The sequence below is a fragment of the Acomys russatus genome, chromosome 18 (assembly GCF_903995435.1).
Source record: "Acomys russatus chromosome 18, mAcoRus1.1, whole genome shotgun sequence".
NCBI classification, from domain to species: Eukaryota; Metazoa; Chordata; class Mammalia; order Rodentia; family Muridae; genus Acomys; species Acomys russatus.
The window spans coordinates 5,480,462-5,552,550 of record NC_067154.1 but is presented as its reverse complement, the minus strand read 5'-3'; the positions used below and the strand labels follow the sequence as shown (position 1 = coordinate 5,552,550).

General features: G+C 46.8%; 1 protein-coding gene across 1 annotated transcript; it reads right to left on the bottom strand.

The window, feature by feature from the left end:
- Positions 1 to 14,441: 14,441 nt before the first annotated feature.
- On the bottom strand, positions 14,442 to 71,070 carry Fam124a (family with sequence similarity 124 member A). The gene is made up of 4 exons (XM_051160671.1): positions 70,912 to 71,070; positions 62,620 to 62,651; positions 37,043 to 37,776; positions 14,442 to 15,692 (listed from the first exon to the last, which is right to left on the bottom strand). The coding sequence occupies exons 1-4, from the start codon at positions 70,971 to 70,973 to the stop codon at positions 14,943 to 14,945; spliced, it is 1,578 nt and encodes a 525-aa protein (XP_051016628.1). The 5' UTR covers positions 70,974 to 71,070; the 3' UTR covers positions 14,442 to 14,942.
- Between the last annotated feature and the right edge of the window lie 1,019 nt (positions 71,071 to 72,089).

The window sequence follows — 72,089 nt, the reverse complement described above, 5'->3', positions numbered from 1 at the left end:
TGATTACACAGTCGACCAGTTAATCCTTTCATTTAAAGGATGTTGTATATGCAGGCACATTGTTGAGGTCACCTAGCGGCGTTGCTGTCACTCACTCTCAGCCTAGCGGCGTTGCTGTCACTCACTCTCAGCCTAGCGGCGTTGCTGTCACTCACTCTCAGCCTAGCGGCGTTGCTGTCACTCACTCTCAGCCTAGCGGCGTTGCTGTCACTCACTCTCAGCCTAGCGGCGTTGCTGTCACTCACTCTCAGCCTAGCGGCGTTGCTGTCACTCACTCTCAGCCTAGCGGCGTTGCTGTCACTCACTCTCAGCCTAGCGGCGTTGCTGTCACTCACTCTCAGCCTAGCGGCGTTGCTGTCACTCACTCTCAGCCTAGCGGCATTGCTGTCACTCACTCTCAGCCTAGCGGCATTGCTGTCACTCACTCTCAGCCTAGCGGCATTGCTGTCACTCACTCTCAGCCTAGCAGTATTGCTGTCACTCACTCTCAGGTTGGGTTCTCTCACCACTCACTACCATAGGTCACTTTTCTTTCTGGTCTAATTGTTCCCAACCACGTATTGTAAGACTGGGCTCCTTGAGCCTTTCTCTGTGGGTCTTAGGGACTATCTGGTCAGGAGAGTCCAGGCCACGGTCAGCATCACATGTCTTAAGCAAGTGTGAGATGCAGCTCACATCGTTCTGTGTGAGTGTGGCTGCCAGATGCTTGGGCAATCTTTTCCCTTCTGCCTGTCTAGCTTCCCAGGGGAGGAGGCAGGGTACATGCCCTTGGCCATGAGAAGCCAGCACAAAATCATGAGTAAAGGCTCCAGTAAAGACACTTCTACTCTACAGCAAGGGGCGAAAGATAACACCCGCAGAACATATTTTCAGAAAGAGTGATGGTCTGGCCTTGGCTATGAGATTGCCTCTCAGTGACAACAGCAGAGGGATGGCCCGCAGATGTGCAGGCCCCCAAGCTCAATCCACTGACTTCCAGAGACTTGACACACTCATTCATTTCTCTCACAAATTCTTGCTGTTAAAACACAGCATGGTTGAGTGGCACGCCTGAGTAGGCTGTTTGTAATCTGTAACTCCTCCTGGTACACTCTTAGGATGCTGTCCGGGATGCCAGCTCCTTCGGCCACCTGCCCCATTCCATGCCTACACATCTCCATGGTCACAATGCTCTGTGCTTTCTTTCCTCCCTTTCACGGCTTTCTTTGCCTTCCTCAAACTCTATAGAAGCACTGCTCCTTGGGACATGTCTTCATTTCTTTCCATTGCAGTAATAAAACACCATGACCAAGAGTTATGTGGGGAGGAAAGGATTGACTTCATCCTCAAGCTATGGTTCCTCATGAAGCCAGGGCAGGAGCTCGGGCAGGAGCCTGGAGGGAGGAACTGACACAGAGAGCATGGAGGAGAGCTGCTTCCTGGCTTTCACTCCACGCCTTGATCTGCCTGCTTCCTGATACCACCCAGGACTACCTGCCTGGAGTGGCACCACCCACAGAAAGCTGGCCTTGCTCATATCAGTCATTAATCAAGAGAATGCTCACTTTTCTTTCTCCTTTTTCTTCAGTCTGGGACCCCAGTTCAAGGGGATGGCTCCACGCACATGCAGGATGCATCTTTCCTTCTCAGTTAGACCTCTCAACAGAGACAATCATAGATACACCCAGAGGTGTGCTTCCATGGTAATCCCAAATGCCATTAAGTTGACAATAAGGCTCACCATCCCTGTTGGCTAGAAACACTCTGAAGAGACATGAGCAGACACAGCAGGCAGTGAAGGGAGACTGACCGGCTAAACACAGCAAAGATTTCCAGCAAGTCTGATACCCACTGTCGGGTCAGGGTACCAGTGACTAGTCAAAGAGTGGCTTGGTATTGGTCTTGACTGCATGCCTGTTGTATACACTTAAGCCTGGGTCTCCAGACTTTCAGACACTCTGGGGTTGGCCTCACATCCCTGTACCAAGTGCCTTCCTACATTTCCCCAGGAGACTGGATGTATTTATACCTAAGAACTATTTAAAACCAAGGGGTTAGAGATAGTACTGTGTGCTGACTTAGAGCAGTGTCTTTGCAGTTACACTGACCTGGTTTAAAGCTGAGACCTTGCCAGGTGTGGTAGTACAGGCCTATAATCCCAGTTATGTGAGGTAGGAGGGTCACGGGTTTGAGGTCAGCCTGGGCTACCTACCAAGTTTAAGGCTGGCCTAGACAGCTTAAAAAGATCTTGTTTCAAACTAAGAATAGAAAAAGAGTTTCTGCTATAATTCAGTGCCTGCTTAACCTGTATGAGACATTAGGCTCAACCCCCTCCCTTGACCCAGTATTGCATTAGAAACATTTGGGCCCAGTCATCAATTAGGTGTATGTTGCAGAGATAAACCCTGTCATCTTGCCACCAGTCTACCTTATGAAGGGTAAATAAATACAATGCAGCCTATCACATGGGCTGTTCTGGGAACTAAAAAGAATGCAGTGGCATTTAATACACAGTGCCTGGCATGCAGCTGGTGCTCAGTGAACGAAGAGGGATCTTCCAGCACGCTCCCTTCTAAGATCTGTCAGAGCATTTATTGTAGATCTTTCTGCCTGCCACAAAAGCACAAAATGAAGGTTCAGGGATGGTTGGCAACCAAAGATCTTCTCTCTGTGTGTGGTAGAGGTAAAGTCTCTGCCTGATTTGTTCGAGAGAACTCCTGGAGCTCTCCGGAAGGTGGCCATGGGAGGTCAAGGCCCATCTCTTCAGCATGTGGAGAGACTTTCTATACAGGACTCAGGGGTTCCCACAGTTTTAATTAGACCAGTGGCTACAGTGGTCCCCAAGACAGTAATGTGTAGGCATCCAGGGTAGAACAATACCCACACTGCTGTGGGGCCTGGCCAGAGAGCCTTCTGCAAACACATCGCTCTGTTCCATGTAATGGAAAATGCTCCCTGTTCGTTCATATCTCTTTGTTTTTCCACCAGAGACTTTCCTTCAGTGTTTAAATCTTTTATCCCAGACTCTCTCTCTATTAGAAATGATGGCTCAGGTTATTTCTTCCTCAGCTGTTTAGAACCTGCTGATGTACGTACGGTGCCTTACCGGAGACATGCGGTAAAGGAGCAGCTGCTAAAAGCTATTGGAGACATTTTCATGTCAGTGGATAGGATTGAACCATGGTACCATCTGTGTACTGTCTGGAGGGGATGGGCAGAAGGACTTACAGTGGTTTAGTTAAGTGAACGGAAGATACAGACAGGCAGGACAATTGCTCTAACAAGGTCTTGGCTAAAACGCTTTGCCAAATCGGTTTAACTCAGCTGAAACAAAGGCACCATGGCTGTCCGTATCCGCTCTTAGATCACAAGCCAAAATGGGCCCCTTCTTCCCTAAGTTGGTTTTGTCAGATGTTTCTGCAGAGCGACAAGGGTAAGAGTGTACACACTCATTGCCTGGCTCATTCCTTCCACAGCTCCTGCTCTCTGCTCCAGCCTAGTTCTAGGCAAACATTGTAAGGTAAGTATACATAGAGAGAGACGACACTCAGTCTGATTGGAGGACTCAGGACGGGCTTTGGCCCAGCTGCTACAGATCCGACTCTCCTTAATGCTTTGATCCTGACCCCACCTGATGCCTTTCTATGCCTGCCTGTGCTTACCTGATGCTGAGGGCTTTAGAGCATTGGTCCTTTGTGTATCATGGGGGAATGTGAAGTATTTCAGGTGCTGAGTCAGGACATCTTAGGAAACCGGGGCGCCCTTCCCGGGCTTCATTCCCTGCTCTCCCTCCAGGACCCAACAATGAGGAAGAGTGGAGACTGATGCATCTCTCTGATTCTTCTATGGGAGCTTCGAGTGTCTCTACCCTTCTCACCCTCTGCCTATGGCCCCTTCCTTCTTCAAACATGAAAGAGGATGGTAGAAGGTTGGTTTTTTGTTTGTTTGTTTTTGTTTTTTCGAGACAGGGTTTCTCTGTGTAGCCTTGGCTGTCCTAGATTCACTTTATAGACCAGGTTGGCCTCGAACTCACAGTGATCCGCCTGCCTCCGCCTCCCGAGTGCTGGGATTAAAAGCGTGTGCCACCACACCTGGCGAAGGTTTGGTTCTTGATTTGAAGTGAGGGGAAGGTAAGGGCTCATTTTCATTTCTCTCTTCTTGCACCCCAACCCAGACAGGTGAGGAATTGCCCAGCTTGTATAGGTGCCCCTGTTTGCAAAGAGAAGTTGGGTTACTTGTCAAACTATGGGTGTGATGAGGGTACTTCTGATGAGACTATGTGGCCCTAGTTATACTGAGTGACCATGAATGGGCCTAAAACTGTGTATTTTGGCTGTCACAAGAGCAGATCTTTCATGTCATATATGGATACCCACAAGTACCTTCCAAAGGCACATCAGGCTCTTAAACCAGGTGCTCCCTGCTTCCATATGCCACCAGCAAGACTTTCCTATTTAAAACAAATATAATTTACATTTAGTCCACTCAGTTAACCATATCTATGTAGTGGACATGAGCATGTTTTTGTTTTGATCCCAAGTGTGGGATGGGGAACAGACTTGTGAGAGATCAGGTGATGTTTATCCACTAGAAGATGAACCGCCTTGTGCAGGGGCTTGGTGTTTGCCAGCTGAAACACGTCTTAGTACAGACTCTGAGAGGCTGAGAGAACGCTTCGGGGCTCTGGGTTTCGGCTGCTGTTCCAGGTTCCAGCAGCAGCTTTGGTCGAGTTGCTGGTCTGCTGAAATCCTGCCGACTCCACTAGGGGAATAACTCCCAGGAACTGAGTCCAAAAAGGCCTACTTCTCCTGTTCCCCTAAACTTCCCTTCTCTCCTATCTAGGGTAGGGGGGTTGGAAAGGAGGTGTAAGCATTAAAGAACCCCAAATAAAGTAGGTTTGGAGAAGGTGGAAGCCTATATATCTAGGTCATTAGTGTAGAGTTATTTTTTGCATATGGCTGTTTTTTCTACATGTATGTCTTTGTACCACATGTATGCAATGCCCATAGAGGCCCGAAGAGAGGGTCAGACTCCCTGGAACTGGAGTTACACATGGCTGTAAGCTATCATGTATGTTTTAGGTCTGCCTTGAGAACAGCAAGTGCTCTTTAACTGTTGAGCCTTGCCTCTGGCTCATCAATCCCCATGGTAACAGCACCAAAGGCGGGGCCACTAAGTTATAACTCACCATGGGGGATTTTCCTTCATGAATGGACTAAAGCGTTACTGTGGAAGTTGGGCTCCTGTTAGAAGGAGACTATGGAATGGCTCCCTCAGATTCCTTTTCTCTTTATTCTCTGGGTGAGAAAGTCCTTAGTGTTGGATTTTCCAGCCTCCAGAACCACAAGCCAACAAAGCCATGTTCATTATAAATTATCCACCCTGCAGGATTCTGCAGTATTCTGTTACACCCATATCTAATGGAGACAAGAGAGCTTGACTTAGACACTTCTGCTCGGAAGGACTTCCTCAGATTTCAGCTGCTTTTCTGTTTAGGAGAGAATTCCCTCTTCTTTATCAGAATAAAGCATTCCTGCCCCCCAGCATAGGCGTCACCCTTTCTTTCACCATGCGTGTTTCACTCCACACTCTGACCAGTACTGTGTGCATGTTCTACAGAACGCCATGTGTCCTGATGCGACTTAACAATCAATCAATGTCTTGACTTAGAAATCTTATTGGGCGAATAAATGATGACTGTTTGCTATTGGCTGCCTGTGGACTTTAGGAACCGTCCATCCTCTGTCTCCTCGAATGCAAGACGGCCATGACTGCAGCCTCTGACAAAGCTGAGAATAAACAAGACCAATGGAGGAGTCCTGAGCCCAGGTCTGTTATGCTGGGTTCTGTCTCAGCTTTTTGTTGTGTCATGATTATTTCAGAATGAATTTTTCAGTAAATAGGTAATGTTAAGGCAATGTGGGCATTTAAAAAAAATTATCATCAAGGTGTACAATGATAAAGGAATGTTAGATACTATAAAAACTATCCCATAAAAGCAAAATCACAGCAACAAAGCTTGGCTGATTTCAAGCTTTATTAAACACAATAATGGGCAATTACCAAAAGGGTCTAATGTATTCTCAAGCATACAAAAACACCACCCAGTCTCACTATAAATGTAATCTAAGGCCTGGGAAATCGCATCCACCGCCAGCTTTCTCCCTGTGACCAGCGCACCACTGCTAGCAAGGTTAAACAAATGCCAATCCAGAGTCATCTTTTCCAGGTTAAAGACACAGATCCAGTTTCATGCTCAGAACTTTCCTTGTTTTATGGGGGGGGGGAGGTAGGGGGCGGGGAGAGACCCTCACGAGTTGCCCCTAGTGTCTCCAGATCAACTGCAAATATTCACCTCTGCCAAAGAGCTCTTTTTCCTTGCCCACCCAGAGTCACTATTCCCTGCAGAGCACTGCAGGACCGGACTTACCTGTTATTGCTTTTTTTATGTTGGGCAAGTGTCTAACCATTTGTTTTTCTACTGGGGGTGGGGGAACAGCAGACCACTAAAAGATACACATTTGATTTTTGACCAGTGGCATGAGAGCTCTGGGCCTTTCTTTGAGCCGACTTGGTGTACAGCACTTAGCCATGCAGGACTAGAGTTCTGTCCCAGGGGCTGTTACCATGGACAGCAACCCAGCCCCTGAGTCTCCAGCACCACCAAACCTCTAGACAGGATGTGGGAACCACTAACAGATTGGGAGTGAATTATCTTTGGGAAGAACAGGTGAGGCTTTGGGAAACAACTGGATGTGCAGAGGCAGGAATATGAGGTCTCCTGTACCACTCCATCCCGCTACGCACTTGCTAGTGAGCATCTGCTGGACGATAGAACGCCATGAATGACTGTTCTTTCAGCCAAGCAGCTGCTGTCTTTAGGCCCTCAGCTATGCCTTTCCTTGCAAAAGATCCTAGCTGGCCTTGTTGACCATTTACACCCCGACATACAGGGACTGAGTGGACATGATAGTTTCACCTGGCTGTCCAGATGTTCCCCACCACCTGCTGCTATATGAAGCTCCACCTTGATTTCTCATGGTTGGGGGAGGGGCTAGAGTATATTGGCCGGAAGATTAGAGTGGTGTCTGTTTGTCTGTCTGTTTCTCTCTCTCTCTGTCTCTCTCTCTCTCTCTCTCTCTCTCTCTCTCTCTCTGTGTGTGTGTATGGGGGAGTTATCTATGTAGCTAGTGTGTCACTGTGACACTCGACTGTAGTCATAATTGTGAGCCCCCTCCCCCCCAATGGGGGCCTGGGAGGATTGTGTAGCAGAAGAACATGGCGTGGAGACCTGGTCACTTTGCGGTCTCAGTGATGAACATGGTCCTTGTCCCAACAGGTAGGGACACATTCAGGCAGTTTCTGTACCATGAAGACACACATACACATGGCACAGTGAAGTATTTGATGTCCTTAATTGACGGATGAGTAAACTTAGCCAGAGAAGGTTAAGGAACTGGTTGTGGTTAAAGATTTGAGGATCCAGGCTTTACCCATCAGCCTATGCTGACTGTGTAACTAGGGTGGGAGGGTGAGGGAGGAACACAGACCTCAAAGCCTAGGGAGGACTCACAAACAAAAGTCAGGCAGATTTGGTGATGACATCAAAAATAGTCAAGGGCGGTGGGTTTCTCTAGTTTTACTATCTGTATTTTTAAATCAAACAGGTAATAAATGCTTATTGTAGCAAATATGTCAAATTCAAAAAAGAAAATGGACAGAAAGGGTACTATGTATGGTTGCAGAAGCAATTCCTACTTTGATGCAGTTCTTTATGTCTTCCAGATTGCCTTTATATAGCCAAGGGTGTTTTAGACAGTGTACATTGCTTCCTCTTTATTTGATTATTAATTTATTTTGAGAAAAAAAAAAAACCCTCATGTAGCCCAACCTTGGTTATGGAGCCAAGGCTGACCTTGAACTTACGATTGTCCTACCTCCACTTTCCAAGTGCTGGGATTACGATTATGCGCCATCACAAGCCAGGTTTTCCAGCTTAGAGTTTTATCAAGCCTTTTCTTTTGTTGTTAACAACATTTGAAGCACTGTTTCTTGCATTTGTGCCCCTCATTTTATTTTATTTTCAAATGTGTGAATCACGGGACTTTCAGGTTTGCCCCATCCCCCTGGTGGCTCGATGTTATAAACTGCTCTGTGATGAACAGATTTAGCCCTGTTTAAATAATTTCCTTGGGATAGAGTCCTGGAAACAGAATAATGAGGCATTCCAAAAAATGGTGGTAATAACTGGTGCTAAACAGTCACAGACACATATTAATTGAGTATTTTTGAAAACCTTGGCTAACTTGAAAGGTGGACAAAAGCTATGCCTGACTGGCGAAAAAGGGCTTCACTCATAAGCACGTTAATCTTGGTGGCTAAAGTTTCCAGCCCATCCTGAAAGCTTGCCCCTAATGCAAGCACCTTCCCAGCTTCACCTGAGTCCTGACGGGATCCCCACAGCTCTGCAAAGGAGGAAAGCAAGGCTGAGGAGTGGTTTAACGAGAGCCACGCGGCTAGCGAGCCTGCTCTGTCTACTCTGCTGTCTTAGTGCGTCCCAAGACCATTAACAGAACTGAGATAACAGGAAGAGGAGGAAGAGGAAGGGGGGGGAGGAGGAGGAGGGGAAGAAGGAAGAGGAGGAAGGGCGGGGAAGGGGCCGAGGACCAGTCCTTTGTGATATAGTGTTGTTTGTGGTGCCTGGTGGGGTGGATTTTTTAAAAAAGATATATCTTTATTTAATTTATGTGCATTGATGTGAGGGTGTCAGATCTTGAGGCTACAGACAGTTGTGGGCTGCCATGTGGGTGCTAGGAATTGAACCTGGGACCTTTGGAAGAGCAGACAGTGCTCTTAACCACTGAGCCAACTCTTCAGCCCCCATGGTGGGGTGGATTTTTGAAGCACAGAAAAATGTCATAACATGGGTTGTGGCGGGCAGCTGAAAACTCAGGTCTAGCTCCTAAGAAAGTGTGGTGGAATGCGTGGGTGGGATTGGGAAGGTCCACCGGACAGCACAAGGGGGCGGAAACACAGAGAATGGGAAATCTCAGAGTGCCAGCTGAGTTGGGTGCAGGACTGAATGTGACCAATAGACTTGCCTGGGGTGGCCAGTGTGACCCAGCAGCCAGGCCTAGGGAGGGCAGCAAGGCCACTGTGTCTAACAAGGGCAACACCAGGCAGAGGAGACAATCCTGACAACAGTGCAGAGGCGCGAGTGCTGAGCCTCAGCAGAAAGGCCAGTGGGCCCCCACAGGTCTACAGACACAGCTTGGATGATGGATACAAACCCTGCAAGCCCCTGAGCTTTCTGACCACGGAGACCTCCAGGGCCCTTGGCAGAAGTGAGCAGGCTGGCACTGGGGACAGGAGGTTCATATCGCAGGATGTGGAACATAACTTTTGGAGAAGAAAGGACAAGGAATCATCTGTGCCTTCAGTTTTCCTAATGACACAAGAGCTTCAAAAACCTGGAGGAAGCCAGCCCCTAGGAAATCCCTTGGTCTCACAGTGCCCCTGAAGGGTGTCTGGAGAGGCAGGAGAGGCACAACAATGGGGTTCCCTCTCTGCCAGCGCTTATCAGCTTTACCCCCCAAGAAACTAAACCGGACTACAGTAGTAACTCAGGTGATTTTAGGACTCTGTTCTAAAAATTTCTTGGTTTTCTCTGAGAGTCTGCACCGAGATATCACACACACACACACACACACACACACACACACACACACACACACACGTATATGTATATGCATGCATATATGTATGTGTGCATATGTTATTTGTATGTGTATGCATATATTTATGTGTATCTGTTTATGTGTGTGTGTAATCATGTCAGTGTGTCTGTATGCATATGTGTGTACATGTTTCTATGTATATATATATTTATGTGTATCTGTGTATAGTATGTGAGTGCATATGTGGATATATATCTGTGTGTTTATACACATATGTATGTTTATATTTATTGTTCTATAAAGCTGCTTACTTTCTCTTTTGCTGGCTTTCAGGATATTCAATTAGAACAGTTATATTTTCCTTTACATTGCCAGATATATTTGTAGATTCCTTCTTTTGGCCCTAACTTTCTACTTCTCTTTACATAATTTAACTTGTCTCAGCACTTTGTGAAAAAAACCAAAATAGAAAGTGAATCTCAGAATAAGGAACGGAAGAGAAATGCCTCCTCCCTGTTCTGGTAGGACGGAAGAGTCTTCGTTGAGAGGCGCTCTGGTCTGCTGTGCTTTGTATCAGTGGCCACCAGGCGGCGCCAGAGATCGCCTCTGTCTTCTCCAGGGAGGCCTTTGGCCTGGAAGTATTTCCCTGCAGGCCACACATACATGTGATGACTCCAGCCCAGGAGCTCTGGAATCAGGGCTGGAGACAGGCACAGCTGACAAGGGGGCTTCAGGCTTCTTCAGGACACTAAGCTTGTATGGTCATTGGCACAGATATTCCTAAAGGAATGAAGTGGTGAGTGGGGGCTGGTCCAGGCCCCTGGAGATGGGGCTTGGTCCCTGTGCTGGTTAGCTTTTTGTCAACTTCACACATTGTCACCAGGGAAGTGGGAACCTCAGGGAGATGATGTCTCCATCTGGCAATCTGAGGAGCATTTTCTTGATTAATGGTTAATGTAGGCAGGCTCGGCTCACAGTGGTGGTATAAGCAAGCAGGCTGAGTAGGCTGTGGAAAGCAAGCCAGTAAGTAGCACCCCTCTCTGGTCTCTGCAGAAGCTCCTGCCTCCAGATTCCTGCCTTCAGTTCCTGCCCTGATTTACCTTCATGATGGACTGTGATTGGGATGTGTAAGCCAAATAAATCCTTTCCTCCCCAAATTGCTTTTGGTCATGGTGGTTATCACAGCAATAGAAAGCTAACCAAGTTAGTCCTAAATGGGACATTCAGGGAGGGTGCCACGGGCCACAGGAGGAGCATTTTCATCATCACCAAGCGTTCTCTGAACATCTATCTGAAAGGAATACATTAAGTAGTGACATTCTATCTCTCCAAAAGAAAACAACAGGCTAGGGCACTCACTAAAGAGACCTAAGGGACCAACGCTACTGTTCATCCTTGGTCAAGCTATTTATTTAGGAGGGATTATGGCACCTAAATCCATTTAGTAACTAGCCCGCTATGTCCCCAAGTTAGAAGAAGCCTTTTGTAAAACTTGGAAAAATGTACTTATGTATAATTTTTATATTCAGGTTCCTGACCCTTCATAAATTCATTTGTTGCAATAATTAATGGTGACAAAGTATATTTCCCTGGAATCTTTTATTTCCAACACTGACTTCACCTGTCATTCTCTTAAGCCTTTCCAGGGGAATCCAGGAGAGGTGAAGCCCAGGAAAGAGCAGCCACATGGAGCAATGGGACCTGCTGTGGGGAAGGAGGCCACTGTCCACTTACTCCTAGAGCTCCTGCTCCCCTGACATCCAGGCCTGGAGTCACCTGCAGGAACGGGTGTTGGCGCTGTTGTCAGGTATGCAGTGGAGGAGGGCTCCACAGTTTGTTTAAATTTTTATCATTTTTCAATTTGTCTATTTCATGTGTATGAGTATTTTGCCTGTCTGTCTGTCTGTCTGTCTGTATCCCACATGTATGGCTGGTCCCTATGAAGGCCAGGAGAAGGATTCTGAAAGAGGGACAAGTGGTCTTAACCAATGAGCCATCTCTCCAGCCCCACCACCTTTTAATGCTGGGGTTGAGCCCGGTGCGCCATGCTAGGTGAGTGCTCTACAACTGAACTATGCCCACAGTCCTCCATGGTTAGTTTGATTTACCTTTATTTTTTTCCCCTCTGTTTCTCTGAGTCTCCTCAGGTACCTGATAGCTGACAGACTAGAGAGTTCATTCATTACAGAGAGAAGGAGCTAGAAAGACACAGACATTTCTCCTGGTTTTCCGGGGATGAAGACATCAGCCACAGACTTAAACCATTCTTGGCTAAAAGTAGACATCTGGTCTCCCCTGGGGCACCCTAGGTGAAGGAATGTAATCCTCTGATGTGACGTTCCTGCTCTTTGGGCTTTGACACTCAAGGAACACCAGCACTAGAGTCAATTTGTTTAAACAAATACCACCCCTCCCTTGTCACAAAAGGGTCATCCCTGCCCCCATGAGTTCTTGTGATACACATTTAACCAACTGATGCACCTCAAGGTGATTTTTGTAGTTTGTCAGCTCAGTTGGGGACACATTGAGAAATATCTGATGTTTAAAGCAGTCACTAGGTCGTGATCAGTGTGGGACAAAGTGACACTTTGAGCAGTAATTAAGAATTGAGCCAAATAAGGGATCTCTTATAACCTTGACCCGGGCATTCATTAGTCAGCCTTCCAGGCACAGCTGGGGGTAGGGTGGTCTAAGGTCAAGGAGACACTGGCTCTCACTGGTGGACATAAGGCAAGAGATACAATGGGCACTCCCTATGTCATTGAGCACAATTTAGGAGGAGAACCGCTTCTGGGATCATCTCAGGTATTTTTTTTTTCAGTTGGACAAATTTTTTTTTGTCCCCTATTGGGTTCCAGTATCTATCATAAGGAACAGAATCCGGACCTGCTGTGAGCATCAGGAGGAAAGCACTAGTCAGCACGGCGTGGGATGTCACTGTGCCTGTGACGCCTCTGTAGACTTGCTCCACCTCCCGTGCCAGCCCAGGGGAGCCTGGGAGTGGTGTGCAGCAGCAAGAGGGCCTTTACAAGCCTTTCTTCTAGGTGGCATCTATGACATCTTTTGGGGGGGGGTCACTCAGTTTGGCAGACAGGACTATGGGGGCCAGAGTTCATAGAGAGAGGGTGGAAATGCTGAGATGAAGTTGGGTTCCAAAGTAATCCCCATGGGGCAAGTGTGCTAAAGCAGGGGTACCCTGGAGAGCAAAGGCAGAAGCCATCACCGGGATGCAGGGCACTCAGTTTTGCCTCCCTGACTGCAGGGCATTATTGGGAATCAATTTTGCAGAAAGCATCCCCTTGCGTTCTAAGCCTGTGGCTCTGTAGTGACTGGCTTGGCCTGGGAAGCCAAGTTTCTTGTCCTTACACCACCACCACCACCACCACCACCACCACCACCACCACCACCACCACCACCACACCAGCAGCAGCAGCAGCAGCAGCAGCAGCAGCACTAGCAGCAGCAGCAGCAGCAGCAGCAGCAGCAGCAGCAGCACCACTACCAGCAGCAGCAGCAGCAGCGGTGGCGGCGGCAGGGCCTTTGGCATCGACATAGACATCGTCACCACCACTACCATTGTTGGAGGTAGTAGCAGCAGCAGCAGCAACAGCACAGGCTTGGACAGCCTAAGCTGGAATCTCGAATCCACCTTCCTCAGAAGTCTATTTTAAGGGCTCCCCAGCCGCTAGTTGAGCCAATGCAGGCTTCAACCTATTCTTAGAAATAAAGTTTGACTGCGACTCAGCCACTCCCATTCGCATATATTTTATTTTTCATGCCGCAATAGAAGCCATAGCAACATATTTGGATAAAGTTTCAAACATGGTCGACAAAGTCTAAAGCATTTATTATCTAGCCCTTTTCAGAAGTTGGCTTACTCCTAGTCCAGAATTAGAAGAGACCACGTTTCTATTTATTTACAGTGGAGCAGAGCTCAGAGTCCTGGGAAGCCCAAAGTGTTTGAGACAAGGCAGAGTCTCAGGCTCTCCTTCCGAAGCTGGTGAACCTGAGGCTGACTGATGGCGATGGTTAAGAGAGGCTGAAGGCCCTGCTGGAAAAGGTCTGAGGCTGTGTCTGAGTGGATGTGGGACCTCCCAGAGGGAGAAAACTCAGCCGAGAGCAGTTTAAAACAAACACCACCACACAAGGCAGGGGACAGCACACACTCACGCTTTTCTTTCCCAAGGATAAACAGAATTCAGGGAGAATTTGGCACTGCCCCCAGCACTTGGCATTGGTGAAGCTGGGGCTGTAAACTTAGCCTCCCAGGAGGTCTAACCACCATTCACAGCAGACAACAGATGCGGAAAGCTAGTATGGCTGCAGTGTCTGCTCTCCCCAAGGCTCCTGTGCACTCACTGGGGCCTGGCCTTGTGGGGCAGCACTGCACGTAGCTTCCTACTTTGGGGAGCGGGGCATTTTCTTACATGGACAATTGAAAGGACAGCCCAAAATGTTCCAAACATTTTAACTGTTTACTGGAGACAGTGCTACAGAAGATGGCTCTGGTCACTTTTGGAGAGATGTATGCAGCCCTTTAAAAGTGTGCTTTTTAAAGCCAGAGAACTTCACCCTTGTTTCCTGATGACACCTCATAACCCGTTACTCATAACTGCAGGCAATGAGTTCTCTTCCACAAAACAGTCCAGAGGGAACGGTCTGCACACTTGCTTACTACCATGAGTCAACTGTGGAAGAGTGTGCAAAACCAGGGTTCATAGCTCAGATTATTTTCTAAGTGCAAGGCATTGGTTACTCATGATAATCGTTATGACCAAGATTTTCAAGCGTGGCCTAAAAGCAAGGCATTCTGTTGTCTGCTGTGGGTTGACAGCTGGCCTACGAAGCAACCACTGCAAGCAGGCTTTCATGAGTCTAGGGTCCTGGGTCCCCGTGCGGCTGTGAGGAGCCAGGAAGGTGTGCATTCTGTACCGCACGCTAAGCTCTGACACAGTCATTCACTCTCCTTTTCCCAGTCAACATTTTGGCTTTTGTTCTTTTACTTTCACAGTATGAATAATTGTCAAGTCAGCCGGCTATGTTTTCTTTTTCATTTCAAATAATTATATGAAGCGCTAAATTGTATTAACTGAGCATTCAAAAATAGATTTTACGATTTAAGTGCGTTGAAAGTTTATTTCCATAAAAAATGTCAGGTACTTTTTTTTTTCCTCTTTTTTTCTGAGCCTCTAGAAATATGCCACCCATCCATTAAGGATGGCACAAAGAGCAGGGCAGTGGTACCCGAGTTCGCGTGACTGCGTCTGTCTGAAAACTGAGACATGTTCAGATGTAGAACTCCTCCGTGTCATTATCCTCGGGACCAGCTGTTGTTGGAGGCAGTAGCACATCTCGGCCCTCCTGTATGGCTTTGGGATCATGACCGGGCAGCTGTGTTGATGACTCTGTGAGCAAGGAGGCACCAGAAGCCGAGAGAGCAGCAGAAGCTATCCCTGCAGTGTCTGGGCTCACCTCACGGGCAGCAGGCAGCAGTCCTTCCTTGGGACTCTTGAGTGCTGGCCAGTGGCTGCTGCATCTCTTGGAGGGGAGGGATGCCTCCACTGTGCTGCAAAACCTACTAGGTGCAGAATATGCAGAGACCACAGACAGGTCTGAGGAGGAGAGCTGCAGGCCTGTGTCCACATCTGTCTCCTGGGCCCCCTCTAAGTCATCAATGGACGTGAGGTGGCTGGGCTTCCACTCTGATGCACTGTGTCTCAGGGAACCAGTGGGTAGGGGCTGTGGTTCAGGTGGGGAGGGGTCTCCGCTGGGCAAACAAAACAAAGACTTGCTTCTTTGGAAAGAGCAGGCAGGGCTGGAGGTACCTGACTGTGGGGTACACTCCTGCTTGTTCTTGGGGAGCAGGGCCACCTGGCTGGATCCCAGGAATGGGCTGTCCTGCAGGCCTGTCTGGCTGCTGCCCTGTGCTGGGCTCGGTGTGTCGATGGTGGCGTGAGGGGTGCGAGGAGGCTTCTTCTCAGAGGAGTGGTGGGGCGCTCGTCTGCACTTGGGGACCTTTTTGTGTGCCTTCTGTGCCTGTGGAGAGAAGGCTCCATTAGTCCCATGATGCACTGGGGCTCGCTGTTAAATGCAGCACGAAACACAATGCCATTCATTGCTAACTTCCAACTCTGTCTAGGAAGCTACATCCAAGACTGAGAGACACAGCCGGCTCCTGGTTGTGACAGGGGATCATATTGTGTAAAGCCCACATGTAAATGGACTGAGGACTGAGGGCCGAGGAGATGAGAGTCCCTTAGATGGCTCCTTGCTCTCAGCAGGGTGTGGTGGTGCATGCCTTTAGTCCCAGCACTCGGGAGGCAGAGGCACGCGGACCGTCGTGAGTTCGAGGCCAACTTGGTCTACAAAGCGAGTCCAGGGCAGTCAAGGCTACACAGAGAGACCCTGTTTCAAAAAACCAGGAAAAAAGAAAAAAAAAAAGAAAAGAAAAGAAAAAAGAAAAAGAAAAAGAAGTCTCCCTGCTCTCCCCAAAGCTCTGTCGCCTCTGTCTTTGGTCTCCAGTTTGGAGCACACAGCTTTAGGGGAGGGAAGACTAGATGCTGCCCACACTCTTAACATTTCTAAGGGGTCCTTACTGTTTGTACTACTCCGCTGGGCACATTAAGTGTTGCCTTTAAGCAATATGATTTCCTGTCACCGTGAGCGACCAGTTGTATCTCCAACCCCCCACCCCCGCCAGATTAAGATATGCTCAAACAATTTGAGATCACATCAACCTGGGACCAGATGACAGCAACCATGGCTTCCCAGGTGTCTTGCAACTCTTCCTGGAGAGACATGAACAAACATCTATTTAATCCAGATATGACAGTGGATTAAGGAAAGGATCCCATCCAAGTCCGGCTTGGTGAGCCAGTTGATTCACTGGGGTTACGTGCAGCAGCCCGAGTCACTCGATGGCAGCTGCATCACCAAAAAGCTCAGCCCAGTGTGGGTGACGAGTCAGGAAAGCTGCATCTTTTGCAGCCCCCACTCAACTTTGCGGGCAGCTCCACTGAGGAGAGTTTCCCTCCAGCAACGGCTTACGCTTTCATAACCTTGGAAATGGCCGAGTCAGTCTTTAACTTTCTCTGAGTGTCCTGAGCCTCTTAACTTTGGTCAACTGGCTGAGGCTCCTTCCCAGTGCACTGTTTCTTCAGAGAAAATAGTTTCTCAAAACCAAGATACCATCTGAGAGGGGCCCTACCCTCTCCTGCAGGCAGAATATCTTCCATGAAAGAAGGGTTGTTGGTGTGTGTGTGTCAGCATTTATTTATTTTTTAAAAATATGTATATTTATTCACTTTTATGTTTATGAATGCTTTATCTGCATGTATACCTGCAGGCCAGAAGACGGCTTCAGATCCCACTATAGATGGTTGTGAGCTACCATGTGGTTGCTGGGCATTGAACTCAGGACCTTTGGAAGAGCAAGCAGTGCTCTTAACCACTGAGCCATCTTTCCAGCCCCCGGGATCAGCATTTATTCACATGCTTTCTCTATTTTGCCTTTCAGGAATCAGGTACTAGAAAAGGAATTGTTGATTCCTGATGAATCATGAGGGTGCTTGGTAGGAGAGACAGCCTTACCCTCCAGTGCCTCACTCTGCTCCTGTGGAACACACTAGCCCAGGCCGACGTAGCAGTTCCCTACGACCTGGTGTCCTCTGCACGGAACCGGCCACTCTGCTCTCGCACATTTCACCCTCTCTCCTTCCCTCCAATTGTTCCTTTGTCCCAGGTCCAAGGTGACAATGCAAATTTCAGTTAAACAATAGATTTGAGGGCAATGGGTCTGGATTTATTTAGGATTGCTGAAACTGATTTACAAATCCCTAAAATAAAGAGGGGTTCCCAGAGCCTTATTCATGATAGCCGGAATCTGGAAGCAACCTAGATGTCCCTCGGTTGAAGAAACAGGTACATTTACACGATGGACTACCACTCAGCTATTAAAAACAAGGAAATCTTAAATTTGCAGGCAAATGGATGGAACTAGAGACGATCATCCTGAGTGAGTTAACCCAGACCCAGAAAGATACACATGGTGTGTACTCACTTATAATTGGATACTAGCCCAACATGGATGTCCTCTGAGAGTCTTTACTCATCAGGGGATTGGGACAGATGATGGAACTTGCTATTGGGACTCTAGGTGAGAGATGTATGGGAGAATGGGGAAATAGAAGGACTTAGAGGGTCCTACAAGAAGACCATCAAGGCTGGCAGATCTGGACACAGGGTGGCATACAAAAACTACTGTACCAACTAAGGACAGTGCATGCAGTAAACCTGGACCCTCTATTCGGATCTAGCCTCTGGACAGTGCATTCTCCACAACTATGTGGAGAGCAGGGACTGCCTCTGACATGAACTCTGGTGCCCCCTATTTGACCACTTCCCCTTGGTGGGGAGGCTCAGCAGCACACAGAGGAAGAGGAAGCAGGCTACCCAGATGAGACCTGATAGGCTGTGATCATATGGTGGGGGAGGAGGTCCCATTCTGTCACAGACCTAGGGGAGAGAAATGGGAAGATACATGTGAGGGGACAACAATCGAGATGTAATCTGAATAAATTATTTAAATAAAACATTTTTTTTTTTTTAAAAAGAGGGGGTTTCCAAGGTTTTTCTAGAAGGGGCATTTCCTTAGTCTTTATAACAGATGCTCCCACCTCACCCATTAATAAGGAGCGAGGTTTCCACAAGCCACCGAGGAGCTTTTATTCAGTGTTAATATGTATCCATTGAGTATTTATCATAGGCAAAGGAGGGAGAGCTACAATGGAAAAGATTTTGGCTTGACCACGTGAATTTAAAAACAAACAAACAAACAAAAAACAAAAAAACATTGACAGGCTAGAAGGCAAAGTAAGTAGGAGAGACTAGGGAATTCCATGTTTGGCACTTGGTGGTACTCAGAGAGAACTCGCCTTCCCAGTGGGGCAGAGTGAACTTCAGGGGAGCCGGGCCCCAAATCACACACAGTACAGAACATGGGTATGTTAAAACTAGGTGGCCTTCGGGTAGGATGGGGCATGCAGCAGGGCAGATGTGTGGGTGGAGGTGGGGAGCCCGTTCAAAAATCCCTGTAGTAATATTCTAGTTCCTGAGTTTGGGGTGGGGTGGGGCACACGTCAGCTCCATCTGCAGGACGCACGCAGCCCCAGCCTTGGAGTCAGAGGGCACAGACTCTCCTGGGGTTATCAGCCTGGCACCCCTCTCTGTATTTCTCAGTCTGCATCCTGTTTGGCTTTTGTCCCCACAACCTGCCAATCCTCTTCCACCTCCTAGACTCTGCATGTCATATTGGCATGCCACGGCTGGTTTAATTACATGTAGCTTAAAGTCAACCAGCTGCAACAAGACCTGTGTGGGGGCTGTAGAGATGGCTCCGGGGCTGAAGTGCATGCTGCACAAATGAGGGATTCCCCCCCCCCTTGGATCCCTAGCAGCCCTGTAAAAAGACAAGCCTACGAACATGTGCCTGTCATCCCAGAGCTGGGGTGGGAGATGGGCAGATGCTTGGCGCTCACTGGCTAGTCAGCCTGGTTGACTGGTGAGCTCACAGGTCAGCGGGAGACTCTTATTTTAAAAATTAAAGCGGAGAGAGCTTGAGAAAGGCAACCAGTGTTGACCTATGGCCTCCACATGTATGTGCACATGTGCACAGGCACCCAAATGCACATGTGATTACACAAAAAAACCCATAAATACCACACACACACACACACACACACACACACTATTTTTCTTAGAGCCTTAGTTACCAATGCTTAAAGAATATGATGCAAGGCCCAAATGTACCGGAGCAGGGTCACAGCTGGTGGCTGTTGTAAGACAAACTAATTTTTGCCATCCCTTAAGCTTGGCTGGGTTCGAGAGAAAACAGGTTGAGCTTTTTTCCGGAAGGAAGCCCTGAGGGATGGAGACTGCTTTAAATTCTGGAAAGGCACAGTTCTCTCTGGCATCCTCGTGTTGTTGTGTTGTTTGCGTACTGGTACGTATGAGTCACAGCGCAGCTGCTGTTTCGGGGCCCCAGGATGCCTGCAATCTGGACCGGCTTGAAAAGGGAAGCCAGAGGACACAGCTTCATGAGAAGCTGAAGATATAGGTTCCCGGTCAAGTGACTGCTAAGGGACATACAAACCCAGTGCTGTGGTTAGCTGCAAGCATCCTGGGATGAGAGCTGTGGGAAGGAGGCTGCGGAGCCCTATCCTACCGCACCATCCAGAGCCAGGGCTGAGGAACAGGAGGCATCTACCTGGACCAGGCTGGTGGTGCTTGCCCAGCTTCACTCAATGGGGTCTCATCTGACCTAAAGACAGCTCACCTGTGCCAAGGGTGGAGCCTGGAGGCGCTGTGTTTCCCTGGGGCTGGCTCAGTTTCCCGCCTCTCTTGTCTGTTTGATTGAGAACAAGGGCTAAGAGTGAATCCAGAAACTCTGCCCTCGCAGGACTTGCCAGATTAAAATAGGAGCTTGTGCCTTCTGGGCTTGGCTGCTGGCTCTCAGGGGGCAGTCCCTCCTGAGCCTCAGCAGTGACAGCTGAGAGAGTGTGAATACTCCCTCGCCTCTGCAGCAGTGTGGACCGGATGCCCCACTGGAATTTGCAAGCTCCGGTTCCTCACTATTTAAGGAACTCTCTCGAAGAGCAGGACAGTGTGCATAAATTAATCTGCAGAGGGCAACCAGCCAGGGAGGCCTGGTTATGCTCCTTGGGTCACTAGGAAATTTGAATCCAGCTATGAGCTGGTCCTGAGACTGTAGCAAGGTGGTTTTCTGGCAAAGTGAACCACCTTTCTCAAGGGTCTAAAGAGGCCCATTGGGCAGAACCACCCGTTCGGTAATGCTAACGGAGGTGACCGGGTCTCCCTTCCAGAGGCCCGGAGTGTCTCCCTGTGTGTTCAAGGTCAGGAAGTCCTGCCTGGTCTCCTCTTTTTGAATAAGGGCATCATCTCTTGTTCTGACCTTGGCAAAACCACCGGGCAGCATAGCACTGTCTGCTGTCTACTAAATCAAAGATGGACCTTTAAACTCAGGGATTAATAACAACGGGGGTGGCGGGGGGTGGGGGAGGACATCGCAAGGAAACTCGATAACTGAGTCATGAGAATCTGGCCCTTTCCTGGAGAGAAGAGCATTGCATCTTGCCTCTCTCTTTGCGTCTCTCTAGGAGATTTCATATTCTTTCTGAGGATACCAACCATGGCCGAAGCCTATGTCCCTTTGTGAATAGCCAGGAGGAAAAGGAGGGGTCAGAGGGAAGGGACACGTTTACACTTAGGTGGACAGAGCCAGGTACGATTTGTAACCCATGACACTTTTAGGCAGAAGGTTGGAAGATTGTCCAGGGGACTGTTGACTATATAAATAATTGGTGCTTTAAGGGGGCTGGAGACATGGCTGAGCAGTCAAGAGCACAGGCTGCTCTTGCAGAGGACCCACTGCTGATTCTCAACACGTTCACGGCTGCTCACAACTGTCTGAGAGTCCTGAACCAGAGGATCTGACGCCCTCTTCTGGTCTCTGTGGGGACCAGGCACTCCTGTGGTGCACAGACTTATAAGCAGGCAAAACACCCATACATATAAAATAAATACGAAAGCAAAAACGTTAGTAGCTTGAGCCAATTTAGCAGGCGTGTCATTTCCTACGCTCTTCCCCTTCCACTATTATGGAACGTGAGGCTTTCTGTACAACCATCAGTTAGAGCAATGTGCTAGTTCTGTGCCTCAGAATTGCTGGTGGCACGACTCAGGTCGAGAAAGGCATTTACCTTTCCCCCAGCTTTGGCCAAATATCAAAGTGATGATTACTCACCCCTGCTGACCTCCTGACAGGTTATGTCTTCCCTCTGGCTTCACCCCACAGCTGAGTGGTCCTTAACTGAGACCCCTGAGTATGGCCCTAGGCCAACCCCCTCCTTAGCAAGCTCCATAAGACCCTGCCTTCCCCTTCCGCTGTGCTTTCTGAAGTCCCAGCCTGTGCGCTCTGACCTTTGGGAACCTCTGTCTTCACTCAGATACTCAAGTGCTTCAGTCAGATCTTCACGAACATTCCTATGCACGTCTGCTTAGACACCTGGCGTCCTCTGAGGCGAAGTACGAGGGGGATGTGTTTATCTCTTCTGCAGAGCTATAAACGCTCCTTCTCTTGGGCACATTAATAGGAGCAGCGCTGCTGGACACTGGGTGAGCATATTTTTAGTTTTAATAGATACTTTCAAACACTCCAGAATTGATGATATACATGTACAGTTCTGATACTCTCACCAAGATCTGGTGTTATCACTGTATTTAATTTTAGTCCTTCTGGTGGGCCATAGTATTTCATCAGTATATTAATTTGTGTTTCTCATAACCACCCCCACCCCATCTCTAGGGCCTCTCTTTGTGGTCTAGGTCAGCCTCAAGCTCCTGCTGCTGCCCTGGGGAATTTACAGGCCCTTATCGCCATGCCTGACAGTGGGGCATCTTCCCTTGCTCATTTCCTGAGACTCTCTGTGTGTGAAGTTCCTGCCTTTTGTCCATAGTATGGCGTTAACACTTTTTTTTTTATGTGCATCAGTGTTTTGCCTGTATGTATAGCTGTGTGAGGGTGTCAGAAGTCCTGGATCTGGAGATGCAGACAGTCATAAGCTGCCATGTGGATGTTGAGAATTGATCCTGGGTCCTCTGAAAGAGCAGCCAGTGCTCTCAACTACTGAGCCATCTCTCCAGCCCCTTGAAGCAATGCTGGAGTTAATACTTTTAAGAAGATATAAGTGGGGCTAGAGAGGTGGCTCAGAGGTTAAGAGCACAGACTGTTCTTCTGGAGGTCCTGAGTTCGATTCCCAGCAACCACACGGTGGCTCACAGGCATCTATAATGTGATCTGATGCCCTCTTCTGGCCTGCAGGTGTACATGCAGGCAAGAGCACGGTATGCATAATAATAAATAATAAAAATCTTAAAAAAAAAAAAAAAGAGGATGTAAGCACAGATGTTACCATACCACCTGGAGCTTGTGGTTTTAATTCTCTGCTTGTTTTTATGATTAGACATTTTTATTTTTAATAAAGACATTTACATATTTTTTCGATACTGCTGCTGGCTGTACTAGTTTAAGAATGAGTTGCAGGTGCAGGTGAGGTGACTCTGGGTGTTCGATATGCAAGCACGCTGCCTACTATAGTGATAAAAGACAACTGAGTCTTGAAAGCTGTCCTCTGACCCTCACCTCTGCTCTCTGGTACCTGCACACACATACACACACACACATACTCACACACACATACACACACACACATACACACACACACATACACACACACACATACACACACACACATACACACACACACATACACACACACATACACACATACACATACACACACATACACACACACACATACACACACATATACACACACATACACACACATAGACACACACACACACATACTCACACACACACATACACACACATAGACACACACACATACACACACATACTCACACACACACACATACACACACATACACACGCACATACACACACATACACACGCATACATACACACACACACACACATACTCACACACATACACACACATACACACACATACACACACACATACACACACATACACACACATACACACACACATACACACACATACACACACATACATACATACACACACATACACACACACACACAGACTACAAATGTCTAGTATGTGCATATAGAGAGACACCAGCCTTTTAATTGACCCTGGGGCACCTTTTCACTCTCCTGCCAGAACCAGTATAAGGAACCCTACCAGCCGTGGTTTTGAAGCTTGTCAGGGGAGGCAGGAATTGTGGGATCACAAAGATTCCAGAAGTGGCGTGTAACTTTGCCCTTCTAGGCTCAGTGTGGCATTTCCCCCCTTACCCCTGTGCTTGTGTTGTCTGCTCTAGTGTGGCTCATCCACCTTTCTAATGAGCTTCTGCTTGCACCCTGACTCTCTGTCTCTGTCTCTCTGTCTGTGTCTCTGTCTCTCTGTCTATCTCTCTGTCTCTGTCTCTCTCTCTGTATTTGAATAAAAATTTACAAAAATAGGCAGGAGTTTGGTTAGTACAACTGCCTTGTACATGCAACAATAAAACTTTATTATTAAATAAATAACAATATAAAGGTTCCATTGGTGTGTGTGTGTGTGTGTGTGTGTGTGTGTGTGTGTGTGTGTGTGTGTGTGTATTCTAAATAAAAATTTACTTACAAGATTAGATAGTGGGCCATATTTGGCCTATGGTCTTTAACTTGTTGGCTTTGGTCAATTGTTTTTTTCTATAAACTTTAAACCCTTTTTGTTGATCTACTTGAAGTAAGTGCTTGCAACTTGATTGTTCCAAAAGTTGGCCCCTGGGACACGGAGACCCAGAGAGCAGTGGGGAGACGAGACCTCGGCTTTCCTCTTCGTCTAATCCCCCACCAGGGAAGTTCATTTAGTTCTCGAGTCTCTGTTTTTACACAGGTATTTAGGCGAAGGTAGGGTGAACTGTCTTTTTAATTCATCTGTCTGGAAAGCACTACAGCACGGAAATCATTGCCACAACCCTTTGCCGTAACTTTTTACCTTGTTCATATCTACAAATCTGTTTTTAGAGCAACAACCATTTCTACAGCCTTAGGAGTTTCCTCTTGAGGTATCATTTGTTCATTCAGTTAAAACAGGGAGCTACTGAGTACATTTTTTAATGTGAGTACGTTTTTTAATGTGAACGCCAGGAACATCAAGTCTGCTTACAGCAGCTGACTCTTACAGAACTAAGGTCCAGGCTAGACAAAAGCTCCACCCGCCTTCCTCAGAGCACACAGCTAGTTATGGCCGTGGGACAGACTGAAGAGTAAAGACAGGTCTAATTTCCCCCATAAACCTGACTGACTGGGAGATAGTGTTGACCTCTGAGTTTGGCCTAACAACAGTGTCCCTACTCCACAGAACTGGGGTCAGCACCCCAGATTTCCTGTGTTAATGTGAGGAGCCCCTGGAGTGTGTCAGGAACTCCCATCATTGCACCGTAAGGTGCTTTCCTAGCCAGAAATCCGTGTGGGCTTTCCTGTGTGGTAAACTGTAAATAAAAACACGAAATAATTAACTTGAAATCCTCATCTCTGAAGTGATTATTGTTTAAAATGGAGACGCAGAAACAGAAGGCTCTAGAGATGGAAGAGCTCCGTTCACAAACGATGGTAGTTCTTACCAGGGACAAGGTAAGATGCAAGCAGTTCTGTATGGGGTAAATGGCGAAGGCATTTTCAGTGTGGCAAAGATCTGACCAGCGCTAGGTCGGCATTTGTCTGAAGAGACAGCAGCCATTTTTACTTCCTGGGGACATGAGGGCTAGAGGACAAATCTGGGCCCTCTGAGTGAAACTGGGCAGATCCTGGAGTTGCAAATGACTTCGAGGGGGTGGGGGGGGCAGGGATCCCTACTTCAGGACGGTCAATGACCCATATTTCTCCTTGGTTAGTAATCGGGCCCTTAAAACTTCTACAGGGCAGTGAGCAACCTTGGCTCTCCCTGGACCAGTCCTAACTGGAATTAAATCAATCTTTCATTTTTTTTCTTAGGATGAAGATTGATTTCAGGTCATCAATGCAAGTGCTCTTGCGATCTGCTGTCAGGCACAGAAAAAACTAACAGCATCCAAAGCTCATTTTAATTACTTTTAGTTTATAACGTGTGTGTGTGTGTGTGTGTGTGTGTGTGTGTGTGTGTGTGTGTGTGTGTACATGTATGTACATATGCCATAGCGCATGTATGGAGGAGAATGGACAACTTCTCTCTCTCCAATGTGGGTCTCCAGCTCATCATACGTGGTAGCATGCCTTTATCAGCTGAGCCATCTTGCTAGCCCCAAAAGCTATGCTTAAAGCTGAATATCCAGGCCCAGGAGCGCAGCTCAGTGGAAGGACATCTGCCTGGCCGGTGTGAAACCCTGGAGTTCACTCTCTAGCACCTCAAAATAATGACGATAATGACACTTAGTTAACTAGAACTGTTAGTTTTTGTTGTGTGTGGGGTCTATGTGCCTGTCTGTGCATGTGGCAGTCAGAGCGGGACTTTGCATGTCTTTATCTTCCTCTGTATTACTGCCTTGAGACAGGGCCTCTCAGCAACCAGAAGCTTGCCCTTTGTGCTAGGTCGGCTGGCCAGCAAGCTCTAGGAACACACCCATCTCTATCTGCCAGTACTGGGGTTAGAGGTGCATGCAGCCATGCATGGCCTTTTATGTGCCTCCTGGGGATTCAAACTCCGGTCTTCATGTTTGCACAGCAAGTACTCTAAGCCCCAAGCCATCTCTCCAACCCCTGAAGCTATCAATTTCTCTTGTAGTCGATTTCAGTTCAATTTGCAAATCTCATTACATTAGTAACAAATCTGCAAATGTAAGCAATAATTGCTTTAAAGGGGCCTTTTGTGGCTGAAATAATTTCCTTTAACATCTTATAAGTGCATTGGTTGCATTTATGTATTTAGTAGATTGGCTTGTTTTCTCCCACCGGAGACGTTAGGGACGGAACCCAGGGACTCACACATGTTAGGTGACCCATCCCTTCACAGCAATAGAAACTCTAACTAAGACATGCTAACACTCACCAGATTCTTAAAATACCAAAGCAAAAATAATTGTCAACTTACTATGAAAATGCTAATATTATGGGATTAATTTATCATAGTATTTTCAGTCTTTTTTTTAAAAAAAAGATGTATTAATTATGTATACTGTGTTTTGCCTGGATGTGTGCCTGCAGGCCAGAAGAGGGTACCAGATCTCATTATAGATGGTTGTGAGCCACAAAAGGGGGTTGCTGGGAGTTGAACTCAGGATCTCTGGAAGAGCAGCCAGTGCTTGTAAGCTCTGAGCTATCTCTCCTCCAGCTTTGTATTTTCAGTCTTAATTCTAAGGTTTTCTGTGATTAGGTGAGTGTTTACCAGGAGTGTTATTGTTGCATTCCAACAGTCTGGGGATGCTTTTCTAGCTGACTGAGGCTGGGAGGTGTTCTAACAAAAAGGAACGCAGATCCCCTTTATGGCTGCCGTAACTGGGATTTCCCCCAATTTAAGGGGGTTGGCTACATGCCACCTCCTTGCACTTATAATGAGCATCCAATTCCTCAGACTCTGCAACCCCTGCTCAGATCATGGCCGATTCCTGCCACTTCTTATCAATTCTGTTGGGTCTGTGTTTCTTTTCTGATATTTACACGTGCAACCGAATACTCTTAAAGCTTCATTGCCTTTGCAGCCCTCTAGTAGCTGGGTGTCTTGGGTTCATGGGAGAGAAGCATTGAGCCTAGATGATCCAGCTATTTGGGATGTCCCAGTCAAGTGCAGAATTAAAGGCACGACTGCAAGGTAGCTTGGCAACTGAAGTGGGGAGTGCCAGAAGTCAGCAATGGTGCTTGTAAGTGGTTGCACAAATGGACCTTTGTGGGGCTTTGAATAAGGAAGGCCCTATAAGCTAACATATTGGAATGGTTAGTCACCAGGGACTAGAACTCTCTGATGAAATTAGAAGGATTAGGAGGCGTGGCCTCATTAGAGGAAGTGTGTCACTGGGGGTAGGCTTTGAGGTTTCAAAAGCCCACACCCGCCCTGCATTTCTCCCTCCGTCTGTCTGTCTGTCTGTCTGTTTCTCCGTTTTTCTCTCTCTCATCCTGTGGATCAGGATGTAGCTCTCAGCTACTGTTCCAGCACCATGTCTGCCTGCGTGAAGCCATGATGATAATGGGCTAAACCTCTGAAACTGTAAGCCAGTGCCCAACTAAATGCTTTTTCTAAAAATAATAAGACTTGCCTTGGTCATGGTATCTCATAGAACACTGACTAAGACCTCAAAACACCTTGAAAAGTACGTAGGTTCCATCTCTGGCTACCATGGACCTACAGAATCATTCACGGCCCATAACCCTCCAGTCTCCACATCCTCCCAACGTCCTGGTTCTGTGTGTTCATGCCACATAATCACGTTTCTGCCACCTATGTGACTGTGCCAAGGGTGGACATCTGGTATAAGGGAATGTGATGACAAGGTTAGCTCCTTGGATACTCCCACTCCAGCAGACACAGAGGCAGCCCGTCACACCACAGCTTCAGTACGAGTCTGAGACTATGGCTAAAGGACAGACTGTTAGTTCTGGTTAGACTCCATCTTGTCATGTGAAAGATTAGAGCCCTTCATTGGGAGGTTGTATCATCGTCTTTAATGATGAGCACATGCTGGAACCTTCCTTTTTGCCCTTATTATTAACATTTCTTCAACTGTCTGCATCCCTCCTCTTTCTGTATGTGAAGGGAGGAGGGTTTGTTTTAGCTTACAGATTATAGCAAACCATGAAGGGAAATCAGGGTAGGAATGTGGAGGCAAGAAACTGAAACAGACGCCATGGAAGAAAGCTGCTTACTGGCGTTCTCTGTTTTCTTATACACCTCAGGGTCACCTGCCCAGCAACAGCACAGTCTGCAGCGTGCTGAGCTCCTCCACATCAGTCATCAATGAAGAAATGGCCCCCAGGCTTGCCTGCAGGCTACTTTGATGGGGGGACATCTCCTTGATTGAGCTTCCCTTATTTAGAGAACTCTAGTTCCTGTCAAGTTGACGAGGGCATCAGGGAATGAAGACAAACCAGAACACAGGCTATGTCTAAATCCATGTCCATTAGACTTTCGTGATGGGCTCACAAGAACATCCGTCTACTTGGAATCCTCATTTTCCTTGGTCTCCAAGGCTTCACTCAATGATGGCCAACCCAGAATCTGTTTTTTAGTCACTCTGATGGCTGTTAGGATAGCTAGAATCACACTGTGGTGTCCCTCCTGGAGGCTTCTAGAGAGAAAGGGAAGACATCTCATCATCTCATCATGGCTTTTTTTTTTTTTTTTTAAAGATTAAAACGATAGTGGGCTTATCTCTCCTGGCTGAAGGTAGTTACTAAAGTACTGAATTGAGCTCAGGTCTGAAGTATTACGTCTAGGCAACATTTTTTCAAATTCTATTCATTGTAAATGAGTACTTTATCATCAGATCACATTATGGATGGCTGTGAGCCATCACGTGGTTGCTGGGAATTGAACTCAGGACCTCTGGAAGAGTCGACAGCACTTTTAACCACTGAACCATCTCTCCAGCCCCCATTAATTTTTTTTTATCAAGAAGAAAACTCATTAGGAAGACAGAGTTGTGTAGAGGATATCTTATATAGACCAATGGATAATATTTGCAGAGTGTAGTCCATTGGACACCAATCATTTTAGTCTTTGATTATAATTTCCTGCCAGATGTTTAAGACTGTGTAGGTGGTCATTAACTAACTATGTTCTGTTTGATTTATGAGACAAAGTCTATGTCCCCTGGCTGTCCTGGAATTTTCTATAGATCAGAGTGACCTTGAATTCAACAAGATCTACCTGCCTCTGCCTTCTGAGTGTTGGGATTAAAGGCATGTGCCACTACTCCTAGCTAGCCACCTTTTTACTACTGAGGACAGTAGAGAATCTGGTCCACAGGGGTCACTTGGGTTTGTTAGGAACTTTTGGCTCCTCTGGATTTCCTTTTGCTAATTGTTCGCTTTATTTAAGGATGAGTTAAAGGCCTTGCTTGACCATGGCTTCACTTGGAAGCACTCAGGAAATTTTCCTCTGTGTTGACCCCTCTTCTTTGGAGACTTGGATGGATAGAAATCACCAGGTGGGGTCTCCATGGCCTTCTTGAACAAGAGACGTGGTGCCTTGCCACAGATACACGACACTTGAGATGTCCTACAGTTTCCTGGGACCTCACTGAGCTCCTCCTTTTTTAATTCCTCAGACACAACAGCATAGCCTCCAGACATGGGTATGGACCATACAGAAGATTATTTATTCCAATCAGGTACTGTAACTTCTGTGCAAATATTTAGATAAAGCTTGGGCAAAACAAAACAAAACAAAAAAACAAAAAACATTTTCAACTAAACTTAACTATACATTTTTATTTAAATCAAGCCAATCAACAGCTCCACTGGTCTAAGCAGAGGTTTGACATCAGTGAGTTAGACTTTGGCTTCAGACATTTTAATATTGTACACATCGTCTGCAAGTCTCATTCTTTACACACTTTAAATAACATTCTCAGACTTCTGTAGCTTGCCTGCCTTTTCTATATATACAAGCCCATCTTTGCTAAAATCATTTACTTCCCAGCCCCCCTTAATACCATGAGGCACAGAGATCAACAAATAAATTTACTCTCTGATGTAAATTTTTCCCTCCTTGGGAGTGGAGGAAACTAAGCATTGCCTATACTCTCCTCATGAAGTCCCAGTGACAAGCCAGAGCTTGATTTCACTCCAGGGAACCAACAAGTTTAATGGGCTTTCTTCCAGAACATGGGTGAAGGATTATTACAGAAGTATGAGGGACCTCCCAACACAGCTGCATTAGAAAGTCTTTGCCCAGTGTGAATGTTGGCTTCTCACAGACACGGAGTCCTCACTCCCTTGCCTACATTCTCTCACTGGTCCTCCAAACCTCGAGGCCATGTGCAATTAGGATGGAATTACATACAACTGCCTAGGAGGAGTGGCTGGTTCTGAGGTGGTGGTCTAGTGACCCTGCCCAACCTATTGTTTTCTGAAGGAGCATCAGTAGACAAACAGCCCAGCTGTGGCGATGGTCTGCAAGCAGACACAGCTGAAGCCAGAAGATGGTAGCTGGCTTAGAGGATAGTGCTTTGCAACATCACCTCAATAAGAGAAAGCCGAGCCAAACTAAACACATAGGATAGCGTAATAAATTAACATTATCTGTGGATGGGCCATTAGACTATGAGGCTGTGTAAATTCCCAGCTAAACCTCATGGTCTTCATAACTTTATATAATACATAGAGTCATTTACCATAACTGTGGTTTGGGTTTTGAAGTGAGTCTAAGAGGCAGCTAGAGAAAAGCAGCAGACACATAACAAAAATTATTAAATTGGCATTTATAACACCCAGAAGAACCCAACCAAGGGAGCCCTGTGATAACTGTGGTGTGCAGTTACTACTAATGGCTTTAGGAAGAGGGTCCTCTCTCCTCTCCCCATGAGTGAGCATCCCATTAGCTGCTTTTACAATGAGATGAATGGCTTCTGTTGGAAATACTCTCTTCCTTAGGTGTTCTCAAAGGCACACTGTCTTCATTTGTGGGCTGTTTATGGAGGACACTTTGAGGCAAATATGCTGAAGTCTGAGGTAGGAGGGCCAAATCTCATCTCTGCTGACAGCCTCTAAGTAAGTTCGAACAACACATGGCAATTTGCCAGTAACACACACACCCACACACACACACACACACACACACACACACACACAGGTGCTCTCTAAAACAACCCAGTGGCTCACACTGAACAGGAGAATTGTTGAGTTCGATGACAACTGGCTGGACTCAAAGCGCCTGTACCTCTTATAACTAATATAGATAGGTTTATCCAGATGAGTTTTACCATCTATTGATTACCACATTGGGAATGGGTATTGACAAGAGACAGAGGCCATTTTTCTTTTAGAATCCTATTAAGTGCCAGAACACTAGGGTGGAGAGATGGCTCAACAGTTAAGACCACTGTCTGCTCTTCCAGAGGCCCTGAATTCAATTTCCAGCAACCACCTGGTAGCTCCCAAGCATCTATAATGGGATCTGATGCCTTCAACTGTCCGATGCCCTCTTCTGTCATATAGGCATACAGGCAAATATAGCACTCATATACAAAAATAAATAAATCTTTTTAAAAAGAAGCAGAACACTTCATGGGGCTGGAATTATGGCTCAGTGGTTAAGAGCTCTGGGTGCTTCTCCAGGACCCAGGTTCGAGTCCCAGCACCCTCATGGCAGCTCACAACTGTCTGTAACTCTAGTCCCAGGAGAGCTGATGCTCTTCCCTGGCATGCCTGGGCACTCACACATGGGGTGCGCAGGCATACATACAGGTGAGACAGCCAAACACACACAATAAAAGTAAATAAAAAATTTAAAGAACACTTGATTTTGAAGGGTTGTCCTCTGGTATCTTTAGACTTTATAATGTCATGGATAAGTGGCAGTCAGCACATATGGCTGAAGAGGGCCAGGCCAACCAAAGTATTTGCTTTTCCTGATATCTAGCCTGAGACCCTCCCTGCTAGACTAGGTGACCAACTGGTTGGGAGCCTATACGCATAATCACTTTTTAATGTGTCTGTGGTGGAGGCAAACACTTTGTAAAACTTAATGAGAAGTTCATTTCCTCATAAAGAGACCACATTGAATAATTGTGGGACAATATAATACATTGTTATTTTTCCATAGAGGCCACCTTTTAACCGCAGTTTATGTCCAGGCCAGGCCTCTGTATTTTTTTAGTCCCAGGCATCCCTCCTTTCTTATAGATAGTTCTCTAGAAGGATGGAGATCAGCACTGAGTTTTGTCTACAAAAACTAAGTGCATTCCTCCTCTGGTTATCAACAACAAAACCCACCCCGCACTGTGAAGAAGGGAGAACTCATGTATCTGAGGTTGAACCACAGCTGCACTGAGCACCGTGCTTTAAATGTGAAATGTCCCCCATGGGCTCGTGTGTTTGAACACTTGGTGCCCTGCCCCACCAGCCTACTGACAACAGCGTTTGTAAAGGTTACAAACACGTCTAGGAGGTGAAGCCTCTTTGGACGAAGGGGCTCACTGGGGGGTCAGGTTGGAGGTTATGATAACCCCACTCTCCTTCCTGACTTCAGAGGCAATGTCACCAGCTGCTTCTTGCTTTTGTCACAACCCCCCCCCCCCATGGTGGACTGCAGCCCCTTGAACTATAAGAATCAATCCTTCCTCTCTGACAAGTTGCTTCTTGTCAGGTGTTTTTGTCACAGCCATGACAAAAGTAGCTAATACACTGAGGAGCTACCTGTAGCTGCGAGACTGCAGACAAGTTCCAGACTATGTGGAGCTACAGCGCTATGTGAGACCTTGTCTTACAATTCTCTAGTCTCCTCTCTGCAGGTGAGAGCCATTCCTTCCACTCAAAAAGGGGCAGTTTTCCCTCCCTGGTGGAAAATACAAGCTGCTGTCTGATTCCAAGTTTTGCATGTACAGCTTTCAGTCACCAGAAGGGAGAGTAATTTTTCTTTCCAAATTCCCGTTCCTAGTGTCTATGTGATGCCAGGTGCGCAGACAACCTGAACATGCCAGCTACAGCCAGGGAAGGCATCCTGGGCCAGCCCAACATGGTACACCAGCTACAGCCAGGGAAGATGGGCTGGGTCACTCCAACACAGCACATCAGCTATAGTTAAGGAGGCTGGACTGGGTCACTCCAACACAGCACATCAGCTATAGTTAAGGAGGCTGCACTCCAACACGGTACATCAACTATAGCTGGGAATGGGGTAGAGGGACTGTCAGCCAAGGCCCACTGGGGAGGGGAGGCCTTGAGAAAGTATGGCACTGATCGGCACCTGCCACAGAAGGGGCAGCTTCACTCTGCTCCTCAAGCCCCACGTAAAGGCGTCAATAGAAGCAGCTTCTCATAAACAGCTAAATTATATTTCCGTTCCACGAATGCCACCCACTCAGGAAAGGAGAACACTTGCTATTTACATGGAACTTATGTAACAAGAAGCCCGAGCAACCTAGCGCTTTAGAAAGCTACACGGAATAAGCAGCAACAGGCAATGACTAAGGTGCAGCCTGGCCCTGCAGTCCCAGACTTTTCCTGTGCTTTTCAGGAAGTCATCCTCCTCTGTAGCCATCTAAGCGGTTACAGACCTATTTGTAATTTTCACCACAAAGGTTTCTGCTAAGCAATACACTAGGTTCAGACACTAAAAACCTACATTTTGGAATTTTTCAAAAGACTTTTTTTTTTTTTTTGTATAATATACACTATGCAAAGGAAGTAAACAATGACTATGGCCATTTCGTCCCAAAGGACGTTTATACACGTTTCCAAAGTTTTTGGCGTATGTTAGCAGGAAATCTTAGCATACACAAGGACAAGTCTTGCTTGACTAAAGTGCTGAAAACTCTTAGATACGATGGATCAATAATCCCCCTGCCCTGTACCTCCTAACATGGCATAATTTTTATTATATTTCTTTGTCTGTTTTCTGCCCCCCTCCACCCCAGAAATTAATCTTACTAATGCAGGGACTTCCGTCTGGCTGCGTTCAGAGACTGCAGTGCCTAGCATGGAAAAGGCAGCCTGAATGACCAACTGGTTAAAGTTAGGCACGATGTAATTTCCTTATGACCTAACGATCCCTGCTGTGTATGACGTAAGCAATGCTATGAAGGTTAGTTACAGCTGTGGGTACCGTGGCTGGATTAGTATCCAGGACTGAGTGTCTAGTCATCTCCCAGACTGAAAGAAAATGACTAAAGCAGCTACTGTGCAGGTGACCGTATCTCACAAGGAAGACATTCTCAGGCCTCTGCCTTGAAGGTCACGTTGACAGGTAGCAACTCTTTGTGGCAGGACGCTTTGATTTTTATGCCTCAGAAAGATTTCTCTGTGTGTGTGTGTGTGTGTGTGTGTGTGTGCGCGCGCGCGCGCGTGCGTCTGTGCATGGGTCAGTACGCAAGTGTGAGGATGCCCTAAGAGATTTGTTGTTGGACTCACAGGAGCTGAGCTTACAAGTGCTTGTGAACCAGGTGACATGGATGCTCTGAACCAACTTGGGTCCTTTGGAAGAACAGCAAAGGCTCATAACCACGTCAACATTACTCTTTACTTCAAATTCTTCTGTATCTAGTTGCTAATATTCTTTTTGCTAAGTATATATATTTGTCAGTCATCTTAAGTCTCTTTAAAAATGTGGCATCTACTTAGGAGTACTCAAAAAAGAAGACACCATAGCCATTCCAAACCTTGATTTGACTAGGTACCATCCGTCCTGAGCTCAGGAAGGGGACGCGTTGTTTATAGAGAAAACAAAAGTCAAGTAATCCCTTTCCTTGACAAGAGTTACAGAGGAGGAAGAGGCACCAATACACAGGGTTTGGACAGAGTGGAGTTGGGGAGAAGGTAAGTGTGATCTCAATTTGAGCAAGGCAACAGGAAAACTATCCAAGCAAGATTTTCTACAGGGTATAGAAACGCACCCACTGTTAAAAAAAAAAAAAAAAAAATCTTATCTTAAAAAAAAGAGTTTCAGGGAACTGCAATGGCTGAATTTGGATTCTCAAGTTGACTGGTCTACTCATGCCTGCAGAGGTGTCTGTGAAAGTGTTTCCATACTCTGACTGGGGTCTCACTGGGGAGGGAAGACCCTGTCTGAATGTGGATGGCGCCATTCTTTGTCTGGGCTGGGGTCCCACGCCAAATGAAACAGAGAACAAGGAGAAAGCCACCTGGGCACACTCACGTCTCTGTGCTCTCTTCTCAGGCCACAGCTTCAAGCTTCCTGTGGCCACGCCCTCCCCGACACAATGGGCTCTATGCACTCTCACACCGTGAGCCAAAATAAGCCCTTCCTCCCTTAAGTTGCTATCACAAAAATGAGAAAAGTAACTAATGTAGAAACACTTGGTGCCAGGGCTGGAGAGATGGCTCAGAGGTTAAGAGCACTGACTGCTCTTCCAGAGGTCATGAGTTCACTTCCCAGCAACCACATGGTGGCTCAAAACCATCTACAATGAGATCTAATGCCCTCTTCTGGCCTGTAGGTGTACAGGCCAGAAGAACAATGTATACATAATAAATAAATAAATAAATCTTTTTTTAAAAAGGAAGAAAAGAAAATAGAAATACTTGCTGCCAAAAAACAAAAACAAACAAACAAACAAAAAAACCAAAAAAAAAAAAAAGTCAACCAAACAAAACCCCAAAACACCTAGTTCTACTGCAACTTGATAGGCCAAGGTAGGTTGATATCCTTGGGAGGACTCCCCTTCTTTGAGGAGAAAGAGAGGAGGGAGTTTGGGAAGGGGAGGGAAGATGGGGAGACTGGGAAGAGAGGATGGGGGGAATCTTCTATTAGAATGCAATTAAACTAAATTAATTAATTAATTAAAATTATATAATGCAAGAAATAAAGAAATTTAAACAAAAGGTACACTGTGCATAAAACTATTTTCTTCAGTGCCCTTCCCCTTGTGACTCAACTATCTTAATTTTGTTAAAGACTGAAATCTAAATTTTTACTTTGGAAAGTAATTAAAAGACATAGGTGTTTGCCTCGGGCTAGAGTGGGAGGCTGGTCTCTGTAGGTGAACAGAGACCCTCTACAAAACTGGGAGGTGCTATCTGTTGCGCCTGCCTGTGGCATTTACCATACTGCTGCTAAGCTGGCTGATTTGGTCCCAAAGTAAGAATACTTTTTCTTTCTGTTTCAAATATTCCTTATCTTCAAAAACTTGCACCTGTATAAACTTTAGAGTCACTGAAATGTGTAGATTATGTTCGACATCTCCTTTCAGTGTTTCCTTTGAGTCAGAGACCAGCCCAAGCCTTCTACACTGTTCTTTCACTTCTGTTACTAGAAGGATCGAGAAAAGACCATTCATGACCATGGAAAGAGAGTGCTAACTTCAGCAGCGACCACATCAGTTTAGTACACACACAGTCCTCAGCAGCCATCACATCCCTTTGCACACACAGTCCTCAGCAGCCATCACATCTGTGTGTACACACACACACAGTCCTCAGCAGCCACCACATCCATTTGGGCCCTTTAGTACAAACACAATCCCTTTGACATGTATGGGTGTAACTGCCACACTTTGCATAAAACACTGCCAGTATTCAAGTGCAGAATTCTTTTTCCTCACATTTGAAAGAGGATCAGAGAGCAAAGGCTAGTGTTCAGTGTATTCAGTGACAAAGCCACACTCTCTGGTTTCTAAAAATCAAAGCATTCCTATCAACAGCAGTCATCTGAAGGTGACCTTCTTGGGCCACTTTCCAACAGATCACTGATCTTAACAACCCGTGGCAGCAAGTGTGGACAGTGGTGGGGGGGGGGAGGGGCATAGAGAAGAAGCAAAAATCTTCCCTTTAGACAAATTTCAACCCCTGGGCTTGTCTTGTAGACCCGGAGAATACAGTTGGGAAAACCTCCCCGGGTGTGAAAGATTGGATTAAGGGCAAGCTACTGACAAGTTCTCCAGGTGAGAAGCCCGCAGGAGCCCACCTTCAGAGAGCGGCTCAACTTGGGGTGACACCTGGAATAACTGCTCCCGTGTCTGTGGAGGCCTCAGCTCTTGCTTGCAGGGTGTGGGACACACTACTAGTCCAGGATGGGCAAAGCCACTGAACTCTCTTTGCCCTAACTTACGGCTCTGTAACTTCTCCGTGGCTTTCCGGTACAACAGACCACAGACAGACAGACAGACAGGCGTCAGACGACCTCTGTACCTGCAGAAGGATTTTGTTGCCGTCATGGTCCTCGGTCTGCCAGCGCCCCTCGCTGATGGGGCTACAGGGGTTGGGAAGGAGGGGCACCAGGTACCCGATGTCCTTCACGCGGAACTCCAGCACGGAGGAGTCGGTGGGCACCGGGTTCTGGTCACAGGGCAGTCTTTTCAGGGAGAACTGGATGTCCACATCCAGGTTGGAGAAGATGGGGAAGATGCAGAAGTCTGCTTTCCGTTGGCTGGGGCTCCGGCGCAGGATCAGCTCATAGAAGCGGAGGCTGTCTGCGTAGGTGTCATGGCGACAGTAGATGGTGAAGCGCACGATCTCCTTGCCGTAGTGCACTGGCCGGATGGCCCACAGCGGGGTTCCGGGAGCCAGAGTGAAGAAGTCCTGGCTGCAGGGCAAGTAGGGTAGGAATCGGCCTTGCACGCGCTCTGTGTGGTGGTGGCGCCAAGGAGGCCTCTGCAGCACCCGGTGCACCTGTAGGATCTGCTCCTCTCCGTACGCCTCCTGCAGGAACAGCACCACGGCCAGCGCCGGCTGCGCACCCTTGGGGGACTTCCGCCTTCGCCGGCCTGTGCGCCGCTCAGACACTCGGAAGAGTGGGAGGTCAGGGTGAACCCACGCCAAAACCTTGTCGATGGCCTCCTGCAGTGGCTGGGACTGGCCTGGGTCTGCGATGATGTGGATGCTCACCAGGAAAGGGTCCTGTGCTTCCTCCACAGAAAGCTCACCTGGGAGCACACAGGAATGAATGAATGGGTGAACGGGTGGTTGAGTAGCCGGATGGATGGGTAGACAGGTGGGCCAATGGTTGAGTGGATAGATGGATGTGTGGGAAAATGGATATGGGGATGAGTGTGAGTGGGTGGATGGGTGAGCGTATGACGTGGTAAGCATTCTGCTAAGGGAAAACAGTAACACTATATATTGCTTTGGCAGGAAGAGAAGCCAAATTCTAACGGAATGGAATCCATGATCTTAGATTTTTGTGAACCCAAGGTCTAGAGAGGAAAAAAAAGGGTTGTTGCTTTGTACGTTGGGCAGCGTTAGGAAAAACCTTGGTTCTGCCCACCAGGTTGTGTAGCTTCTTCTAGATAAGAGAAGCCCTTTCTCTTGACTCCAAAAGACTCCCAGTGGGCTCACGAGCCCCTGTACACATGTGCTTCTTGTCATAGGGATTTAATAATGTGAGATCAAAACTAGCCCCAACTTGTCATCTCGGCTCTGTTATCCGACTTGAGAACAGCTGAGTTCATGGCTGCCCTTCTGTCATTCACTCCCGTACTATTTGAGCAGCTGACGTGTACCAGTCTGTTTAGGAAGACTCCGAACGAAGAGCGCTCTCTTAGACTTACGTGTTACACAACCCGTGTCGCCACAGGCTGCAGCTTTTCACATGACCACAGCCACGAGTGAGACTTTTATGAATTAGGTGGGGGACACAGACAGATGCAAAAATGCAAATTCAGTGTGATGTGTGTCTCTAGTGAACGAAACAGAACTGCATCTTGGGATGGGGCCGACAGGAAGTTAGGGCCTCCCTATAAGAAATCTTACCACGGGAACGTTCCTGAACTTCTTTTCAAAGTTTATTGAATTATTTGTGGGGGAGGTAAAGTCTAGAGGACATGCTGGGGTCCCCACTTTCCTCCTACCATATGGGTCCCCGGGTTCAAACTCAGCTGGTCAGGCTTGGCAGCTATCACCTTTACCCACTTAGCCATCTTGTCTATCCTCCTCAAACATCTAACAAAGAACAGATGGCACGGCCCTTCACCAGGACCATTCAACTAATTACACACATGTGTCTTTGGTTGGACGCCACACATAACAGACTTGCCTCATTTCTTTAGACACCAGACCCCTACTTGGAGAACCAAGCTTCCTTCTCAACAAGGCTGCAAGAGAAGATGCGGCAGCTTATAGCCAGGCAGTTGTGGGGTCATTCCTAAAATGATCACAATGGCTGACCCACCAGTGCCTCCTGAAATCCTGCCCCCCCATCTTTCGTTTTGCAAATTCCTTTGGTCTGTTTTGTTTATACCTTTAATGGACTTTTAAGGTCTCTGTCCTATGTGCTTGGCACTGAGTAGGGCAAGGAGCACCCAGGCAGAAAGGGGAGCCCACACTAGTCTGCAGCTGAGGCATCCAGCACAAAGCTCACTCTCACTGGAAGAATCTGTTGCAGACATAGGAGGGAACACCCAGAGGATGGGTACAGCACACTGGGGCTGGGGCTAGGAGTGAGGTAAAGTGGTGAGGCAGGTACACTTGGGTAAAGCTACTTGGTACCACCCAGAATTTCACAAATACTGAGTGGATCAGTCATCTTTCCTGTGTTCCCAGGCAGACACCCCCATGGTGGTTTGAATGAGAAGGGCCCATAGGCTTGGTTCCTAGTTGGTGGAACCGTTTGGGAAGGATTAGGTGTGGCCTTGGGAGAAGGTGTGAAACTGGGGGTGGGTTTGTTTCAAAAGCTGAAGCCATTCCCAGTTCTTTCTCTCTCTCTCTCTCTCTCTCTCTCTCTCTCTCTCTCTCTCTCTCTCTCTCTCTTTCCCCCTCTTTCTCTCCCCTCTCCTTCCTCCTTTCCCCTCCTTCCCTCCCTTCCTTGCTCCCTCACTCCATGTGTTTGTAATCAGGTGTAAGCTCTCAGCTATTGCTCCAGGGCCATGCCTGCCTGCCTGCCTGCTGGCTGCCATGCTTCTGGCTATGATGATCACGAACTCTTTAGAACTGTGAGCCCCCATTTTAAATGCTTTCCTTTATAGGCTGCCTCGGCTATGGCGTTTTGTCCTGGCAATGGAAGTAAGTAAGACAACCTCCAACTACAGGGCTGAGTGTTTAACCTGAGGATGCTCTCACCTGGGGTGAGGTGGATTGCTGGCCACAGAGGTGTGTGTGGCCAGTTCAGAAACCATACCCGAGAAAGAGCTTTGGCCTTCTAAATGTGTCCCGTGTGCTGTAACCTCAACGTGATGGATCCTAGGCGAATGTGCTCTGTGCACCGTTACCTAAATGCGATGGAGCCCAGGTGAATGTGCTCTGTGCACTGTTACCTAAATGTGATGGAGCCCAGGTGAATGCGCTCTGTGCGCTGTAACCTGAACATGACTGATCTTAGGTGGAGCCAGACATCTTTTGACCAAGTATGAGAGGGATGGGATGGGTGAGTCATATTTATCTGGAATACAGACCAGCCCTCACAATGTCACTGGGGTGAGGCACAGAGCAAGCAACAGCCCACAACGTCCAAGCAGTGCAGTGGGCTTTTAGCAACCCTAATCCAAACCAGCCCCAAGATGTCAGGATGTTTTCTGGGGGAAAACACTCCACTGAGTCTGGGAGGGGAATGGGGCAGGAGCACCCTAGCTGAGCCCAGGCTAGATCAGACAAAGACAGATGGTTGGAAACATCTGGCTCACTCAGGTTGGATTGTTGACCCCAAGACCCATGGGAAATAACAAATGAGTGGAGGGTCAGGAGATAACGGTTGTTCAGTAGTACTGAAGATGCAGGTGGAACTGGGAGGCGTAGAAGTGTGTTGTCACAGGCTGCTGTGTTGTCACAGGCTGCTTTGGAGGCATGCATGGCAGATACCCTTGGGGCCCATAGGCCCGGGGCAGTGCACACAGAGTAGGAGTGTGGAGTGCTCTGATGTCTCCGTGATGTGCTGTTTAACTGAGGGGTGAACAGAAGAGAAAGGCAGGTTCTAGGGAGAAGACCAAGAGCTCTGCCAGGCTACCTGACCTGGCCTGTTAGTTTTTTCCTGGAGGCTGCCCCTGGGTTTTGGACTTTGATGCCACTGAGGTGGTGGCTGAATCTAAGGGTGCACCTGCTGCTTTTAGAAGGCGTTTTGTACTTGTGTGGCTACCTGATGTGTGTGTTTCCATCCAGATCTGAATTATGAAAATCCACCGCGATTGGTTTAGAGAGCAGTCACAGGGTTGCTCTGGTCATTCCCTGCCCCTCCCCCCCCCTTCACTATTTCAGTCTACCTGGCTTCTTCCATCTCATCACACACTGACACCACACACAGCTGTGGTGCAGCTAAAGCAGAAGCAGTGAAGACGCAGCAGGCCCCTCCCCCAGCTGCAGGCTCCAAAGCTGCCAAACTGTAGCTTCCCTCTCCCTGGGCCGCCTGGAACTCCCAACTCCAGATGCATATGACTTTGCAAAACACCAGTCCATTTTCAACCCAAATGGGGGGAAAGGACAGAAGGGTTCTGAACAAGACAACGATGAAGAAGTTTGTTCAAGGGATTACAGATGGCTTCTGTCAGGGAAACAAGAGTAGATGGAGCAGAAGGAATGTTGGGAAAAGAAGTTGTCAGAGAAGTGAGGTGACCCCTTTAAGACCCAGACCCCTCACAGGGTGTACACATAGCCAGAGGCCCACAGTGAACCAACAGGAGCTCTTTGGTAAAGCTCTGAGAACAGGCACTCATTTAGTAACGACCCTTGCGGTGGCTGAGATCACTGCCCGCCTGCACTTCAGAAAAATAGAAAAGCAAGGCACAGACACCAGTTACCCGCCAAGAGCGGCAGAAGCAGAAACAGAGCCGTCTCTATGGCACAGAGGCCTCCCTCACCTTCCTCTCTCCCTCTCAGTGGCCCTTCCTAGCCACCAGCTTCCTGTCTTAGACACTCATTTGCATTCCTTTCCTCTAGCCTTGACGTCTCCTGAGGACAAGTTTGCCAGAGGCCACCTCCCTCTTGGCTCATGTCTAAGTCTTTACCTCTCAGCAATGGCCTGGAGGGTAATGCAGGCCAGAGCCACAGGTGGTGGTACCCAGGAAATAAAAAGCAGAACCGATTTCAAGACATCCCCCCACAGGTGGGCAGGAGAGGCTGGGCCTGAAGAAGGCAGAGGAGTAGGAGCTAAATTTCCCTAAAACTCCATCAGCCTTAAGCCACCTCCTGCAGCCACAGAAAGGTTTCCCAGAGAGCAGGAACAAAGGCTAAAGCCTGCAAAGACCGTGGAGTGTTTACAGCTTTGCAAAGGGCAGGATGCCCAGCCTGGGAGAGTGAGCTGGGCTGAAAAGCATTGCACTCCATCGCTGAGGGCTGGCAGTTAGGATGCAGCCAGCACCAAGGAGGAGGAAGCCATGTCCAGAGACTGCACTGTCTTTGGGCTGCATGGATCCAGAGCCAGGAGAGGCTGATGTCCTGGCCCCGCCCAGCTCTGGGGAACTGGCAGTGACATGTGTAAGCTTGCTGCTGCTCTCTGCACGTGACCCTGAAACAACTCTAAACTGCCATCGGGGAACTAGGGTTACATGCGCGTCTCTATGGAACTGAGCAGGAAACCAAGTATTTGAGGCGAAGGAGAGAAAATATGAATAATTAATTGCCACGGAAAGCCTCTAGATCTCCCTGGAGAAGCAGAGATGCTGCGCCAGCGTGTGCTCTGCCTTCATCATATCTATTACCGGTCTTTCCCAAGGACTCCACAGAGCACCTGTTCCATCAGGGCAAAACACAGAATTAGCAACACCGCGAAGACTGTGGGAGCTGCCGCAGGGACAGGACTGCCTTCCAATTAGTCCAAGTCTCCAAAAGGAGAAGGAGGTCTCCTCCTGTGACTCTGGGATCAGCGTTTCTCATGATAGCATGGAGCAGCTCAAATGCTAAAGAAAGGAGAAGTGAGGCTAGCTCTTCCAGGAAAAAGGTTGTGCAGCCAGCCGGGCTTCCTTCATCCTCCCCAATGCTCTTCTGTCCTCTAGACACTCACCTCCCCCCTTTTTTTTTGTCACCTAAACTCAAGAGAAAAAAATAGACAACGGTAAACATTTCTTAAGTGCTTACTATTTGTCAGCCACCGTCCGGAAGCCTTTACCCATGAGATCTCATTTAATCTTTGAACCAGAATGCTAGATGCATATGGGTCCCACTCTGTGGCTAAAATGCTGAGTTGGTTAAGGCCCTTTAGCTAAAGAAGAGCAAGGGCTATTGAATGAACCCCAAGTCTCCCCAGTCACTCTGTTGTTACCTCATAAACCTATCCTTGTCCAAAACATGAGTGTCCTCTGCTGGGGCTCTAGACTTGCTCTCCAGCTTCCTTAGCTCATCTGAGTGCGTTATCCTCCTATGATCCAGATGACCGGTTGGGCGGTAATTTTCTGCTATGAAGGAGAAGTCAGGGGACCAGGATCTTTCTGCTTGTTGATAGACCTAGGATGCTAGACCGACGCTGGGCTGTCTCAATGCTACCTGCATTGAGTCCCTCACACCTCTCTCTCCAAATGAGGGCCACACACAAGCCTTACCTGCACTGGTTCGCACCATCTGCTTCTTGATGCATTAACCCACCTTTCAGAAGTCCCCAGAGCACCTACTTCCTGGCAGTGGTCATGTCTGGATGAATGTTAGGATCAAGCCTTCCAAAGTGACTGTCTGAACTAGTCTTAGCATATGACAAACTCAGATCTGCTTTCCTAGCTTTCTGAACAACTGATGTTCTCACTGTGGTTACACCCTCAGTTTGTCCCTGGCAAGTGGCAATTCATTTGCAATCATTTATTAACCAAGAAATGCCCACTGAGCATCTACTATGTGCTGGGTGTGAGAGAGACTTATACTCTTGTGGGAGGAGACACGGTGAATAGTGACATAAGCAGCAACAGCCACTGTACTTAGCAAACAGGAATTCTATGTGCACACGGGAAGAGGTAGCTACTCATGGCAGCACTGTCAACGAAACAAATCATTCAGCACCCTTCCAGTGCCAAAATGTCCACCAATAAACACCACTGCGCCCTGAGCACTCAGGAGCCTCATGCTGTCAGCTCTGTGGGCTGTTCGTTTTAGGAAAGGTACAAGAGGGTAAGTGAATCTTCTGCTTGCCTCTCTAAAGCCTCCCTCTATGGCAATGAACTGTGCCATGTGTGGATGTCACTGTCAACTAGATGCACATGCACAGGGAGACATGCAACAGACTCGCCCAGGGCACAGGCTGACCCTGAACCCAGCACAGGCCATACAGTAGGAGGGAAAGGCCTTAGTGACAAGAAACACAAAACCCACAGAGGGCCACACTCTCCTGTTAGGCAGCATCAGGAAGCAAGCCCCTTCCTGGGAGAGCCATTCCTCTGGAATGTAATGAATGACTCGCCTTCTTCGCTTTTAACGTGTTTTAAAAGACAATTATTTGCATCTCTGAACTAATGAGAAAATCATGAGCAATCCCCTTAAGCTACAGAGAGTTAAGATAAAAACCTCAGCTTTCCTCAATTGTGGGTAATCTTATCCGTTTCAATAATAAAAGTGGCAGGGAAGCAACCATGAGCAAATCCTAGGTGTCCTCAGAGTGCAGCAGTGTGGCTCCGCCCTGTGTGTCAGCTCCTACAATTTTCTGCAGTTCAGAACTGAACACTGGCTGCAGCAGTTCAGCTGAAACCTCCATTTTCCCTTGTCAGAGAACAGTCAGGAATCTTTGTGCTCTCTGGCCTTTTCAAGCCTTTGTAAGAAAGATGCCCTAGCTACAGCTTGGCCCCTTCTCAGTTTTCAGCATTGGTACAGAGACAATGTCACAGGCCAGGACTTCTAGTCTATACAATGAGCCCTTCTGAGACCAGGAGATTATTCAGAGCTGGCGAGGCAGATGACGACAGTAGGACACTCCTCTACTTGGAGGAAGAGCTTCCGTTTTACCTTAAATGTGTTTGCAAGCCTTGTTCAAGCCGAGTTCTGAAACGTCCCTTGGGAAGGGGAGAAGAGAAAAAAAGGCAGCCACAAAATGCTGACAAAAGATACCTGAGCTGGGTACAGGCTGACACAGATTCTGAGAGGGCCATTAATTAGTCTGAGGAAATATGAAGACAGCTAGTAACAAACATACAGAGGGTTTAAGTCCACACACTGCCATGATTTTGAAAGCTTTTGAGCAGGCACACAGGTCTGGGGCATAGCATGGTACTCTGCCTGGTGACATGCTAAGAGCCCCTCTGTATAAAACTTCTGGTTTGAGGCCCTGTGAGACTGTGGCATTGTGCCATTTCTTAGTTAGGGTACATGCTGTGAAAAGACACCATGACCACTGCAACTCTTATAAAGGAAAGCATTTAATTGGGGCTTGCTTCAGGGGTTTAGCCCACCGACATCATGGTGGGAGGCATGGCTGTATGCAGTCAGACACGGTGCTGGGGAAAGAGCTGAGAGTGCTACATCCATATTAGGAGGCAGCAGGAAAGAGAGAGTGACATCGGGCCTGGCTTGAGCATTTGAAACCCCAAAGCCCACCCCCGAGTGACACACTTCCTCCAGCAAGGCCACACCTCCTAATAGTGCCACTCCCTAGGAGTCTAAGCATGGGGCCATTTTCATCCAAACCACCTCGTACCCCAAATCTTTCCTTCTGCTCAGAGATTTCAGTCCTTTCTAAAGCACACACGTTCCCCTGCAGCAAAGGCACGCTGAGAAAGCTGTGTTCTTAATATAACATTACAGATTTGAGAATGTGGCAGCTGGGTGTCGGAGCAACAAGTCCAGAATTAAAATCCACCTCGTTTCAGGAAATCAAATAAATCTATGTGCAACAAATCAGGCAAGAGGGAGATGTAGCCACCACCGAGCTCGCAGGCTTGTTAACTTCAGAACTCCAGGCCTCCTAGTACTACAGGGAGCTAGGAATGGGATCTTCACAATTATATTAATAAAGATTTATCTCAAAGGGGATTTTTTTTTTTTTTGGACAGGCGTTAAACAATAGGTGGACTTGTTATTTGTTCAAAAACAAGACACCATGTGCATGCTAGTAAATTACATCTTGACTGCTCATGCAGGAAACCAGAGCTGTCACACTGTGTTGGCCTTGTTCCTGGTCAAACTAGAAACATGGGAACGGAGCTTGGGGACTTGCTTTGGCCTAAAAGTCAGTGGAAGAGTCATGCATTTGGTAGCTTTAGGACAGCACCAACAAGTTCTCTGTTCTTGTCCCAAGTGTCCCTGCACATTTAAGAGTCACCTGAAGAGAAAGCTGCCTGGACAAAAATACAAAGTACAGACAGCTGGGACATTTCATCTGGGCTTTTTGTTAACAGACGAGGTTGGGCTGTTTCCCCAGGTGGACCAGTCAATGCTGGGTTTAAAGGCCGAGCGAGTGAGTATCCTCTAGCCTGCACTTCTGGTCTGTAACCTTTGCCTCAGTGTCCCTTAGCTCTGCCTCCTAAGGCCCTAAAGATCCAAAGGAAGAGACAAAGGTGCATACTCACTTATCGCCATTGTGACAGAATGCCTGACAGAGACAACGTAAGGTAGAAAGGACTTATTTTGGCTCACGAATTGTTAGGGTAGATTCTCTCATGGCGGGGTTCTTGGTGAGGGCTAGGGGTTCTGTTGTGTGGACGCTTGAGCAGAGTTGCTCACATCTTGGTGGATCATCAGAGAGCTCAGACTGGATTCAGACTGGGCATAGCCCATAACCAAGGTTCCACAACCGTAGAAAACATTGCCACTAGGTGGGGATCAAGCGCTCAACACTCGTGCCTGTGGGTGGGGGTGGGGTGCTTTACACTCATAACAACAGCTCATCCTTGTCCTTGGAACTCAATACCGTGTAATCCAGAAAGACAGACTGACATGCCCACAGGAGATGACTACTTCCAAATGGCGGCAAGGATGTAGGTTTCCCTTTTCCACAATTTGTCTACCTGGAGGCCCCACATCTGCAGATCCCTGGCTCATTGCTTTAAAGACAGAAAAATGCAAGAATCACATTCTGAAGTTATTTCATTTCACCTTACAGGGAAGAAATGTTCTGAAGGGCAAGGCTTTCTACTCCATAGCAGTGCTGGTAGGGATGGTGACCGATGGCAACCGATGGTGACCCCTCTATGCTGCCATCTCCCAGAAGGGCCCCCACCTCCTCCACTGTGACATATGTTACCTCAATGTCCCCCAGTCTGGGGCCCACAGCAGATTAACTATAGAAGGGCAGAGAAAGACTCATAGTTGAAAGACTCACAACTGCAAAAAGAATGCTGCTCTTCCCCGCACAGGTTCAAGGACTCAGCTTCTCTTTATGAGATGTGAGTGATGATGCCACAAGGGGTTTAGAGGTAAAATGAAGAGAAAAGAGAGAGCGAAGATGGGTGGCCCATTTCTCCCCACCCATAGCCACCGTGCTGCACAAAACAAGTTTAAGAAACATGCAGAAAGAGGAGAGGAAGGAGGAAGGACGCTTATAGACTGAGCCTCCTCCGTCAGTTCTGACCTGGGGACTTCGTGAACATTCCTCAAGCCCTTCTGATCTGCTAGCCCGTCGTGCGTTAAAGGCAGCAGCAACCGGGATTGCAGACCGGAAACTGCCCACTGCAGTGGGAGCTACTTTCCACGAAGCCTGTTCATAGCCCTGATGCTCTTGTGGCTGCTGCTGCTCCGTGAAAATGACAGGAGCAGAAAAGACTTCAACATGAGGAGCTCCACACCACAAGAGTCTCTGTGTTTACCAGCTACTCCGCACAGCACTCTTGCTCACTGTCTATATACAGTATGCCTGCGTGCAGGGCCTCTGTGTGTGTCTACCTGCATGTATATATCCCGTTTGCATATTAACTCACAATGTTTATGAGGCATCTGCTTACTCTTCGGTGCCACTGGGAGAGTGAAATGGTCCCTAGTGATGAGAAGAAGGGGCTGTGAGCTTTACAAACAGAGCATCTTTATCCGGTAGGAGTTCACTCTCATAATGGATGTATGCGAACTGAGTAGGGATGTTCCTGGCCATCGTGTTTACAATAGTGAGAGTGGAAGGCGACCTGAAGGGTCCTACTTTAGGCACTGGTGACTGTGACTAAACCACACCCAGAAGCACAATGAAATAAACACTGTATGGGTGCTCAAACTGCTACAGAAGGGTCTTCTAGTATAGACTGTCATTATAGTATATTATGGTATAGATGATCATTAAAAATATGCAAAGGTAGACAATAAATGACAAGCAATGGATTTTCTGGGTGGGATTCTAGGTTTTAACCTCTTTATTATTTTGCATTTTCTGAATTAAAAACAACAAACAAACAAAAATCCAATGGTTATGAACTATTTGGGCAATAAAATTCTTTTTATAATGAGAAATGTCACAGTCACATCAGCTACTAACTTTTCTTCCCTTCCTTGGGGTCCTGACAACATTGGTAGAGACAAGAAATTCCTGAGGGGCCACTTGTGTTCTCTGGGAAGATTTAAGCAGGGGAGTCTGGTTCCATTTTTCTTTTTCTTCCTTAGTAGAAAATTTGAACTAACTTTCAGTTAGTTCAAGAATGAAAACTTTGGAGCCACATCTCCTGTTTTTGAAGCCAGAAGGATTCCACTGTATTTTGAAAATTAGATCTGAGCATAGCAGAACATCAGAGGGGTTGCCTGTGTGGTAAGGTCTTTATCCTTTGATTTCCTGACACACAGCTCTGCTTACTGCTTTTTTTCTTCTCAGCTGTCAAAACAGCATCACTGTCTAGCTTTTGTCTCCCATGCAGAGAAAACACGAGCCCTGCATCATCAAACAGTGTGGTATACAAATGCTTCAGGCTGTGTTCCATTATCTGAGAGACTGCGCTAGCTACTTCCATCACTGTTCAAGGAGATGCTGGCGCCACTTGTCAAAAAGAACTCCAAAACCTAAGAGACGTGTTTCACGTTTTAAAGGAGACCATTCTTAGTGGAAATAATTAGGTACTTATCAAGTGAGCACATTTTCTAAGCAGACGTTAAGCAAATCAGAGACCCACAATGCTAGCTAGCGTCTAAGTGTAGGAGTCATAAGCATTAGCCTGGGCTAGCCCAGGCTCCTCAAACTTTCACTACACAATCAAGTGGGGCCTGACATTCTGCATCTGAGGCAGCAGGGCTCCAACACAGTAACTACATGCGTTCCTCCAGGCTCTGAACAGCATCTTCGGGGAGCTGACAAAATGTGGGGCCACAGAGGCTACCACAACCTCCTAGTGGTGGCTAAGCCTCTGGTGGACTCGCTACAATACCCAGACCAATCTGAGAGTGTTATCGACAAGCTACTAAAGGACTCCATTCCTAAAAGGACGGTCTAGGAACGTGCCAGATGTCTCCAAGTCGAAGCCACCATGCTTGTCCCGTGAAAGCCTGGTGTGCCGGGTGTGGAAAGAGCTGCCCCAGCAGATTCTTTTTCCCCTCAGTGTTGAGTGAGGCTGCTGTTTCCGTGGGTGGGTGGGTGGGGTGGGTAGTTAAATAAAGACACTGTCATAGCTAGGTACAGGACCAGCAGCTTTAGACATCCCAGATGATCACATCAGTATACACAGCAGAGACTTCTAAGTAAAGTTTTTAAACAGACAGCCTCTGTGGAACAACAAGGAAGTAAGATGGCTTTTTCTGACATCAGCATCTAAGTGGCTTCTTACTGGACTCTGCAGCCACGCCCTCACCCAAGAGGAAGCGTGTTGCTGCTAATGTCATTGCCTAACACCAAGAGCCACGCACAAGAGCCCCGCATAGGGCTGTAGTCATCCATCTATCTATACAGTAACTCACCTGACACTCTCTTGTGAACCCCCTTGCACACACACACCATCCTTGTGCCAGGGAAAGATCTTAAACACCTGAAAAACTGAGGCACTAAGTGTGGGTTTCATTTGCTGGACGCTGGTTAATTAACCTCATGTCACAGTAGAGTAGAAACTCAAAACCCTAAGCATTACTGTAGTGGATATGAACATGATTTTGTTTTGATCCCAAGTGTGGGATGGGGAACAGACTTGTGAGAGAGCAGGTGATGTTTATCCACTAGAAGACGAACCACCTTGTGCAGGGGGCTTGGTTTTTACCAGCTGAAACACATCTTAGTGCAGACTCTGAGAGGAGATTATATATATGAGCCCAAAACTGAAGGCGGGGCTTTTTTTTTTGGGTCTTGGTATTGTTTGGCTGTTCATTGCTCCGCTTTGAGATGCTCCTAGAGAGAACCGCTCCAGAGAACGCTTCAGGGCTCCGGGTTCCGGCTGCTGCTCCAGGTACCAGCAGCAACTTTGGTGGAATTGCTAGTCTGCTGAAATCCTGCGGGCTACGCCAGGGGATTTGCTCCAAAGAACTGACTATAAAAATAAAATCTAGTTCTCCTGTTCCCATCAACCTCCCTTCTCTTCTATCTACGGTAGGTGGGTTGGAAAGGAGGTGTAAGAATTAAAGAACCCCAGATAAAGTAGATTTGGAAGAAGTCAAAGCCTACACATCCCCTCCATCCAGAAATGAGTGTGTCCTTTCCCAGTGCTACAACAGCCTTTAGGAAAGGAGGAAGTAGAAGATCAAGGAAAGTGTGGTGGATCTACTAGAGAGAGGCACAGAAGTGCCACAGCCAACATCATCTAAAACTCTGCACCTAGCTGAGCGGACACTGGAGGTTTTCCCTTGAGGGTTTCTCTGTGGCAGGGACAGCCATGTGAGCTTCCATCTACATCTGTGCACACTGCCGTTCTTTGCTGATCGTGAGGTCAGCAGAGCCAATGGCGGGAGAAGGATTCTTCGTGAGGAGACTGAATAGAGTTTTTGTTAGCTTTTATGGAGTAAGACTCTGAAGAAGATTTGTCTTGAGAATCACAATTATGGGTCAGAACCAGAAGAGGAACGTGACTGTGATGTTTTCAACCAGACCGGAGTTACATTTGATGCCGCTAGGTCTTCCAAAAAACGCTCTCATCTTCCTTTTGAGGGAGAGGCGTGATGACAATAGCTCTAAGGTAAGACGAGTTTCACTAAGTGATCCCCTCCTATAAACAGGAAGAATACGATATCTCTTGTGCTGCAGAGCCTCTGTGGAGCTCCCACACAGCATGAGCTGAGGAAGGCAGGAGGCTCTCTGTCTCTGCTATCCACTCTTTTCAAGGAAACCACAGGGGGCTGGCTCGCTTCTCCCCCAACAGGGTGTGGGCTTCAGGAATGTAGCCGGTGTAAGATGTCAGTCTATGATGCTTGGGACTGCAAGAGGAAGCAGAAACCCCCGAGAAATCAAAAGGAGATAATCTGCAGGAAAAGATCTCTCAGGACAGGAGGCACACCCGCCCCAGGCCCGGCATCATAGTAGGAATGACAAGCCTGGTTGTGGCTCCTGGCCGGCTTCAGTGTCTTGCAGCCAGCACCAATGCCTAAACTTTCTAATGGGAAAACACCCATAAATCTTGATTGTTCTTTCCTTGTGGTAAGGAGCCAGGAGGAGGAGAGCTGGCAGATGCCTTGAGTTTGGAACTGGGGCCATTTTAGGCCCAAATAGGGAAGGTCCTGAAAAATGACCTTAAATATAGCTAGTTAACTGTTTGCCTGTTTCCTACTCTGGGGCCAGAGATCCTTAAGAGAATGTCATATGTTCCTAAAATATGTAAACTGTAAGTTTCTAGTACCTTCTAAGAGCAATTCTCAAGTGTGATTATAATTTTTATCTGAATGGAAATATCCAATCACACGGGATCAGATCAGCAGCCTTACATGGCACGCTTAATTTTTTTCCTAGCATAATTATTGTTTTCCTTCCACCCTGTTTATAAAATTTGCCCCTTTTATTCAAACCACTTAAGAATGCAAATCATGCCTCATGGCTGGGTGATCTCACCAGAGCTCTGGAAACACGGGCTTAAAATTCTGAGGGTGAATGGAATTCCTTATCCTTTATTTCACTGAAATCCTCCTAGGGCCACAGTGTGCTGAGCTTTTCAGAAAGCACGAAAGTGGAGCTGGCTTTCTCCAGCAGCCTACAAAGGGGCAAACTGGCTATTTGTAACTGGGGGCCCGGGTGGGGAATTCACCCCACGAAAGGAAGCCACACGTTAAAGAAACCCCTCAGCCACGCACCCTCTCCCGTGGTTGGAGGGTGTCACAACTATGAGTAAAATGAGATTTCAGGCCCAGGAAGAAGAGGCACACCCCATGGCTCAGTCTTCTGTGCCCTCAGATCTGGGCAATGAGGAGAATAAAAAGCAGTCCTGCCCTCTAGCTATCCTTGGCTTGCAGTCAGCCAACAGTACGGAGAAGCTGGGCTTTGTCCAGTCTCAAGAAAATCCTTTTCCCAAAGTCTGGTGTTTAGACAAAAGCCAGACACACACACACACACACACACACACACACACACACACACACACACACACACACACACACACACACACACACACACACCACCCCCAGGACTTGAGAACCCAGTCCCTACCTCTCCTTATCTGTGGCAAAAGGGACCTGTGGCTCTTAAATTAACAAATGCCTGTGGTGCCTAGTAGCATAGCAAGGCCTATGCTTGCTTCTAGGTTCCTTCAGTCCCTCCTCACAACACTTCAAAGCCCTTCTCCCCAGCTTACCGGTTCTCCTCCTCCTTGGTACCTTCCCTTAAAACCCTGGAAAAGTTGCCCCATTGCTTCTCTCTGCTTTCCCAAGACACAGCCTTGGTGGCTCCGAATAAACTTTTCCCGTTTCACCCGTTGACCTCTCTGGGCTGGAGGCTCTTCCGTTTGCCTTGGATATATGACTCCTCTCCCTATGGGAAGCCAACCCAATAGATATACCCCAAGCGTTACCGTCAGCCTGCAGACCTTGTTAGCATCTGGTAGCCCGTGACGGGATGTCATCACCTGTAGCCACCAGGTGTGTGCCAGATGCACTTCGGCTGCACACCAGATATGAGGGCCAACCTGCCACCTTGCTTCTCCCTTACTCTCATTCACTCTCTTTCTTGCCCTCCTGTCTGTCTGTCTGTCTGTCTCTCTGGTCCCCCTGGGTACCCCACTCCCACTTCTATCTCTCCCCACGCTTCTACAACAAATCTCTCCATATCAGATCTGTTATGTCTCACTCTATTTATTTATAATGATAACAGACCTTGTAGGAACACCCTCTTCAGGAACCAAACCAACTCATTTCCTAACACCAAGCGCTCCAATCCCTTTCCTACCCTGTTCCCTCTCTTCAACCTCTTCCGCTGTCTATGCTATTTCCCGTTCTGAGTGAGCTTTAAGCATCCTCCTTTGGGTCCTCCCTGATATCATCTTTGGGGCTGTGAATTGTAGTATGTTTATCCTGTACTATATGGCTAAAATCTGCCTATAAGTGAGCACATACCATGTGTGTCTTTCTGTGTCTGGTTTGCCTTCCTCCTGCAGTCTGGTATCTTCTGCTCTCAGTTCCCTCTTAAAGTTTTTTCTCTTCCACTCAGAGCTGCCTGCTCTGCCCCATGCCGCAGCTGCCGCCAGGGTTCTGCCCAAACTGCAGACACGGTTGGGATGAGTGCTAGACTCTGCCTGGTCAAAGTAAGGTCAAGTCTCCCAAATCCCTTCTCCATGTGAAAAATCTCTCAGAGCGTCTGGGTCTGGCAGCTGAAGGCTGGATGCTGATCTGTGTGGCAGCCGATGATTTAATGCTGTCCTGAATGGCAGCGGAAGACCCACGACTGCCTCCAGTCAAGCCATCCAGACCATGGAAGCCTAGGGCGGCCATCCAGGTAGCAGGCAAGCCTGTCACTTCAATTGATACACAGCCCATTCAGATTATACCACCTACTCTGATTTATCATTTTCAGATCTCTGGTGGTATTGGTCAACTAACAAGCTTTAACAACAACAACACCCCACCCAGTGTCAGCAGGAAGTAGACATAGAAAAGATGACGTCACCCTTATCATCCATTATCAACCAAAAGGCTGGAATGTTAGGTCTCAAACCCAAGACAAATAGCTAAGGTGCCTATTTAACATATTAAAGCAGATTCTGGAAGCCAGGTCCTCCCAGAATCCCTCAGTCCCTGTTACAGGGTCCTCTTTGCTGGCATACCTCACCCTCTACCCCCAACTCTCCAGTCCAGGGGCTGGGCTGCCCTTCCCCGAGCTGCTCTTCCCTACATAATCCAGCCGTTTGGGCTACATCGGTCCTTTCTACCCTTTGAGCATCTTGCTCTCCTGACTCTCCCCTTTCTCCTCCCCCATCTCTTCGCCTGGTTAAGGTTATGTTCACTCTGAAGTCTCTGCCTCTGCCTCTGTCTGTAGTCTCCCTTTTATGCCCAATAAACTTTCTCCTCCACCATACCTAGAAGCAGTTATGTCCTCCTGTTTTACTTTTATTTTTTTCATTCAGGCTTGATTCCTTCTGCCCTCACATTGGAATAAACACTACAGGCCCCATACATGTTTACTTCCTTGTATTTATTATTATTATTATTATTATTATTAGTCAAAGGGAGAAAAAGAAAAAGGCCCTGGCTCTTCCTGCTTCTCCCTGCACATGTATAAGGCAACAACTGAACCTGCTGGTCACACAGAGGGACCACACCCAGTCCTCATAGTGGAGAGAGGTGCCCACAACAGAATCTTTAGGGCAATGACACACTTGTCACCCCTGTCCCTTCTCTACCCTTTGAGTGTGACTATCTAGGTCATGGGAGAGCATATTGTGTCACGGTGATATTTGTGTTTTCCATGGTCCACGTTAGGCTTAATATTATGAAATCTTTTCAGAAAGTGCACTCTCTTTCAAGGACCACCGAAGGGGCCTTCTGCATGTGGGTGGGGCCAAGATTCTGTTCGTGGCTGGTTAGGAGCAGAGTCAGGCCAGGTGCTGAGCTAAAGCAGCTGGCTGTGGCCCACCAGTATTCTTTTTTTTTTTTTACTATCAGGAAAGTGTTGCTGACCCCTCAGAACTGGATATCAACATCTGACGAGATTGGCTAGAGGCATAAGAAAAGATTATTAGGTAATGTCTTTGAGAAAACTTTAAAAGTAAAGGCTGGGGCCAGAAATGCAGCTCAGTACTCCCCTGCTATGGGAACTGTTGACCCGTTGATGCTCCATAGACCAGAATTCCCCTGTCTTGTCCTGGGGAAGAGGAAGGCCGGAGCCTGGTGCCAGAGGAGGAACTTGATTCCCAGGTAGAAAGGCTGAACAGGAGAGACTTGATGGGCTGGACCACACACTGAGCCAGGCTGCTTAGCTAGGCTTACTCTGGACTTTACTAACCTAAAACTCACGAAGGACTTGGGCTTCCTCATCCTAGTGTGGCCACATTAAGAAACAACAATTGACCAAGTAAACAAGCGAACCCTCCTCTCTGCTCCTTACTGTAACCTGTGTCTTTTAATTGGTGTATGAGGATGGGTGGCTGAGCCTGGCTTGTTAGGGCTGCCAGGCTTTGGCCCTAAGTACTCTGGTAACACTCCAGCCCTCCTCTTCTCTTTTTCCCATTGAGAATGAGGATGGGAGGATGGTTGTGGTGGCAGTGGCCATCTTGTATCTCTTAGGCAACTTTAAGGTTGCAAGCCAACAGCTAAGCATGGTGTAGCAGAAGGACTGAAAATGCTCCCCAGACCCGCACTGCCTCCTTGGCTGCATTCACTTTAATGATAGAGCAGACGAAATCTCTACTTGCTTAGCGATTACTTTTCTTTATCCTTTATAGCCAAACCTACACCCTGATAGAAGCACACACTGTGTATGAGGTCTGGTGAGTGAGAAGCGAACACCACAACTTCAGGCAAAGGAAGAACAGTGGCTCAGTACTGATCTCAGCTGCCCTAAAGGATAACCCCGGACTGCAACTAAGATGGAAGAAGACATAAACATGCAAACCAAATGACCAGGTTCGCTGCCTAGAGAGGTGCTTTGTTGAGAGCACACGTCCAGCACTGGCAGTGGGTAGGCAGTTTAGAGATACTACTCCAGAGGAAGTGCAATGTCTGGGTCAAACAGGAGTGAAGATGGCAGTCCGGAGAGCGGTTCAGGAGGCTTAGCTGTGCATCAGCCAGCAGGGAACTCTTCTCGCGATTATAATAGCTTTAATAACCGAGGGGCAATGCTGCGTCTTCAGTCAGCTGGAATGATCAGGTATTGCTCACGGCAGTCATTCCTACTAACAAGTAGTGTCTGGCACTAAATTGCAGGTCTTAGGTACTCAGCAGAGGAAAACCAAGCTACAACAGCAATAAACACAGTGATCAAATTAAGCATCTCTCCGCTTGGGAGTTACTTAGAGTTGAAAGTTTAACAGGATCACGAGAGAGGGCAGAGAAATTCATCATTTACCAAATCAAAAGAGTCAAGGCTTTCATTGTAAGACAATTGTTTAGGGTAATTGTAAAACAAATGTTCAATCAATATGAACAGCTTTGATGTAATTAATGCTTTTAATCACTCCAAGTCCTGCTTAGGCACGAGGCATAGTTCCTCATGTGTACAGTTATACTTGTGTTTTTATATTGAGTATAAGCACCTTTCAATGTCCAGAGTATTCAAATGAAACATTTTTCTATTAATTGTTATTACATTTAATAATCGCTTATAAGGCAGGAATTACAAAAATAGGAAGATGGACAAATAAAAATGTCTACAACCTGGGATAGAGGAATAGCTCAGTGAGGTTGCTTGCTTATCGAGGCTCAGACTGAGTATAATTTCTAAAATCACTAAATGTCTACTCCTTTTAGCTAGATCTGAAGTGCAGGGATGAAAGCTAAGTTGCCTAATTATAGCTTCTGTTGGTATTATTGGTATTGTTATGACTCACTCCACAGCAGTTTTCAGAGTAGGGTGTCCCCTCCAAGTTGGAAGGGGATATCTGCCTGCAGAGACAGTAGTACAAGTTAGAAAAGTACTCAGAGGTGTCAGCTGAACCCTATGGGGGCAGCACTGGCTCTGAGTTTTCTCTTATCCTTCATGTAGTAGGGATTGGAGTGTTTGGTGTTAAGAAATGAGTCGATTTGTCTCCTGAAGAGGGCGTTCCTAGAAGGTTTGCAGGCTGACGGTAGAGCTTGGGGCATATCTTTTGGGTTGGCTTTCCATAGGGAGGAGCCATATATCTAAGGTAAAGGAAGAGGCTGCTGCCCAGAGTTAGAGTTTCCCATATCACATTCTTTGCAAAAAAGACTCCGTTGGTGATCCCTACTTATGATCAAAGCATGTGCTACATAGATGTTCTCTGTGATGCTGAGCCCCAGACGACTGTTAAGACAGCCTTGAGTCCTCAATGGAAACATTCAAATCTGGAAGAACCTGGAGCAATATACTCAAAGTTCTGAAGACCAAGGCTGTCACTCTAGACTACCGCAACCAGGACTTTACCTATCTGTCATAGTTAAAGGAGAAAGGAAAATGTCCCATTATACAAATAGGTTAAAATAATTCACACCCACCAAATCAGTACTAGTGAAAATACTGAATCAGTATTTTGAACTGAAGAGTGGTGTAAGTATAGCCAAGAGACTCGACAAGGAAAACAAATGGAGCTATAATTACTGACATACAAAGTAGAACTAAGAACACAAGCAACAAAACAACAGCAACAACAAATGCCCAAACACAAACACAATAATAGGGCTGCAGCCAAGATATAATTTTCAGTAATAACTTTAAATATTAATGGCTTCAACTCTCTAATCAAAAGACACAGGCTAACTAAATATATTAAGAAACAAATCCCACTTTTCTATTGATTACAAGAAACCCACCTTTAAAGTTAAGCACCACCTTATAGTAAAGGGATAGAAAAAAAGTATTCCAAACAAACAAGAGGAGGAAACAAGCAGGCATTGCCATCCTAACATCTGGCAAAATAGATTTTAAACTAAAACTAACCAGAAAAGATTTTTTTAAAGGGACACTTCATTCTACTCAAGGGAACAATTAACCAAGAAGACACTACTATCCTACACTCATATGCACCAAACTCTGGTGCACCTAATTTCATTAAAAAGCGCATTATTGGACTTACAGACACAGATAAACATCAGCACATCAATAGTAGGTAGTTTTAATACCTCACTTTCTCTAGTAGATTATCTGAACAAAAAAAAAAAAAAAAAAAAAAAAAAAAAAAAAAAAAAAAAAAAAGAAAAGTGAGAAACAACAGAATTAAATGACATCATATATAAATGAACCTAATATATTCACAGAATATTCCGCCCAAACATCAAATAATATACATTCTACCCAATAGCTCATCAAAGTTTCTCTAAAACAAATCACATTCTGGGACACAAAGCAAATCTCAACAAATTCAGAATATTGAGATAACTTCCTGTATACTATCTGTCAATAATGTAACAAACTTAAAGATTGATAGCAAACAAATAAACAACAACAGCAATAACAACTTGTTTCATTAACTACACAGCTCATGGAATTGAACAGGGCATTACTGAATGATGAATGGGTCAAAGAAAAAAAATCAGGAAAAAAATTCCTGGAAGTAGATGGAAATGAAAACACAACAGAACAAAAGCCCCGGGATACCTTAAAGCACCCTCTGAGACAAATTTAGAGCTCTAAGCACCCCTCCATCAGAAAAAGCACAAATAAATGACTCAATGATGCAATTCAAGAATTTGGAAAAACAAGAGTAAACCAAGCTCAAATCCAGTGGACATCAAGAAATAATAAAAACCAGAGCAGTAATTAAAGAAACAGAAATAAACAGTGCAAAGAAGAGATAAATCTAGGATCTGCTCCTTTGAGAAGATAAGATCTGCAGACCCTTGTCCCAATTAACCAAAAAAGAAGCTTCAAATGAACAGAATCAGAAATGAACAAGGAAACATTACAACAGATACCAAACATATTCAGAGTTGTGTGCAGGAATGCTTAAAAATCTGTACTCCATTAAGGTGGAAAACCTTAGAGGACACGGGTACATTTCTAGGTTTAGCCAAGCCACCCAAGTTAAATTAAGATGAGGCCAACAGCTGAAGCAGACCCAGGACAAACAAAGAGATAGAAACACCTAAGAAAAACACAGGCTTAGATGCGCTCGTAGCAGAAAGGGAAGGAAACAAAAATAACCCCTGAAATCTTCCTACAAATCCAGTAATCTTCTAATGCCAAAGTCAGGTAAAGACACAACAAAAGAGAAAACCATAGGCCAATAATATAGATGAAAAAAATCCTCAGTAAAATATTTGCAAATCAAATACAGGTATATATATAAAAAAAATCATCCACCATGATCAAGTTGGCTTTATCCCAAAGATGCAGGGATGGTTCATCATACATACATACACAGGTATAATAAATCATGTAAGTGGCTTAAAGACAAAAATTGAATGATGATTTTAATAGACACAGAAAAGGCCTTTGACAACATCTAATGCGCCTTTTGCCTAGGATGGAGTAGGACTAGAGGGAACATTTCTCAACATAATAAAGGCTATATGTGGCAAACTGGTAGCCAACATTACTCTAAAGGGAGAAAAAAAAAAAAAAACCCTCAAAATAAGCCCATTAAAATCAAGAATGAGGCAGGGCTGTCTCTTTTATAGTGCTTGAAGCTGAAGCTGGAGCAATAAGACCAGAACAGAAAAACAAGCCAAACTACCTCTATTTAAAGATGATATGATACACACAAAAGATCCCAAGGGCTCCATCAAAAATATCTAGAAACGCTCGACAATTCAGGCAAGTGGCAGAGTATGAAATCAACTTACCAAAAAAAAAAAAAAAAAAAAATCAGAACCTTTTCGATACATCATCAACAAACACACTGGGAAAGAGATGGTTGACACACTCACATTCACAGTCTCATCAAAGGAAATAGACTAACTAGGGATGAATCTACACAAGGAGGTGGAAACCTTGTGTCTCTGAAGATGGAGATCAAGGAAATGGAAGGATAACTTGTGACCATGGATCACTAGAATTAACACTGTCATAATGACTATGCTATCAGAAGTAATTTGTAGATTCAATCCAATCCTAATCAAAATCCCAGAATCCTAATCAATCTTCACAGAAATAGAAAAAAAAAATTCTAAAATTTATATGGAACAACAACAACAAAATGACCCCAAAACAATCCTAAGCAAAAAGAACAATACTGAACGGATTATTGTTCTAGGTTTCAAGATATATTACGTAGCCACAGTGACAAAACATTTGCTAGTTCCCTAAAAGCAAACATATGAACTAATGGAGCAAAATAGAAGACACAAATATGAGTACATATAACTACAGCTGACTGACATTTTACAAACATGCCAAAAACATACACCGGAGAAAGAACAGCATTTTCAACAAGTGTTGCCGGGGAAACTGGATGTACACATGTAAAAGTAACAAATAGATAAGACCTGTATCTATCACCCTGCACAAAAACTAACTCCAGACATAGCAAAGGCCTTAACCTGAAACCTGAAACCCTGAAACTGCTAGAAGAAAACAGTTCACACCTTACATGATACAGATGCAGGAGAAGACTTTGGGAATAGGACTCCATTTGCCCAGGAGTTAAGGCACCCGTTGGTAAGTGGGACTTCATAAAACTAAAAACTTCTGCACAGCTAAGGAAACAAAAATCAACTGAGTGAAGAAGGAGCCCGTAGAATGGGAGAGAATCTTTCCCAGCCATACTTCTGACAGAGAATTAATATCCAGTATATATAAAGAACTCAAAGCAAAAAACTCAAGAAAACAAATGATCCAGCTTGAAAATGGGTTTTTGATATAAACACAGGATCTCAAAAGATGAAATAAAAATGAACAAGAAACATTTCAAAAAAGTATTCATTATCCTTAGCAATTAGGGAATGGCAAATCAAAACATCTGAGATTTCATCTCGCCTCAGGATCAACAAAACAACTGACAACAAATGCTGGTGAGGATGTGAGGAAAAGGGACTCTCATTCACTGTTGGTGGGACTGCAAGACCAGTGTGGAGAACTCTCGAAAGGTTAAAAATAGACCTACCCTATGGCAAAGCTACACCACTCTTTGGCATACGCCCAAAGGACTCTACATTTTATTCCACAGACACTTGATCAGCCATTTCTTTGATGCTTTTATTCACAATAGCTAGGAAACGGAAACCAATAAAATAATCATCCAATCAATGAATGGATAATAGAAACGTGGTACACATACGCACTGAAATACTACTCAGATGTAGAGAAAAATGAGATCATAAAATTTGCAGGTAAATAGATGGATCTAGAAACTACTATACTGAGTGATGTAACCCAGACCCACAGAGACAAATGCCACATGTTCCTCTCTTGTCTGTGGTGCCTAGCTCCAAATATTCAGGTGAGAGTATATAATCGGGAGTAACTGCAGAAACCAGGAAAGTAAAAGGATCATGGTGCGTATGGGAAGGAGCTCTAAAGATAGCAGCATGTGAGGGATATGAAGGGGGGAAATAGGAAAACCAGAGGAGAGGTCCTATAACTAGTGCGGGGATGTCAATCCAGGAGGAAAGGGAGGGAGGAGGGATACATAACATGAAGGATGTTTGAAAAAGGCATAGGGAATTTATCTAAAATTACATGTAAAATATAAGTATATGTGTACACACACATATACACGTTTAAAGGAACTTATACCACTTTGGGCTGGCTATAGTACCCCACCCAAGAGCCAAAGACTGCCTAACAAAAAGCCTAGTACCAGATATGGGAAACTCCCTCTGAGTTATTGGGCAGGGAGTTCAAGATGCTCCCCAAACAATATATGCTATTGGTACTGCCCTTGGTTGCCTCCCAGAGGTTGAAGGTAAGTCCTTGTTGCTGAGGACACCACACATTTTGGACACAGGACCAGGAGAACTTGACATGAAATTGACCTGAACACCCCCTCCCTGAGAACTAGCCTTTATAGTACTAGAAGGCACGATGAAAGGTGCTGAGAGCAGCAAGGACAATAGTCCTACTCAGCTGTGACACCTATGAACCACAGCAATGACCAGCATGACAAGGTACCCCTACAGGTGCAATAGTGGCACCTAATCTTAGCAGTAACCAACAGCCGTTTAATTAATTGGCTGCAAGGCCCACTGAACAGGGGGGAAGTCCTATCTGGTACTGTAAACCTAGCCAACCACAAGCGGAGGTCATGGATTTTAGAGAAGAACCTACCACTGACACTTTGCTAAACAAGCACAGTTCCAAACTATACCTTAACTACCTACCTTCATATACACAGTTAAGTGTCGATCTTACCCTAAGCAAAAAAAAAAAAGTTCTTTTTGCAGGAGGAGACCATTACAGGAAGCACAGCTAGTCAAAATGCAGAGAAAGTATACTACTACGGGGTACGGGGTGCCCAGCCCCAGCTTATACATCCGCAAGGGGGTGGAGAGACTGTAAGAGGCAGGAGAGCTTGCGGTGACGTCACTGTACCTTTTAGCTATGACACATGAAATGTCAACAACATGGCTGCCTCCCAAGACCTGAACCATTCTAACACCAGCTGACATCCCAACATAGATGGGGGAACTCTCATGGGGGCCCCACCCCTACCTGAGGAGCTACATGCAATTAACAAATCCCGAGAGACGGAGAATTAGTCTTCTCCAGGGATGAAGCACCTCATTAGCTTGCCCGATCTTAACAGTCAGCCCTAACAATGTATACACGCAACAAGAGCGCATGGGCCGAGCAGCCTGTATTTATATTTCTTGTTTTTATGTATATGTCACAACTTGTTTATATGTATATATAACAACAATGGGTAAAGAAGAGGAGGGTATGAATTTGGAAGGGAGTTGGGGGGTACATGGGAGGGGTAGGAAGGAGGAGAGCAAGCAGGAAATGATGTAATTATATTTTAATTAAAAAAAATTTTTTTTAAAAAGACAACCTTGAAGGACAGTCAGAGAATACTTACTGCTCGTGGAGGACAGATGGCTGTAGTCAGACCTGAAACACAAGGCATAAGAAGGATTAGACGTCGCTTTCCTTTATCCCAATGAACCATTTGAGTGAGCCAAGGGCTTCCTTAGCGATGGCAACTTGGTAGTTAGTCGTACCGTTTGCCTGCTGAAGCGGTCATGGGTGAGGCTTCTTTTTTGGGCAAATCAGTGCCATGCTTGAACTTTGAAAGCAAAACTGGGGCCTTCATGTATGGCTCTTTTGGTGACCCTGTGGGATTCTCGGGCCCTCTAAATTTGCTGTAGAGTTTTTGAATGTTTCTTTTTCTCATGAGAAAGCCTCCAGCAGATTCACAACTCCCCAAAAGGTGACGCTTCCTGCCAAGGAGCACTTTTCCAGGGTTCACACAGCACCACTGCAGTGCCTCTTTGCTGACAGGATGCTGACAGGAAGCCCTGAGGAAGGAGGCCCAAACTTGGCTGGGGAGGAGGGGAGTGTCCACGTGTGTCCACACTACAGTGAGGACCTTCAGCACAGGGCATTTCAGTGGATTCCATTCCTAAGCCTGGTGGACAGGAGAGTCATGGGGTGCGGCCTGGGATGGAGAGGGAGGGTTGAGCAGAAGTGATCCGTGTGGGGTTTATGCTGGTAACTCTGTGGCTATATGGAATGCTGGCAAGGACCTGCCCTGCCTCGGCATGTCCCTACCTCACAGGGGCAGGACTGTAGGGACTTTCCTCTTTGGCAAGGACTTTGGTGTAGACGCTGTTTATGCTCTTGCACCCTAAAGTCATTCTCAGTAGGCAATTAATCCCTTGGGGTGGGGGGTGCATGGATTCATGGTGCCTGTGGCTAGGGGATGTAGTTACACAAAGAACCTGCAACCTTGTGTTCATTTTTATAGGCATGTACTCCTTCTATTAACTTAGTCTCCGGTTGCCTTTCTTGAATTATCCAATTTTCACTCCATTTACCACATTTTACAATCGCGTGTAAAACTTTTTCTAAGCTTTTATGTGTTCAAATCACTACAGTGCTCAGACCAGATGTTGCCTCGATTCATGGGTAAGAAACAAAACGGAAGGGGAAGGACCCTGGTTTTCTGTTTTCAAATGAAATGTTTCAATAGTCAAAATGCCATTAATGTTTCCAATTGGAAAGAATAAAAACCGCTAAAGGGATTTGCATCCCCCTCTTTATAAACTGCACTCACATACCCACCAAATTCTATTTTACTAATTGTCTTATTAGTTGCAGTGACAAAATACTTGATAAAAGTGTCTTAAGGGAGGGAGGGAGAGTCTGACTGAGGTGGGAAAGAGGGCAAGGCAACTGGCCAAATTGTGTACAAACAGGAAGTGGAGAGAGAGGAATGCTGGCCTGGCACTCAGCTCACTTCCTCCGGTTTCCCTTTCTATTCAGCCCAGGACCTCAGCCTGTGGGATGGTGCCACCCACCATCCCTGGCAGCATTGCCACTGATATGTCCGGCCTGTGGCTCCTAGGCAATTCTAAGTCAGGTCAGTTGACCTAATCTTTCCAACTGGGAAGTGAAAGCGACATTATCTGTAAGGAGACCAGGAAGTGAGGAAGGACAAGGGTTCGGACTCACTGGGCAGAGTGGATGATGGGTAATGAGCAAGTAGGGTGGGTTGGGCTAGGGCATAGTGCCATATTGGCTGAGGGAAATGAAAGCATCAAGGATTGGTGACATCCTGAATCCCAGGGTTTCCGCACCCGGCATTGGCACCTTCAATTCCTTCTGGTGCCAGACAGAACAGAAGCAGCACTGAAGACACTGAAAAGTCTAATTATAATAAAGTACAGTGAAGGCCCAGCATGCATTCAGTGTATATATTTGGTAGCAAAGCTCTTCCATCACACCATGATCATCTTAGGCTGGCCAGACTTCCCAGAAATTGCATGACTATTCAAATATGACATGGAAAGTGTAACATTACTATGCCTACCATAGCAAAAATGTGTCAGTTTTCTCAGCTAGGATTTGCCAAAGATGAGCTTCCGGGAGGCAGGCATTGTAAAGCTCTGCATGCAGACGGGTATAGATGCATAATGGAAATTACATTGAAACCACAGTTAAGAATCTTGAAGCGCATTGGTAATATTTTAGGATAAGTGCTAGCGAAAAAGGACACCCTTCCACGAAGTCCCCCCAAATCTCTGGAGACTCACAGAAATGTTGGGGTTAGGCTTGCCAACTGGCCAGTCTGTGACAGACTTGGAACTCCAATTCCTTCACGCAGCGGCCGATCTGCACAGCGCCATTCCGATCACGTCTGACTTTCAATGACATCTATGCTCACCAGTTAAGACACAAAACCCTGTTACCATACAGGGAGGTCTCTGACCAGTCTGCAGTCTTTACTCCATTAAAACCAGTCAAACCAAAGGGGCATCTAAAACTTCACCTCGCTCTCCAGCCTCTGGCTCTAATTTGCGCAGTTGCCATAACGATAGAGCTGACAGCTTTGAACTGCTCTTTTCCTAGGTACCACTTTAGATGAAGCGAGGCACTGCAATTCGTTCAACCCCTTCTTGTTCCTGGCTGTCCACACTTACAAAATACAGGGCAACGAGATATTTATGAATGATGCTTTCTATTTGCTTTCCTGTCCTTAGAAAAGTTGCCACGATTGAGAATATAGACTGAGTCAAGGTATTTCCACGTCTGTAGCTCATATTATAAATGAGATTATTTAATGGCATTGCCAGTGAACGACAAACTGTAAAGCTTAAGACAACTTCATGAAGAAATAGATTAAGATAATTTTAGAAAACAGTCAGGTACTTGACCAGACTGCTTGAAGGACTTAGTGCTCCCCAAATTTATTTAGGGTGGGTAGGGACAGTATGAGATTTCTGTTTGTTGGTCTCAAATCAGAAAGCGTTCCTCCCCCCCCCCAAAAAAAAAGAAAGTGTTTCCCTGCTAACTCTGCACTTGAGATGCAAGCCTTCCAGAGTGGAGCATGAAAGGTGAACTTAGGAATTTTAGCATGTAAATTCTTGAACCTATACTGTAGATGGCATATAATAAATAATACAAGGCTTATTCTCTCATACCCGATATATATATATACATATATAAAAACATTTAAGATATATATTTCCAAATATTGTTTTTATTTAATATCTGTGCTAATAATAAAAAGTTACTTATATCCAGACTGTATATTAATTGCATGACTTGGGATTATACGGGAAGGCATTCTGCAGTTCAGATAGTTCACCATTGCTGGAGGTCTACTAGGCAATTTGCACGTATGTTCATTTTATATAAATGAGTATCATTCTAAATTCTCCTTTCCAGGAAGATTATGGCATAATTAACTGATCTTGGCCTTCCTGTCAAACTGACCTTCCTGTTGATGCAAACGCATGGCTCTCTGTGTCATGTCCATGGACTTCCCCTGCTTATTCTCGGTGCACTAACTTGAACGCCACAGTGACAGAGCCAACTAGCCTTGGACACAAACTATACACAGGGCACAACTACAAGGTCATTTTGCCCTCTATATAAGATTTCCTGTTTAAAAAAAAAAAAGCTGGACCATTTAAAACGTTATTGTACCTACTCTCTTCCATCCACCTAGTTCACTTCTCAGTCCTTGCTTCTTTTCTTAGGCCAAAGAGGAGTATTGGATGTAGTTTCCTTAAAGATGTGCCACTGCCATGGGCCAAATGATCAGTGACAGATGACACAGAGGCAGAAGTCCCCTGATGCCAGACCAAACTCCTGAAGGAAAACAATTCACTAGACATGGCTTGGTAGAGGCTGTGTCTTGGAGACTCACTAATGAAACTGCCGTTGCTGGCACTGGCTTTTATTTGTATTTTCAAGGAACTGCCTGTCCCTCTGTTAAGAAGTTCTGTGTCATAAGCTGCTTTGCCAATGTCAGCAGTGGCTTGCTAGTTTCTCCTAACAGCAGACAGAATCACAGGCCAGTTTTCCAGCAGAGCTTCCAAACAACGCGGGTTGCACAGAACACTAGTGTGCCTTTAGTCTTGGCCTGCACTAGGTAGGCAAGTCAGAAAAGGCAGCATTTCCTCCTACAGAAAGCAAGGACTGACTCTAGGTGAAATCTGAGAGTTGCTAGAAGTTGAAGACTTGGGCTGCAGACCAATAAGCCGTATGCCCATTGAGTTGCTGCAACCTGCTCGTAAAATAATAATAATGACAATACCAAGGTTGGCATGGACGTTCTCAATGATGAGCAGGTTCCTTAAGGTGTGTAAAGGCATCTGGGTGTCTACTGTGCAGGATAAAGAATGCATGGAGCTTGGTGTAGGGGGCGGCGCATGCCTGTAATCCCAGCACTTGGGAGGCTGAGGCAGGGACATTCTAAATAGGAGGCCACCTAAGTTACATAATACGACTCTGTCCGAAAATAAAAGGAGAATCTGTGACCATGATGTCACCATTGCTATTCTGTTAAGCTCTAACTTTGGTATTTGGAGAGTTCTTTGTCCCAACAGTATGATGAGAAATCCTCCTGGGCTCACGCTGACTGATGCCAGACACTACTCCAGGGGTTTTAAACGAATACACCCATTTGATCTTTACAATAACTCTTTCAAAAGAGATATTACTGTCTCCATCATATAGAGGGGGAAACTGAAGGCAGAGAGGGTAAGCAAGTGGCTCGTGGTCTCACACTTCCTAAGCGGGGCCAGGGCTTGAGTACAAGCAGGCTGACTCTAACTTCCAAAATGACCAGCCCAGCCTGCCCGCTGCCAACAGGACCTGCAGAGTTTCTTAGAATCCTATCTCTGATCCGAAAGCACAGAAGCACAATGGACCTAAAGCAATAACCTACAGTCCTTGGCTTTGCGTGCTGGTCTGCACATACACATAGCAATGATCACCCTTCTCCCAGTCTATGGGGAGCTCAAGTAGCCAGGGACTCAGTCTGACCCCAGGCTGCAGGGAAAGAAGCAGCCTCCCAGTGAGCTCCCATTCACCACTGCCCATCCAAATCCCTTTCAGACCTCCACTGGGTGCACTGTGTTTACATAGCGTGGAAGTCTTATCTTCCCTTCCATTTGTCCCTCTCCTATGCAAAGCTGACCCATCCATATGGGGTCTGGAGTCTGCCTCCTCAGAATGTAGATGGGATGTACGGTCAAAGTGTTCCCTTGCAGGAGAATTCTTTCTATGGACACTGATTGTTTAGTCAGAGCCCCGCCCAGGGAATTCACCTCCCCTCCCTGTCTGGCTACTGCTTTTTCACTCCTCACTTTTCTGGGTAATCTTCTAGACAAATGGCTCAGCTCGCACGCTTTCCTCAGCTTCCACTCCTTTCTGGAGCCCATCTCATCTGCTTCCCACAATCACTGCTCTTCGTTATCTCCATTAATAAAACAATATTCACACTCCTTAACATAATGAGATTCTCAGTCAGACAATATTGACCTTTGTTCCTACAAAACTTAACCCCCTCTTGGCTCTAGGACAGCCCGTCCCTCCTTCCTGGGCTCTGCCCTCAGTTTCCCTGCCTTTGCTTGATATTTCAGTGCAGTGGCTTCTCAAGGCTGAGCTGGTTACGAACTCAGTGAGCCAACAAAGCATGTAGGGGCTTAGAAAGACAGGCGTCATCCAGAGGATGCTGCGTAAATGCTCTCTGTGACCTTCAGTTGAGTTCATCTCTCGCAGGGCTCCAAGAGCAGTTTCGAAGCTATCACATTAGACCTCCACACTAAACCCCAAAGATACCCACTGGCTGGCTGCCCCCCTTCAGACTGACACCGACACATCCACATTCTCTCCTAACTTGGTTTAGAAGAGATCAATGGGCCTACTTTGAGAATCCAACTAAAATATTTTTCTTCTCGTCCAACTTTACCAGGTCTATTATTTTGCATACTCCTTGAAGCCATTTGTGAACCCCAAATTAAGGACAGATATCCCAGTGGATAGGTCACTTGAGCTGGGTTTTGAGAGAGGGAGTAGAATTTCACCAGATAGATAGGCATGCCAGGCAGGAATGGCAGAGCTGGCAGAAGGGCCAGTTTGGCAAAAGTGTGGCATCAGAAAAACCTGCCAGCATGGCCAGGTCAGATAGGAAGGTAACACCTGAGGAGAAGCAGCTAGCACAAAGGAGCTAACAATCCAAGGCCACACTCAATTCTTGCCCTTGATAGACAGAAGTGCTGTAAACATTTGGAAGGGACAATACTGAGGAAATCCTGGCATGGGGTACGCCTGAAAACCCAGTTCTTGGGGAGGGAGGCCGGAAGATTGGGCCTTACAGTTATCATCGACTCCTTAGCGATGTCAAGTTCAACCAGGACTACACGAGACCATGTTTCAAACAACAGCAAAATCAACAACAAAAGACGCAGCAAACAATTAATGTGTGGGCGCTGTGTGCTTTGTGTTCAGCTAAGGTAGAAGAGAAAGGGAAGACTCCAGAAAAAAATGAGCCAACTATTAACAGAGCTTTTGACAGCTAAAGTCAAGTTCAAAGTATAGAGAGGTCAATAGCAAATACAAGGCTAATGGTCACAAATGGAAACTTCTGTACAAAATAAAATCGCTTTACATTTGAAATTTGCTAGTGATGCACTTAGAATTCTTTGAACAATTCCATCCTGGTACAGCAACATTCTTTAATGAGAAGCAGGAAACAGAAGCTTGGGTGTCTCTGTATTAGCCAGACCTTCCCAGGAGTCCTGGTAGCTCTCTTACTAGCCTGGCTGGGGTTGGGGTGGGGTGAAGATACCCCTCAGAGACAGCACCCACATCCTCTTCTCCCAGGCAAGGCCCATTGGCAAACATGTGCTTTAGGGAAGCCCTGCAAGTTGGAAATTTGTGGAAAAGTGGCTGCTGCACAGCAGTTACAAAGAGCTGGCAAATCTTGCTTTGTTTCTTCTAGTCATGGCTCAGCTAACCATGGGGATACCGAAGTTGATTAAAACAAAACAAAACAGCAGCGTGAGTTAGTGAAAGACATAGCAGGCACACAGAGGAAGGGGATGCAGGCTATCCTGATGAGACCTAATAGGCTGTTGCCAGACAGTTGAGGTAGGAGCCCCCTCCCACACACATCAGAGGTCTAGGGGTGGGGAACAGGTAGAAGAGGGAGAGTGGGTGGGAATGGGAAGATAGGAGGGAGGGGATAACAATCAGGATGTAAAGTGAATAAATTATAATAAATAAAATATACATTAAAAAAAAAAAGAATTCTTTTCCATGGTGCCTGAAGGCTTAGGTTGGAACTCCAGCACCACAAAAAGGAGAGAAACAAAGTTGACAAGTGTCACATCAACAAAATTGAAGCAAAAGCAAGGGTAAGCCTTGGATACCATGGCTGGATGACAGAGAGGGCCCACTGTGGGGAAGAGTGCAGGTCCAGAGTTAGAGTAGGGGTAGGGGTGGTAGCCGAGGCTGCAAGGAATAGGTGGGGTTGGGAGGCAGGAAGAGGTTGGGGGACAATTTCTTGGGCTAGGTCACAACCCCAAGGTCCACTCTGGCACAGGCCTCTCTCCATGTTCTCAGTAGTTTGCCAAATCCTAAAATTAGCTTGAAACCTCTCCACCTTCCAAGAATTCCGAGGTCTTCTGTAGTCTGGGGTAGCCTCTGACCTCCAGCTGGATTTCTCTAGATAGGAAAAGACAGGCTTTCCTACCGGGGTAGCACTTGCATCCTGGATGTCTGTGCACAGGAAAAATCCTTTAGATAGGAGCTGGGTGGAAACCATTACGGGACATTCGTTTCTGAAAATGCATTTGTCTTTTGTCCTAGTCAGGAAAACTGCTGTTGGGGGAGGAATAATTAGCCTCCAAAGGTTTGAGCTAATTACTTGAATCCGTTGAAGCACACAAGACCCCACTGCAGCTTCCTGCTGGTACCCTAGGCTGGCAGGATGGAGAGGCCGCTCAGCAGCACCGTATAAGTGTGAGTGAGACATAGTCCTCTTAGCCGGCTTCGGGTTTTGCGGAGTGTTTTCCGTGTGCCAGGCGTTCCACCCTCTCCACCTGCTTTCCTAGTCTTCAGGACCGGACTCCCTGGGGCTCCCTGGGGTTCCCAGCTGGTGGAAACAGGTGCAGCCACATCTCTAGCTGACAGGGGCTGAACCTGGCACCGAGGGCCATAGGGCTGCGAGGAATGTAGCTGAGCCTCGGGTCCCACCACCTTCCAGCCGCGGGTGGGGGCTCTTCCCGCCCCTCCCCACCTTGCCCCAGGCAGCCACAGACCACGCCGCTGGCCCGAAGATACTGAACCCCAACCCAGGGACTGCTCTGGGGGCTCGGGCTCCGGAGCGCAAGTCCTGGGCGCCCGCCTGGCTCACCCTCCGGTCTCGGCGCCAGAGTCCACGCAGTCCTCCTCCTCCTCGGCCGCCTTCGGGTTCATGGCGCGCGTGCCCGCCGCGCTCCCTCCACTCCGGGTCCCTCCGAGCGCCTCGTACCCGGGACCGGCCAGGACCCGGCCCCCGGAGCCAGCCGCTCGCTCGCCGCGCCCTCTCGCGGCCGCGCCCTCCCCGCCCTCCGCTCTGCCCTGCGCGGGCGCTCCCGGGTGCCACTAGGCGAGGACCCGAGCGTGTGCACGGGATGCGCGCGTGTGCACGAGCGCGAGCGTGAGCGTGAGTGGGGGAGGCGTGTAAAATGGCCTATGTCCATGAGCGTGGGGTGCAGTAGGCGTACAGTGTTTACCTTGCACCCCCTGGCTAAAGTGCCCGGCGGCCGTGCGTTCTATAGTAAATGGTGCCGGCAGTTTGTGAGTGTACCCAGCAAAGCTGCCCTCCCCTGGGCCCACAGCAAAGAGTCCGGAGTCCTCGGGGTTGCCCAGAGATTTTCCAGCGCCAGTCTGTGAACAACACCGGGAAAACACCCACCAGCACAACCGGGGCAGGGTGCAAAGTCTTTCTATTTGGGGACCAGTTAAAACAGCTGGGAGTTTTCTTCCTGGTTTCTTAGAACTGTAGACACTGAATTCATTATCACTTTGTTCAGGGCACAGACCTGGCTTCTCACTGACCCAACTTGCTAGCGCATGCATTCTTTTGTTATCTGTCTTAAAACAAAACAAAACAAAACAAAACAAAACGACACCAAGAGCGCTGGATGTGTGTGCATTCAAGGGAGCTGACAGCAAAGGGATGGTGGAAATTGTTAAACTCCACCATCCCTGAGGGTGAGTTAATGATTGAGGTAGCCGGAGGTCATTTTCACTTTAGTAGGCTGGGGTGAGGCTACTTGGTCCTGGTGGTGAGGTTAAGAACAACTTAGACGTAATTCCCTACATTTATTTGGAGGGGAGTAGTGGTGTTTGTTGTATAAGGTTGCTTTCAGACGGTACTAGTCAGATTTCTCTTATGGAACAGAACTGATAGAACGAATGTGTGTATTTAAACCGAGGATTCATTAAGATGGCTTAAGGGCAGCGGCTGTCTCCTGACAGTAACGCCAAGAATGCAGTGGGTAGTGAGTACATGAGACTGTCTCAGCAGTCCCATTCTGGGGCTAGGGT

What these genes read in the sequence shown, in the direction of transcription:
- Fam124a (XM_051160671.1), bottom strand. Translation starts at nt 70,973, where the DNA reads ATGAACCCGAAGGCGGCCGAGGAGGAGGAGGACTGCGTGGACTCTGGC. An exon ending in TCTGGCGCCGAGACCGGAGG is followed by an intron (nt 62,652 to 70,911) that starts GTGAGCCAGGCG and finishes CTTGTGTTTCAG; the next exon opens with GTCTGACTACAGCCATCTGT. An exon ending in GCAACAAAATCCTTCTGCAG is followed by an intron (nt 15,693 to 37,042) that starts GTACAGAGGTCG and finishes TTCTCTCCACAG; the next exon opens with GCACAGAAGGCACACAAAAA.